The sequence below is a fragment of the Schistocerca gregaria genome, chromosome 7 (genome assembly GCF_023897955.1).
Source record: "Schistocerca gregaria isolate iqSchGreg1 chromosome 7, iqSchGreg1.2, whole genome shotgun sequence".
In the NCBI taxonomy this organism is placed as follows: domain Eukaryota; kingdom Metazoa; phylum Arthropoda; class Insecta; order Orthoptera; family Acrididae; genus Schistocerca; species Schistocerca gregaria.
In genome coordinates, this window is record NC_064926.1 from 259,950,492 (window position 1) to 260,022,580 (window position 72,089).

General features: G+C 45.1%; 1 non-coding gene across 1 annotated transcript; it reads left to right on the forward strand.

Annotated features, from left to right (window-relative positions):
• The first annotated feature begins 37,256 nt into the window (after nt 1–37,256).
• Trnas-cga (transfer RNA serine (anticodon CGA)) lies at nt 37,257–37,331 on the forward strand. Its single transcript has one exon. It is a non-coding gene; the product is annotated as a tRNA-Ser (tRNA).
• Nucleotides 37,332–72,089: the final 34,758 nt, after the last annotated feature.

Sequence of the window (72,089 nt, forward strand, 5' to 3'; positions counted from 1 at the left end):
GATATTTACATGTTGCATAGAGATATTTGTAAAGTTGTGGCATTATTCATAGAGGTGGCCAGTTCAAGCGAAATGAAGAGGTCGCTTTCGATCAGGGGCTGTCATTTCCGGTATTTTTTGGTAGTGGATTCTGTCCGTCATGTATATTAGTTCGTAACTGGCGCGAGGAAGAGTTTTTCGGAACTGTTATTGAATTCTGCAGACATGTAGGCAACTTGGGTGCACATTCGGAGGCTACTAATGGTATTACTCAAGTGTCATATTATTGTGAATGGAGTCATTTGAACCCAGAGCAGCGTGAACAGTTAAGGAACTTGTGTGAAGAATTTGATGACGTTGTTAGTAACACTCTAGGACTTGTAAGGAGCGGAGAATGTAAAATCGAATTAAAAGACGTAGTTCCAGTTGGCCAGCCTCCTTATCATGTGTCACCCACGTGAACGTAACCATTAAAGTTCAAAGCAGATGCAGTGTTGTGAGATGAAGTTGTAAGGCCCTCCAACTCCACTTGTTCTTCACGTATATTGGTGGTCCCAAAACCACAGGGTACACTGTGACCTGATGGCTCTACAGCCCCCTTAATCGGAAGATCGGTGTACGTTCCACTGCTTGATATACACCAGCGTTTTTCGTCGCTTCAGAAAAGGAACGTATTTACTACATTTGAGCTTAATCGGGCTTAGTTTCAACTACCCTTGTCTGGAGGGTGAAAACGAGTAACAGCTTTTGTGACCCATTGCAGTCTTTTCGAATACAGCTAGGTCTTCTTGCGCCTGTCAACCAGAGCTGAGATATTATTTCGTATTTTGTATAACGTTTGATTTTATTTAAAGTTTAGCTGTTTGCATCACTATTTAGATGATCTTTATATTTTTAGTCAAAACTTTTAGGGACATGTGGACCACGTTCGCCTAGTCCAAGATATCTATTCTAGGACACGTAGTTTCACCTGCAGGAGTGAGCATCGAAGATAGTCGGATGGAATCGATTCACACTTGCCCATCGTCAAAGTATATGAAGGCAGTGGCTTTTTTCCGAAAGTTCGTCTCGAATTTCATCCAAATAGCCATGCCGATTAAGAGCTAAGGAAATAGAGGAGAAATTGTGCGTGGCTTCCTTCCAGGCAGACGTCCTTCGAAGACATGAAGGGCAGACTGCGCCGTTTCTAGCGATGCCTGATTTTGAGAGGAAATTTATTAGGCTAATAGATGCGCCTGTGTCTGGGGTTGCCGCTGTCCTTTTTTCAAGAACTCATAACTGGAAGGTGCCCTGTGGCTTATGTTTCTAAAACTGTCTAATACCTAATACAAAAAGGAAGCATTGATCAACACTGAAAAATAAATGCATTTTGATACCAGAGAGTGTTAGTAGTTAATTAACACAATTAACATTTTTATTCACAATTAAATAGCTTATGCAATTACGAGTCTTCTTTGGAAGCACACTGCTCTCTTAAGAGCCACAATTCGGTATAGCTTCGTAAATGCGGGACGCCATCGAACGTTGGGTACATAAAAACTAAATTTTAACGCAATATACCCTGAAGAGCCAAAGAAACTGGTACACCTGCCAAATATCGTATAAGCTCCCAGCGAGTACGCACAAGTGCGGCAACACGACGTGGCGTGGACTCGACTAATGTCTGAAGTAGTGCCGGAGGGAACTGGCACCACGAATCCTGCACGGCTGTAGATAAATCCGTAAGCGTACGAGGCGGTGGAGACCTCTTCTGAACAGCACGTTGCAAGGCACCCGAGATATGCTCAATGATGTTCATGTCTGGGGAGTTTGGTGGCCAGCGGAAGTGTTCAAACTCAGAAGAGTGTTCCTGGAGCCACTCTGTTGCAATTCGGAATGTGTAGGGTGTCGCATTGCCCTGCTGGAATTGCCCAAGTCCGTCGAAATGCACAATGAACACGAATGGATGTAGGTGATCAGACAGGATGCTTACGTACGTGTCACCTGTCAGAGTCGTATCTAAACGTATCAGGGACCCCATATCACTCCAACTTCACACGCCCCACACCATTACAGAGCCTCCACCAGCTTGAACAGTTTCCTGCTGACATGAAGGGTCCAAGGACTCATGAGGTTGTCTCCATACCCGCACACGTCCATCCGCTCTATGCGATTTGAAGTAAGACTCGTCTGACCACACAACAGGTTTCCAGTCATCCTCAGTCCAATGGTATTGACGGGTCAAGGCGAGACGTAAAGCTTTGTGTCGTGCAATCATCTAGGGTATACTAGTGGGCCTTCGGCTCCGAAAGCCCATATTGATGACATTTCCTTGAATGGTTCGCACGTATACATTTGTTGATGGCCCAACACTGAAATCTGCAGCAATATGCTGAAGGGTTACACTTCTATCATGTTGAACGATTCTCTTCAGTCGTCGTTGGTCCCGTTCTTGCAATTTTTTTTTCGGCCGCAGCCACGTCGGAGATTTGATGTTTTACCGGATTCCTGATATTCACGGTACACTGGTGAAATGGTAGTACTGGAAAATCCCCACTTCATCGCAACCTAGGAGATGCTGTTCCCCATCGCTCGTGGGCCGACTATAACACTACCTTCAGTTTCACTCAAATCTTGATGACCTACCATTGTAGTAACAGTAACCGATCTGACAACTGCCCCAGACACTTGTTGTCTTACGTAGGCGTTGCTGACCGCATCGCCGTCTTAAGCCTGTTTCCCTATCTCTGTATTTGTATACTCATGTCTATACCAGTTTCTTTGGCGCTTCAGTGTAGAAGCTGCCAGGACTCGCTAACGTAAATAAACTGGAGGTTATAGAGATAAACTCGATTGTGCTGCTGAGATCCTACTCCGGTAGGCATAAAAGGTAGAGAGAGAGAGAGAGAGAGAGAGAGAGAGAGAGAGAGAGAGAGAGAGAGAGAGAGTGAAGTGTCGTTTTTCAGCACAAAATGGCAGAAATCCTGTTATTGGGTAATTGCCTGAAGCAAAGCTCACGGAAGGGGACCAGCATCTTTCAAGGAATTTTTTTACTTGTCGGGGTTCGGAATATCCGTAGCCAAGCCTGTCAGAAGAAATTTAAGGACGCAAATTGCAGAGGTACGAATCTTCCTTTTTGATAGTCAGTTAGCTGACCTTCGTTTCACCAGTAGACTGACTACCACAAGTAGTGAGTATAATGGGCAGGGAACTACAAATGTAGTGTTGTGGACAGGAGGTTAGAAATGTGGGTCTCACGGGAAGCGTGCCAGAGATAACTCCCTACAGTCGCAACATCCTTTGTGATCTCAGGGGCTCAGTCGGATAGAGTGTCTGCCATGCAAGCAGGAGATCCTGGGTTCAAGTCTCGGTCGGGGCACACATTTTGAACTGTCACCGTTAATATTTATGAATGCCTGTAAGCAGCTAATGGTCTGGATTTCAATGTAAATTCACAGTGTAATTTACATACCTGACCTGAAAAAAAGTGAAACAACCATAGACATAATTGAATTTCATGTACTTTGTACACGCACACATAATCGACTGGTTTGTAGAAGATTAGAGTTACATTCCTTTGAGACAGGTAGTATGGCAATACAAGTGCATCTGTGTAGTTCATGTTTAGTGTTGTTACCAGGCCTCATAGGATATACGAGTGTAAGAGGCGTGAACAGCGTCAAACACGGAGTGATGATTGCGAAAGACACAGAAAAACCGTTTACTCCTGTGAGTCAGCGTTAGCGGCACCTGACAAGAGTTTCAAATGATGTCATTATTTGGTAAACTGGTCGAATCTTGCAACATGCAGATTTGTGGGGCATTAGTATATGAAAAAGGCCCGATATAGGACTGTATGGGAGCAAGAGCAAAGGAATGCTCGTCATAATCATCAACGTTCCCGCCGACGACGTCTCATGATCGCAAGGGAGAATCTCTGTATTGTGCTCCAAGTACTTCGTAACACCTTCACACCTGCGCTTGACATCTGACAACAAGTAATGGACTCCCAGCAACATCCTGTCATCCCACACCATTGGTCGGAGACTAGCAGCAGCCGGAACTGGGAATTATTGCCCCAAGCTTTGGTTTCTGTTAACACAACACAAGCGGCTGCCTTTGGGGTGGTGTCTTGACCTGGAAGCACACATTGTAGATGGTTAGTGGTGAATGATAAATCGCAATTCTGTACTAGCCTGGACGAACGTCGTCGGCGAATTTGGTGATGATGTGTGGAGAAACTGGCTGCGTGATGTTGGGTTTCTCCTGTGGTCAGTAAGGGCCACAAATTTAACCCTGATAGAGAGTGTGTGGGACTAGCTTGACTGTCTACTCCGTTCCTGTGCCAGTATCTGGGATACCGAAGATCAGTTATAACAGGTTGTGGGCCAGTTTGGATAAGGAGACCATACAATGGCTTTGTGACATCCATCACAACCGAAACAGAGCTTGCATCGTGGCTGGATAGGATATTGATAAGTGGGCTCTTACTGCCATACTCTTTACTAATTTGACTCGATTTTGTACTCTCTCAAAGGACATCACATATTCTCTCAGCATATGAAGTTTCACTCCTTTCCCTCATCGCACAGTTTTCTCAGGAAGTGTAAAGAATATATTGCCAACTATTTTTGCTGCACAAACACTTCATGAGATGATTCTCTATAGGCTACATAGCGTATAAGTCTTCTTCTTTTATACATTTGTGTAACAGCGGTACTCTTTCTAAATGAATACCACCTAAAAAACCTTGATAATTCAGTTCTATAGTATACTGTTTTTACTGTTGGGAGCTTGCTATGGAGGTATAAGCCACTATTGACTTCTTCACATTCAAAATTAATATGATTGATGCGCCTCAGATTTTCATCCACATGGACGCCCAAAAATTTACAGCTGTTAGATTCTGTTGTTGAGACGTTAGAGAGCCACCTACTTTAAAGACAATAATTAGGATTTGGTGACATTCACCTTAAGGTTAGTGATGCGATAAGTGATTGATTTTAAGAAACAACTGGTCGCTCGATTGTTCTTTTGTTCAGTCCGTTTTCAGACCACGGAAGTAGCGGAATGAGACTATCGTTCAATTAAAATTGCTTGTTAGTTGAAGTCCGTCACTTGTCGTAGAGTGTTGCCACATCGGCTGGTCACGGCGAGTCACTTCAAACGCACTAGGTTAGGTTAGGTGAAGTTAGGTTGTTCTGTTACATGTGACGCTGAGTGATATTGGGAGCTGCTACTGCCAGGTATGACGCGAACGGGAGATGCTCTCTCCACAGCTGATTTTTAAGTGACCAATGACTGAATTGTGGCAGAAGACGCGTTTAGTAGCTCTAAATGTATACTCATATCCTAACCTAACTCCAACCTTGTGATAGGCAGTGTGTCCGAGGAAACGGCTGGGAGCAGCCTGTGCCATTACTATTAATCTCGCTCTCATTTTTTACAGCTGTTGAAGCTGCCATCTACAAGCAAACGCAAGACAACAAAACTTCAGTATCAGCACTAAAACTGAACTGTAATTTCTCGCTTTCACTGGTATCTCAAAGTATCCTCACATTGGCTCCACGAGCGATGCGATACCAACCGATGGGCGGACTTGGTTTGTATTCAGTTATAGACTATAGACGACACAGGCATTCCAAACAAAAAACGAAACAAGCGTTACTCATTGCTTACACAACAAGAAATGCATTCCAATCACATTCGCAAACAACAAATGACAAAACCAGATATAAAAAAACGTGCAGATGAATACCACTTACAATGTCAGGAATGTTAATCAGTATATCTGGGAATAACAGACAGGTATGAAGAACATATAAGAAACTGCAGGTATAGATATAGCCATTACACCTTTGCTGAACACCTTGCTGAACGCTTAAACCAGCCACAGGGAAAAGGTCATGAAAATTATTAGAGTGAACAATTACGAAAGAAAAGCGCCTGGCATTACAGGAATATACAAAGAGCCCTTGCAATGAAAAAGAAAGTAATATCGCCCAAATCATCATAAACTATAGCTCACTACTCATGTTAGCCATTAAGACAATAGTAAACAGAAATATGAAACATAACCACAATAAATAATTTATTAATCCCCCCTCCCCCCCCTCTCTCACTCTCTCCCTCCCTCTCTCTCTCTTTCTCTCTCTCTCTCTCTCTCTCTCTCTCTCTCTCTCTCTCTCTCTCTCTCTCACACACACACACGCACACACACACACACACAAACACACAAAGAAACCACTCACACGAAGAATCACACATCCACACAAATAGCAAAACACACACACAGACCCAATGAAGCACACATACAAAACAAATGAACAAATATCAAACAACACAACACAAACGAAAGACACACGGCGCCAAATGGTAACACTGCACACTGTAAACACACACAATGAAAAGCGCTAGTGAGGTGTTGTCGTTAACCTGAGTGAAAAACGTCAGAAATCTCCAGGACACAACCGGGAACGACAACATTGTAAATCGTAAGTAACGATAACATAACCGCATCGAACTTGTGCTGCAAAAGTTGTTTCTAACCTTAAAAACAAGAGAATAACATGAGAAAAGGTAACATAACAATATAATTTTAACTACTACATAATGCATTTATTCTACATATACATAAAAACTAACATGCATTACGCGTCCATGATGATGCGTCATAAATAAAAGAAGCGAAAGGGTATAGTAATAAACAAACTGACCTAGGTTCTAGGCGCTACAGTCTAGAAACGCACGACCGCTGCGGTCGCAGGTTCCAATCTCGCCTCGGGCATGGGTGTGTGTGTGATGTCCATAGGTTAGTTAGGTTTAAGTAGTTCTAAGTTCTAGGGGACAGATGACCTCAGCAATTAAGTCCCACAGTGCTCAGAGGCATTTGAATCATTTGAATATTAAGCCTATGACTATGACTATGACTTTTAACCAATACTACCACTTCTCCAGCACGAACGCGTGAAAACTCCCCATTTATAAGAGAACGCGACACTCGTCTCTGACAGTGTTCTAGCAGTAGTGGACACCAGAAGATACCGACGAAGATCCCAGCAGAGGGTTCCATAAGTCAATCATTTCAGAAGAAACATGACACGGCCTAATAACCCAGAAGATTTTAACTCTCTCATCTGTTTTGGTGGTACAACACAGTCATCTCGGCGTCGATTTCGATAGTGCCATTTTGCCATGCACGGTATCCTTTGACGAAGGCGGCACGCGAATAGTTTACAAATGAAGTGCTTGGATAAATAGCTCCGTCTGTGAGTGATTATTGCACGTTGACGTCGAAAATAGGCGGTAGTCACATTAATGTGACTAGAGCGAGAAGACCACTGCTACATGCATCTGCAACAGTTTTGTCAGCATCAATATTTGAATTAATCCATTACAAGTGATAAAAAGAAGAATTTATTGACCATGTTTTTAAGTCCTCCTCCGTAGCCGAGTGGTCTACTCGGCAGGCCCTTGTGAGACGTCCTGGTTTCGTTTCCCAACACTACCAGGGCTTATTGCTTAGTGGGAGGATTGGACCAGTGTACTCGCAGCTTCGTGGTGCCAACTGAGGAGCTACCTGATTGAGAGGTAGCAACCCCAAGGTGGGAACTCGACAGCGACCGCGATAGTGGTTTGCTGATCCCATAGCCCTACCTACTGCCTAGTCGGCAGGCCCTTGTGAGGCGTGCTGGTTTCGTTTCCCAACACTACCAGGGCTTATTGCTTGGTGGGAGGTTTGGACCGGTGTGCTCGCAGCTTCGTGGTACCAACTGAGGAGCTACCTGATTGAGAGGTAGCGACCCCAAGGTGGGAACTCGACAACGACCGAAATATTGGTTTGCTGATCCCGTACCCCTACATACTGCCTACTCGGCAGGCCCTTGTGAGACGTCCTGGTTTCGTTTCCCGACACTACCAGGGCTTATTGCTTGGTGGGAAGATTGGACAGGTGTGCTCGCAGATTCGTGGTGCCAACTGAGGAGCTACCTGATTGAGAGGTAGCGCCCCAAGGTGGGAACACAACAGCGACCACGATAGTGGTTTGCTGATCCCATACCCCTACCAACTGCCTACGCGGCAGGCCCTTGTGAGGCGTGCTGGTTTCGTTTCCCAACACTACCAGGGCTTATTGCTTGCTGGGAGGATTGGACCGATGTGCTCGCAGTTTCGTGGTGCCAACTGAGGAGCTACCTGATTAAGAGGTAGCGACCCCAAGGTGGGAACTCCACAGCGACCGCGATAGTGGTTTGCTGATCCCACAGCCCTACATACTGCCTACTCGGCAGGCCCTTGTGAGGCGTCCTGGTTACGTTTCCCAACACAACCAGGGCTTATTACTTGGTGGGGGGATTGGACCGGTGTGCTCGCAGCTTCGTGGTGCCAACTGAGGAGCTACCTGATTGAGAGGTAGCGACCCCAAGGTGGGAACTCGGCAGCGACCGAAATAGTGGTTTGCTGATACCATAGCCCTACATAATGCCTACTCGGCAGGCCCTTGTGAGGCGTCCTGGTTTCGTTTCCCAACACTACCAGGGCTTATTGCTTGGTGGGAGGATTGGACCGGTGTGCTCGCAGCTTCGTGGTGCCAACTGAGGAGCTACCTGATTGAGAGGTAGCGACCCCAACGTGGGAACTCGACAGCGACCACGATAGTGGTTTGCTGATCCTATAGCCCCATCTACTGCCTAGTCGGCAGGCCCTTGTGAGGCGTCCTGGTTTCGTTTCCCAACACTACCAGGGCTTATTGCTTGGTGGGGGGATTGGACCGGTGTGCTCGCAGTTTCGTTGTGCCAACTGAGGAGCTATCTGATTGAGAGGTAGCGACCCCAAGGTGGGAACTCGACAGCGACCGCAATAGTGGTTTGCTGATCCCATAGCCCTACGTACTGCCTACTCGGCATTCCCTTGTGAGGCGTCCTGGTTTCGTTTCCCAACACTACCAGGGCGTATTGCTTGGTGGGAGGATTGGACTGGTGTGCTTGCAGCTTCATGGTGCCAACTGAGGAGCTACCTGGTTGAGAGGTAGCGACCCCTAGGTCGGAACTCGACAGCGACCGCGATAGTGGTTTGCTGATCCCATACCCCTACCTACTGCCTAGTCGGCAGGCCCTTGTGAGGCGTCCTGGTTTCGTTTCCCAACACTACCAGGGCTTATTGCTTGGTGGGAGGATTGGACTGGTGTGCTCGCAGCTTCGTGGTGCCAACTGAGGAGCTACCTGATTGAGAGGTAGCGACCCCAAGGTGGGAACTCGACAGCGACCGCAATAGTGGGTTGCTGATACCATAGCCCTACATACTGCCTACTCGGCAGGCAATTGTGAGGCGTGCTGGTTTCGTTTCCCAACACTACCAGCGCTTATTGCTTGGTGGGAGGTTTGGACCGGTGTGCTCGCAGCTTTGTGGTGCCAACTGAGGAGCTACCTGATTGAGAGGTAGCGACCCCAAGGTGGGAACTCGACAACGACCGAAATATTGGTTGGCTGTTCCCGTAGCCCTACATACTGCCTACTCTGCATTCCCTTGTGAGACGTCCTGGTTTCGTTTCCCAACACTACCAGGGCTTATTGCTTGGTGGAAGGATTGGACCGGTGTGCTCGCGGCTTTGTGGTGCCTACTGAGGAGCTACTGGGATTGAGAGGTAGGGACCCCAAGGTGGGAACTCGACAGCGACCGCGATTGTGGTTTGCTGATCCCATAGCCGTACATACTACCTACTCGGCAGGCCCTTGTGAGGCGTCCTGGTTTCGTTTCCCAACACTACCAGGGTTTATTGCTTGGTGGGAGGATTGGACTGGTGTGCTCGCAGCTTCGTGGTGCCAACTGAGGAGCTACCTGATTGAGAGGTAGCGACCCCAAGGTGGGAACTCGACAGCGACCGCAATAGTGGGTTGCTGATACCATAGCCCTACATACTGCCTACTCGGCAGGCCCTTGTGAGGCGTGCTGGTTTCGTTTCCCAACACTACCAGGGCTTATTGCTTGGTGGCAGGATTGGACCGGTGTGCTCGCAGCTTCGTGGTGCCAACTGAGGAGCTACTAGGATTGAGAGGTAGGGACCCCAAGGTGGGAACTCGACAACGACCGAAATATTGGTTTGCTGATCCCGTAGCCCTACATACTGCCTACTCGGCAGGCCCTTGTGAGGCGTCCTGGTTTCGTTTCCCGACACTATCAGGGCTTATTGCTTGGTGGGAAGATTGGACAGGTGTGCTCGCAGATTCGTGGTGCCAACTGAGGAGCTACCTGATTGAGAGGTAGCGACCCCAAGGTGGGAACTCGACAGCGACCGCGATAGTGGTTTGCTGATCCCATAGCCCTACATACTGCCTACTCGGCAGGCCCTTGTGAGGCGTCCTGGTTTCGTTTCCCAACACTACCAGGGCTTATTGCTTGGTGGAAGGATTGGACCGGTGTGCTCACAGCTTCGTGGTGCCAACTGAGGACCTACTAGGATTGAGAGGTAGCGACCTCAAGGTGGGAACTCGACAGCGACCGCGATTGTGATTTGCTGATCCCATAGCCGTACATACTACCTACTCGGCAGGCCCTTGTGAGGCGTCCTGGTTTCGTTTCCCAACACTACCAGGGCGTATTGCTTGGTGGGAGGATTGGACCGGTGTGCCCGCAGCTTCGTGGTGCCAACTGAGGAGCTACCTGATTGAGAGGTAGCGACCCCAAGGTGGGAACTCGACAGCGACCGCAATAGTGGTTTGCTGATGCCATAGCCCTACATACTGCCTACTCGGCAGGCCCTTGTGAGCCGTGCTGGTTTCGGTTCCCAACACTACCAGGGCTTATTTCTTGGTGGGAGGTTTGGACCGGTGTGCTCGCAGCTTCGTGGTGCCAACTGAGTAGCTACCGGATTGAGAGGTAGCGACCCCAAGGTGGGAACTCGACAACGACCGAAATATTGGTTTGCTGATCCCGTAGCCCTACATACTGCCTATTCGGCAGGCCCTTGTGAGGCGTCCTGGTTTCGTTTCCCGACACTATCAGGGCTTATTGCTTGGTGGGAAGATTGAACAGGTGTGCTCGCAGATTCGTGGTGCCAACTGAGGAGCTACCTGATTGAGAGGTAGCGACCCCAAGGTGGGAACTCGACAGCGACCGCGATAGTGGTTTGCTGATCCCATAGCCCTACATACTGCCTACTCGGCAGGCCCTTGTGGGGTGTCCTGGTTTCGTTTCCCAACACTACCAGGGCTTATTGCTTGGTGGAAGGATTGGACCGGTGTGCTCGCAGCTTCGTGGTGCCAACTGAGGAGCTACCTGATTGAGAGGTAGCGACCCCAAGGTGTGAACTCGACAGCGACCGCGATTGTGGTTTGCTGATCCCATAGCCCTACATACTACCTACTCGGCAGGCCCTTGTGAGGCGTCCTGGTTTCGTTTCCCAACACTGCCAGGGCGTATTGCTTGGTGGGAGGATTGGACCGGTGTGCCCGCAGCTTCGTGGTGCCAACTGAGGAGCTACCTGATTGAGAGTTAGCGACCCCAAGGTGGGAACTCGACAGCGACCGCGATAGTGGTTTGCTGATCCCATAGCCCTACATACTGCCTACTCGGCAGGCCCTTGTGAGGCGTCCTGGTTTCGTTTCCCAACACTACCAGGGCTTATTGCTTGGTGGGGGGATTGGACCGGTGTGCTCGCAGATTCGTGGTGCCAACTGAGGAGCTACCTGATTGAGAGGTAGCGCCCCAAGGTGGGAACACAACAGCGACCACGATAGTGGCTTGGTGATCCCATACACCTACCAACTGCCTACGCGGCAGGCCCTTGTGAGGCGTGCTGGTTTCGTTTCCCAACACTACCAGGGCTTATTGCTTGGTGGGAGGTTTGGACCGGTGTGCTCGCAGCTTCGTGGTGCCAACTGAGGAGCTACCTGATTGAGAGGTAGCGACCCCAAGGTGGGAACTCGACAACGACCGAAACAGTGGTTTGCTGATCCCGTAGCCCTACATACTGACTACTCGGCAGGCCCTTGTGAGGCGTCCTGGTTTCGTTTCCCGACACTACCAGAGCTTATTGCTTGGTGGGAAGATTGGACAGATGTGCTCGCAGATTCGTGGTGCCAACTGAGGAGCTACCTGATTGAGAGGTAGCGACCCCAAGGTGGGAACTCGACAGCGACCGCGATAGTGGTTTGCTGATCCCATAGCCCTACATACTGCCTACTCGGCAGGCCCTTGTGAGGTGTCCTGGTTTCGTTTCCCAACACTACCAGGGCTTATTGCTTGGTGGAAGGATTGGACCGGTGTGCTCACAGCTTCGTGGTGCCAACTGAGGAGCTACCTGATTGAGAGGTAGCGACCACAAGGTCGGAGCTCGACAGCGACCACGATAGTGGTTTGCTGATCCCATAGCCCTACCTACTGCCTAGTCGGCAGGCCCTTGTGAGGCGTCCTGGTTTCGTTTCCCAACACTACCAGGGCTTATTGCTTGGTGGAAGGATTGGACCGGTGTGCTCGCAGCTTCGTGGTGCCAACTGAGGAGCTACCTGATTGAGAGGTAGGGACCCCAAGGTGGGAACTCGACAGCGACCGCGATTGTGGTTTGCTGATCCCATAGCCCTACATACTACCTACTCGGCAGGCCCTTGTGAGGCGTCCTGGTTTCGTTTCCCAACACTACCAGGGCGTATTGCTTGGTGGGAGGATTGGACCGGTGTGCCCGCAGCTTTGTGGTGCCAACTGAGGAGCTACCTGATTGAGGGGTAGCGACCCCAAGGTGGGAACTCGACAGCGACCGCGATAGTGGTTTGCTGATCCCACAGCCCTATATACTGCCTACTCGGTAGGCCTTTCTTAGGCGTCCTGGTTTCGTTTCCCAACACTACCAGGGCTTATTGCTTGGTGGGGGGATTGGACCGGTGTGCTCGCAGTTTTGTGGTGCCAACTGAGGAGCTACCTGATTGAGAGGTAGCGACCCCAAGGTGGGAACTCCACAGCGACAGCGATAGTGGTTTTCTGATCCCACAGCCGTACATACTGCCTACTCGGCAGGCCCTTGTGAGGCGTCCTGGTTTCGTTTCCCAACACTACCAGGGCTTATTGCTTGGTGGGGGGATTGGATCGGTGTGCTCGCAGCTTCGTGGTGCCAACTGAGGAGCTACCTGATTGAGAGGTAGCGACCCCAAGGTGGGAACTCGACAGCGACCGAAATAGTGGTTTGCTGATACCATAGCCCTACATAATGCCTACTCGGCAGGCCCTTGTGAGGCGTCCTGGTTTCGTTTCCCAACACTACCAGGGCTTATTGCTTGGTGGGAGGATTGGACCGGTGTGCTCGCAGCTTCGTGGTGCCAACTGAGGAGCTACCTGATTGAGAGGTAGCGACCCCAAGGTGGGAACTCGACAGCGACCGCGATAGTGGTTTGCTGATCCCATAGCCCCACCTACTGCCTAGTCGGCAGGCCCTTGTGAGGCGTCCTGGTTTCGTTTCCCAACACTACCAGGGCTTATTGCTTGGTGGGGGGATTGGACCGGTGTGCTCGCAGTTTCGTGGTGCCAACTGAGGAGCTACCTGATTGAGAGGTAGCGACCCCTAGGTGGGAACTCCACATCGACCGCGATAGTGGTTTGCTGATCCCATAGCCCTACATACTGCCTACTCGGCAGGCCCTTGTGAGACGTCCTGGTTTCGTTTCCCAACACTACCAGGGCGTATTGCTTGGTGGGAGGATTGGACTGGTGTGCTTGCAGCTTCGTGGTGCCAACTGAGGTGCTACCTGGTTGAGAGGTAGCGACCCCTAGGTGGGAACTCGACAGCGACCGCGATAGTGGTTTGCTGATCCCATAGCCCTACCTACTGCCTAGTCGGCAGGCCCTAGTGAGGCGTCCTGGTTTTGTTTCCCAACACAACCAGGGCTTATTGCTTGGTGGGAGGATTGGACTGGTGTGCTCGCAGCTTCGTAGTGCCAACTGAGGAGCTACCTGATTGAGAGGTAGCGACCCCAAGGTGGGAACTCGACAGCGACCGCAATAGTGGTTTGCAGATACCATAGCCCTACATACTGCCTACTCGGCAGGCCCTTGTGTGGCGTGCTGGTTTCGTTTCCCAACACTACCAGGGATTATTGCTTGGTGGGAGGTTTGGACCGGTGTGCTCACAGCTTCGTGGTGCCAACTGAGGAGCTACCTGATTGAGAGGTAGCGCCCCAAGGTGGGAACACAACAGCGACCACGATAGTGGCTTGGTGATCCCATACCCCTACCAACTGCCTACGCGGCAGGCCCTTGTGAGGCGTGCTGGTTTCGTTTCCCAACACTACCAGGGCTTATTGCTTGGTGGGAGGTTTGGACCGGTATGCTCGCAGCTTCGTGGTGCCAACTGAGGAGCTACCTGATTGAGAGGTAGCGACCCCAAGGTGGGAACTCGACAACGACCGAAATAGTGGTTTGCTGATCCCGTAGCCCTACATACTGACTACTCGGCAGGCCCTTGTGAGGCGTTCTGGTTTCGTTTCCCGACACTACCAGAGCTTATTGCTTGGTGGGAAGATTGGACAGATGTGCTCGCAGATTCGTGGTGCCAACTGAGGAGCTACCTGATTGAGAGGTAGCGACCCCAAGGTGGGAACTCGACAGCGACCGCGATAGTGGTTTGCTGATCCCATAGCCCTACATACTGCCTACTCGGCAGGCCCTTGTGAGGTGTCCTGGTTTCGTTTCCCAACACTACCAGGGCTTATTGCTTGGTGGAAGGATTGGACCGGTGTGCTCACAGCTTCGTGGTGCCAACTGAGGAGCTACCTGATTGAGAGGTAGCGACCACAAGGTCGGAGCTCGACAGCGACCACGATAGTGGTTTGCTGATCCCATAGCCCTACCTACTGCCTAGTCGGCAGGCCCTTGTGAGGCGTCCTGGTTTCGTTTCCCAACACTACCAGGGCTTATTGCTTGGTGGAAGGATTGGACCGGTGTGCTCGCAGCTTCGTGGTGCCAACTGAGGAGCTACCTGATTGAGAGGTAGGGACCCCAAGGTGGGAACTCGACAGCGACCGCGATTGTGGTTTGCTGATCCCATAGCCCTACATACTACCTACTCGGCAGGCCCTTGTGAGGCCTCCTGGTTTCGTTTCCCAACACTACCAGGGCGTATTGCTTGGTGGGAGGATTGGACCGGTGTGCCCGCAGCTTTGTGGTGCCAACTGAGGAGCTACCTGATTGAGGGGTAGCGACCCCAAGGTGGGAACTCGACAGCGACCGCGATAGTGGTTTGCTGATCCCACAGCCCTATATACTGCCTACTCGGTAGGCCTTTCTTAGGCGTCCTGGTTTCGTTTCCCAACACTACCAGGGCTTATTGCTTGGTGGGGGGATTGGACCGGTGTGCTCGCAGTTTTGTGGTGCCAACTGAGGAGCTACCTGATTGAGAGGTAGCGACCCCAAGGTGGGAACTCCACAGCGACCGCGATAGTGGTTTGCTGATCCCACAGCCGTACATACTGCCTACTCGGCAGGCCCTTGTGAGGCGTCCTGGTTTCGTTTCCCAACACTACCAGGGCTCATTGCTTGGTGGGGGGATTTAATCGGTGTGCTCGCAGCTTCGTTGTGCCAACTGAGGAGCTACCTGATTGAGAGGTAGCGACCCCAAGGTGGGAACTCGACAGCGACCGAAATAGTGGTTTGCTGATACCATAGCCCTACGTAATGCCTACTCGGCAGGCCCTTGTGAGGCGTCCTGGTTTCGTTTCCCAACACTACCAGGGCTTATTGCTTGGTGGGAGGATTGGACCGGTGTGCTCGCAGCTTCGTGGTGCCAACTGAGGAGCTACCTGATTGAGAGGTAGCGACCCCAAGGTGGGAACTCGACAGCGACCGCGATAGTGGTTTGCTGATCCCATAGCCCCACCTACTGCCTAGTCGGCAGGCCCTTGTGAGGCGTCCTGGTTTCGTTTCCCAACACTACCAGGGCTTATTGCTTGGTGGGGGGATTGGACCGGTGTGCTCGCAGTTTCGTGGTGCCAACTGAGGAGCTACCTGATTGAGAGGTAGCGACCCCTAGGTGGGAACTCCACATCGACCGCGATAGTGGTTTGCTGATCCCATAGCCCTACATACTGCCTACTCGGCAGGCCCTTGTGAGACGTCCTGGTTTCGTTTCCCAACACTACCAGGGCGTATTGCTTGGTGGGAGGATTGGACTGGTGTGCTTGCAGCTTCGTGGTGCCAACTGAGGTGCTACCTGGTTGAGAGGTAGCGACCCCTAGGTCGGAACTCGACAGCGACCGCGATAGTGGTTTGCTGATCCCATAGCCCTACCTACTGCCTAGTCGGCAGGCCCTTGTGAGGCGTCCTGGTTTTGTTTCCCAACACAACCAGGGCTTATTGCTTGGTGGGAGGATTGGACTGGTGTGCTCGCAGCTTCGTAGTGCCAACTGAGGAGCTACCTGATTGAGAGGTAGCGACCCCAAGGTGGGAACTCGACAGCGACCGCAATAGTGGTTTGCTGATACCATAGCCCTACATTCTGCCTACTCGGCAGGCCCTTGTGTGGCGTGCTGGTTTCGTTTCCCAACACTACCAGGGCTTATTGCTTGGTGGGAGGTTTGGACCGGTGTGCTCGCAGCTTCGTGGTGCCAACTGAGGAGCTACCTGATTGAGAGGTAGCGACCCCAAGGAGGGAACTCGACAACGACCGAAATATTGGTTTGCTGATCCCGAAGCCCTACATACTGCCTACTCGGCAGGCCCTTGTGAGACGTCCTGGTTTCGTTTGCCGACACTACCAGGGCTTATTGCTTGGTGGGAAGATTGGACAGGTGTGCTCGCAGATTCGTGGTGCCAACTGAGGAGCTTCCTTATTGAGAGGTAGCGACCCCAAGGTGGGAACTCGACAGCGACCGAAATAGTGGTTTGCTGATACCATAGCCCTACATAATGCCTACTCGGCTTTCCCTTGTGAGGCGTCCTGGTTTCGTTTCCCAACACTACCAGGGCTTATTGCTTGCTGGGAGGATTGGACCGATGTGCTCGCAGCTTCGTTGTGCCAACTGAGAAGCTACCTGATTGAGAGGTAGCGACCCCAATGTGGGAACTCGACAGCGACCGCGATAGTGGTTTGCTGATACCATAGCCCTACATACTGCCTACTCGGCAGGCCTTTCTGAGGCGTCCTGGTTTCGTTTCCCAACACTACCAGGGTTTATTGCTTGGTGGGGGGATTGGACCGGTGTGCTCGCAGTTTCGTGGTGCCAACTGAGGAGCTACCTGATTGAGAGGTAGCGACCCCAAGGTGGGAACTACACAGCGACCGCGATAGTGGTTTGCTGATCCCACAGCCCTACATACTGCCTACTCGGCAGGCCCTTGTGAGGCGTCCTGGTTTCGTTTCCCAACACTACCAGGGCTTATTGCTTGGTAGGGGGATTGGACCGGTGTGCTCGCAGCTTCGTGGTGCCAACTGAGGAGCTACCTGATTGAGAGGTAGCGACCCCAAGATGGGAACTCGACAGCGACCGAAATAGTGGTTTGCTGGTACCATAGCCCTACATAATGCCTACTCGGCAGGCCCTTGTGAATCGTCCTGGTTTCGATTCCCAACACTACCAGGGCTTATTGCTTGGTGGGAGGATTGGACCGGTGTGCTGGCAGCTTCGTGGTGCCAACTGAGGAGCTACCTGATTGAGGGGTAGCGAACCCAAGGTGGGAACTCGACAGCAACCGCGATAGTGGTTTGCTGATCCCATAGCCCTACATACTGCCTACTCGGCAGGCCCTTGTGAGGCGTCCTGGTTTCGTTTCCCAACACTACCAGGGCGTATTGCTTGGTGGGAGGATTGGACTGGTGTGCTTGCAGGTTCGTGGTGCCAACTGAGGAGCTACCTGGTTGAGAGGTAGCGACCCCTAGGTCGGAACTCGACAGCGACCGCGATAGTGGTTTGCTGATCCCATAGCCCTACCTACTGCCTAGTCGGCAGGCCCTTGTGAGGCGTCCTGGTTTCGTTTCCCAACACTACCAGGGTTTATTGCTTGGTGGGAGGATTGGACTGGTGTGCTCGCAGCTTCGTGGTGCCAACTGAGGAGCTACCTGATTGAGAGGTAGCGACCCCAAGGTGGGAACTCGACAGCGACCGCAATAGTGGGTTGCTGATACCATAGCCCTACATACTGCCTACTCGGCAGGCCCTTGTGAGGCGTGCTGGTTTCGTTTCCCAACACTACCAGGGCTTATTGCTTGGTGGCAGGATTGGACCGGTGTGCTCGCAGCTTCGTGGTGCCAACTGAGGAGCTACTAGGATTGAGAGGTAGGGACCCCAAGGTGGGAACTCGACAGCGACCGCGATTGTGGTTTGCTGATCCCATAGCCCTACATTCTACCTACTCGACAGGCCCTTGTGAGGCGTCCTGGTTTCGTTTCCCAACACTACCAGGGCTTATTGCTAAGTGTGAGGATTGGACTAGTGTACTCGCAGCTTCGTGGTGCCAACTGAGGAGCTACCTGATTGAGAGGTAGCGACCCCAAGGTGGGAACTCGACAGCGACCGCGATAGTGGTTTGCTGAACGCATTGCCCTAGATACTGCCTGCTCGGCAGGCCCTTGTGAGGCGTCCTGGTTTCGTTTCCCAACACTACCAGGGCTTATTGCTTGGTGGGAGGATTGGACCGGTGTGCTCGCAGCTTCGTGGTGCCAACTGAGGAGCTACCTGATTGAGAGGTAGCGACCCCAAGGTGGGAACTCGACAGCGACCGCGATAGTGGTTTGCTGATCCCATAGCCCTACATACTGCGCGCGATAACGACTCTTGATATGGTGTGGTCTTCATGGCGTGGTCGGTTTTGGAGGATGATCTTATCCCCATAATCCCAAGTGACCCTGATTTCGACAAGATGTGGTTCATGCAAGACGCTGATCCCCCGCATCGAAGCGAGAGCGTGTTTGATGTCCTGCAGGAGCACTTTCGGAACTGCATTATGACTCTGTGGTAACCAGAGGCTACTAGCATGGGCTACGATTGGCCGCCACATTCTCCGAATCTATACACATGCAACTCCTTTTTGGATGCATATATTAAAAACAAGATGTATGGCAATAACCCCAAAACAACTGCTGAGCTAAAAACAGCCATTCAGGAAGTCATCGAGAGCAACGATGTTCCGACACTACAGCGGGTCATACAGAATTTCGCTATTCGTCTGCATAATCACCTATTATCGCAGACATATCGAACATGCCATAACCTAAATTCGAATATCCATACTGGCTAACAGGTAGTAACTAATTAACGTTCTTTTCATGTAGTTCAGTAATTGTGACCCTGTAACACAACAAGTGCCTAGATCCGTTACCGCTGCTACCACGGCAGTTTATCAATAGTTTGAAGGGACACAGTATCTCGGAATCTTCCCGTGCGGCCATTTCACGAATGTACCGTGAATATCAGGAATCCGGTAAAATATTAAATCTCCGACATCGCTGCGGCCGGCGAAAGATCCCGCAAGAACGGGACCAACGACGACTGAAGAGAATCGTTCAAAGTCATAGAAGTGCAACCCGTCCGCAAATTGCTGTAGATTTCAATGCTGGGCCATCAACAAGTGTCGGCGTGAGAACCATTCAACGAAACATCAATATGGGCTTTAGGAGCCGAAGGCACACTCGTGTACCCTTCATGTTTGCACGACACAAAGTTTTACGCCGCGCCTGGACCCGTCAACACCCACATTGGACTGTTCATGACTGGAAACATGTTGTCTGGTCATACAAGTCTCATTTAAGGTTTCATCGAGAGGATGGACTTGTACGGATATGGAGACAACCTAATGAATCAATGGACCCTGCATGTCACAGAGGACTGTTAATGCTGGTGGAGGCTCTGTAATGGTGTGGGGCGTGTGCAATTGGAGTGATATGGGACTCCTGATACGTCTAGATACGATTCTTGACAGGTGATACGTACATAAGCATCCATTATGATAACCTCTCTCCATTCATGACCATTGTGCATTCCGACGAAATTAGGCAGTTCCAGCGGGACAATACGACGCCCCACACGTCCAGAATTGCTACGTAGAGGCTCCACGAATACTCTTATGAGTTTGAACACTTCTGCTGCCCACCAAACGCCCCAGACATGAACATTATTCAGCATATCAGGCATGCCTTGTAACGTGCTTTTGAGATGAGATCTCCACCCCTCGTACCCTTACGGATTTATGGACAGCCCTGCAGGATTCATGGTGTCTTTTCCTTCCAGCACTATTTCGGACATTAGTCGAGCCCATTCCACGTCGTGTTGCGGCACTTCTGCGATCTCGCGGGCACTCTACACGATATTAAGCAGGTGTATCAGTTTCTTTGGCTCTTCAGTGTAAAAGCAGTTTGTATTATGACACTTAAGTAGTTAGAAAAAGTGCTTCACACGCATTGCTCGCGGAAGGCATCATAGCTTCTAATATAGCCTTTTCTGACCATTTATTAATGTATTTATGGTAGACAACGTATTCAGTATCATTTCATTTGGATCAAAAGAAATCGATAAGCACTTAAGCAGCGCTGTAACAACAAAACCGAGGCTACGGATAGGATTAGTGGCATGTAAACTGGAATAAGGCTATTTTTTTAATGACATTTGCAAAAACCTTTCATGGATCGAGTCTATTTTTTTTTTTTTTTTAATCTTCACTATGGAAGCCGTTTGAAGTAGTAACTCAAGTCGTGGCTGATAACTTCCTTTGCAGAAAGCCAACTAACACAAGTAACGAAGAAATACATATGTGCAGCAAACTCCGCCGATGATCTCTCCCCTTCACCATCACAAAGTGGTCTGGAGTCAACTCTAGCTTGCGAGAAATGTTACTGTACACATTCTTCGAAGGAATGGAAAGAAGACTGGATTTTATCACTCCTTAACATGGAGGTTAGACTGGATTAGGATCGATGAGAAAAGCTGCGCTGTGCATGTGTAAGGAAACATCGCGCCTTCAATCGAAGTGATTTAAGGAAACCACTGGAAATCTAGATAACGATGTAAAGGGGAGCTAAGAATCTCACTCATCGAGAAAACACGTGCAGATATTTCATTGGTGCTTTCCTCTTCTCCCATAAGTGGCTAGATTTGACTGTGTAAAAAAAATTGGACTGTGTAAAAATTGGACTGATGACCGTGGAGTGGAGCGCCGCACACACTAACCATCATCATCATCATTATCTTATCCCATAACTTTGTACAGCTCCTTTCTCCAGAAGACGATAATTTGCTATTTTTGGGCTGGTCCAGGAACTATACGTAATTTTTTTTCGAAACATGCTCATTTTGTATACGTACTAGTGGCACAATTGTGTACATCTGAGGTTATATTAGGATAACAATAATTACTACACAAATAATCATAGTGAATTCTGAATAATAGCATACCATTTGAATGACAATAATATTAATTAGTTTAGCTCTTTGGAAGCCATGTTTAACATCATCAGAAACAGAAAGGATAATGACGGATGAGGGGATTTAAATGACACAGTAACTCTTAAAGAAGACAGAGTGTTATTAGACGACTCAGCAGAAAAGTAGGAGGAAAAGGTGAGAGGTGAGGGTTACTAGAGAAAGCCGCAGACAAGAACGTGGAAGAGACAGCTACTATGACAGAAAGTGGACCATTAATTGTCTTTTGAAAATTCTTCTGAGATTTTGAGAATTACCGTCCGAATGAAGGATTCCTGATATAGACGATCTACATCTACATCTACATGACTACTCCGCAGTTCACACGTAAGTGCCTGGCAGAGGGTCCATCGAACCACTTTCAGACTATTTCTTTATCGTTCCATTCTCGAAAGGCCCGGGGGAATAATGAACACGCTGATTTCTTTTATTTTCTTTAAACAGTCATATGTCCCTATTTAGGTGGATGACAAATATTTTCGCCTTCCTAGGGGAACGATGGAGATCTAATTTCATGAAAAGATCTCGCCGAAGCGAAAGTACCTCATTTTAATGATTGCCACGTCGACTCGCTTATCATATCCGCGACACTCTCTCCCCTATTTCGCTACAATAAATAACTACCCTCCTTTGGACTTTATTATGTCCTCCGTCAATTCTGTTTCGTAAGGATCCCATACCGCACAGTAATGCTCTAGCACACGGGCAAGCATATAGTAGCGAAGTGTAGACAGGCTCTTTAGCAGACTTGGCATCTTCTAAGTGTTCTGCCAATAAAAGGCAGTCTTCGGTTTGCCGTTGCCACAACATTATCTGTGTGATCGTTCCAATTTATGATGTTCCTAATTGTAATTCCTGGGTATTTAGTAAAATTTTCAGCCTTTAGATGCATCTGATTTATCGTGTAACCGAAATTTAACGGATTTCTTTGGTACTCATAAGGATGACAACACACTTTTCCTTTTTTAGGGTCAGTTTCCACATATAGTATTGTAGAGATGTCGTACATTTTGTAATTTCATCTTCTGACAAGTTTACTAGACTGTAGATGACAGAATCATCTGCAAACAGCCTAAGAGGGCAGCTTAGATTTTCCCCTATATCGTTTATGTACATTAGGGACAACTGAGGGCCTGTAACAAAAAATGTGTGAAATCTTATGGGACTTAACTGCTAAGATCATCAGTCCCTAAGCTTACACACTACTTAACCTAAATTATCTTAATTACAAACACACACACCCATGACCGAGGGAGGACTCGAACCTCCACAGTCCATGACTGCAGCGCCTTAGGCCACTCGGCTAATCCCGCGCGGCAGGGCCTGTAACACTTCTCCGAGGAATGCCAGACAATAACTGCGTTTTAAACCATAACTTTTCGTCGATTACTACGAACTGCGACCTTTCTGACAGGAAACTACGAACCCAGACGCTCAACTGAGACTATATTCCATACGCATTTTGATTAGAAATCTCTTGTGGCGAACGCTGTCAAAAATAATCTGGAAATGGAGACACATGGAAGCAGTTTTTAGGTGCCCTATCCACATCACCTAGAAGAAGGGATCGGTTGGTAGGACATGTCCTGAGGCATCAAGGGATCACAAATTTAGCATTGGAGGGCAGCGTGGAAGGTAAAAATCGTAGAGGGAGACCAAGAGATCAATACACTAAGCAGATTCAGAAGGATGTAGGTTGCAGTAGGTACTGGGAGATGAAGGAGCTTGCATAGGATAGATTAGCATGGATAGCTGGATCAAACCAGTCTCAGGACTGAAGACCACAACAAAAACAACAACATCCACACCACTCATTACTTCGTGCGATTAATGAGCTAGTTGTGATTCACAAGAACAATTTTTTCTGAATCCGTGTTGACTACACGTCAATTGACCTCTTTTTTCGAGGTAATTCATAATGTTCGAACACGGGTCTGTAATGGTTGAGTATTGGTGTGACCTGTGAAACTTTCCAGCCTTTAGATACGGTTCTTCCGTCGACCCAGCGAATGTACCGGGTGATTAATAAGTCAGTATAAATTTGAAAACTGAATAAATCACGGAATAATGTAGATAGAGAGGTACAAATTGACACACATGCTTGGAATAACGTGTGGGTTTATTAGAACCAAAAAAATACAAACGTTCAAAAAATTTTCCGACAGATGGCGCTTCTTCTGATCAAAATAGCAATAATTAGCATAACAAAGTAAGACAAAGCAAAGATGATGTTCTTTACAGGAAATGCTCAATATGTCCACCATCTTTCCTCATTAATAGCTGTAGGCGAGGAATAATGTTGTGAACAGCACTGAAAACCATGTCTGGAGTTGTGGTGAGGTATTGGCGTCGGATGTTGTCTTTCAGCATCCCTAGAGATGTCGGTCGATCATGATGCACTTGCGACTTCAGGTAACCCCAAAGCCAGTAATTGCACGGACTGAGGTCTGGGGATCTGGGAGGCCAAGTATGATGAAAGTGGCGGCTGAGCACACGATCATCACCAAACGACGCGCGAAAGAGATCTTTCACGCGTCTAGCATTACTTTGTTTTATTTTTGGTTCTAATAAAACCCCATGTCATTTCAAGCATGTGTATCAATTTTTACCTCTCTATCTACATTATTCCGTGGTTTATTAAATTTTCAAATTTATACTGACTTTTTGATCACCCGGTATATGCCTGGTAAGTACGAAGCTATGTTATCTGCAGACTCTGAAAGAAACCAAATTGTTATAAAAAAGGATAACTTTCCGTGTTAAGTGATTTAATCTGCTGCAGTACGTAGAGGATACCAATTTCTAAGTTATTCATCTGGGCAGTTGTAGGTAACTCTAATCTAGGAGTATTTGCTTCGTCTTCTTTGGTGCAGGAATTTCGAAAAAGTGTGTTTAGTAATTCCGCTCTAGTGGTACATTCATCGGTAATATTACCATTGGTATCACGCAGTGTAGGAATTGATTGTGTCCGGCTGCTGGTGAACTTTACATATGACCAGAGTCTCGTTGCATTTTCAGCCATATTTCTAGACAGAGCTTCGTTGTGGAAGCTACTAAAAGAAGTGTCAAAGTGATTCTTGTACTGTAATACGCGTCGTTATAATTGTGCTGAGTCTATATGACTCTCGATAACACACTGATAACAGCTGTGGTGTTAGCTGAAACCAGACGTGCAACAAAATACAGATGATATTACGTCCATTGCTGACTTCCTTCCGTGCTGGTTTTTTCACATTCAAACTAATCACTTGCGAAATCACAACACGATCAACATACATCTGCTGTTTGATCAGGAATCTAGGAGCGAGCATTACTTGAATCTCTTGTAATTAACAACGAAGTGAGTGATTTACACTGTTCTGGTCAGTGGTGGGTATCTGAGCTGTCGCATGTATATCGGGAGCCGTAGTTCCCCTAACACTGATGCCGTCCGGCACCGTCGATCCGTCGATATCTGTGAATCACACTCGTGGAGTGAGCAGTCACAATCGCTTGTATATTCCCGGGCGGACACGTCAGGACACGGTTTTCCTAGACTGTACTGGACGACTCAGTGCCTGGCAAAGAGCCCGTCCTCCCAGAGGAAAACTGTTGTAGCTGCAGTGACGTGACTTGATTCCGGGATTCCAGCTCCATAAGGGAGTCCTGGCGTGATCCTAGAGCTTAGTGTGCTGATTCTTGTCACCTTATTGCTTAAACAGGTGTTCAAGAACACTGTTTGTTGGCCCTAGAGATGTTGTTACCTAAATCATCCGCCGTTCCTACTTTTGTTTGTAACGCGCAATAATCCAGGGTATTTCCGAGACAAATATTTATAAAGGTACAAAACTGCAACTACGATGGAGAAGCAAGTCTGAAATAAGGACCCAAAACTAACGAGTGAAAAGTTATGATGCACAACGCGCCGTTGCATTCATCAACCAATAGAATACAAACTAGGAATCGTTGTTTCTATACTGTAATGGTCTAACAGTGGCTAATGTGGTTAGGCAAAGAAATCATACCAAGATGCTGTGTCAATCATAAAGCCAAGGAACGGGAGAGGGTGATGCTTGGTTACCTTTGGACAAAGAGATCTGAAACAAACAGATATGTTTTAGGGGTTAGAAATTTTAAATTCCATCTCAGTGTTTCAACAGTTCATTACTTTTTGATAAAGGTAAGTGAGAAATATTGATTTATTTTGTTTTCAGCAAACTAAAAATTTCGTCAGTGCTGCGCACCCGCAACATTATGTGTGTGGGTGTGCCAAAGCCGGCGCACACACGCAGTAGCCGCGCTTGAACACTGTAATTTAACACGTTCAGTGCAAAACACGAGTGCGGAAGGCCCGAATTAACATTTACCACGTATGTCATGATCATCGATTCTTGACCAACGATTTTGTTTGTGTTGACGCTATGTTTGTTGCTTATGTATCGTTTCCTATACCTTAATATCGCCTGTGGAAGCTGGTTAGCTGTCTCCTGATAATGCCACAATAATCCCAAAAACTGATTCGGAGTATACAAATGCAGTAGCAAAGAAACATATTTTTTTCGACGTTAAATACTAAATTTTAGCTTACAATTTAAGAAAGAAAACTTTTATCTAAGAAGAAAATGAAAAACTAGAAAGAAACACCGAAAATCAGTCACAAGTGTAGATGTAGACCTAAGAGTTCCGCCACCTTGAATTCCGGATTTTGTGTTGGCTCCAAATGATGGTAGAGTCGTACATTGATCTATCGGTTCACATCTGTTCTTACAATACGCTACGTTTCTACTGTCACACGTATTTGCCTGCGTTCTAGGAATTAAATTTACAACAGTCTTGCAATCGATAAAAATAGAAAATAATAAAGTTTTATGCAAATATAGCTGTAGGCTTTAAAAGCGACCTGGTTTTAATGCACTGTACGGACTTCGTGTTGCGTTCTTGCTGTTCCTTCTGTTGTAGCAGTGGCGTCACTGCCGTTGCATGGTCACGTTCGCCATTTGTCTGCGTCTGTCAAATGTCCATGGTCATTAGTGAGTTCGCAACCGCAGAACGTCCGCTATTACTGTTGCCTATACGTTCTACACCTTTCTCAGTTGCAGTTAACGATGTTGTTACTAACCTGCTATTCTTGAAAGGAAATGACCTACCCCTCATCAACCTTCCTTTTACTTTTCCTGTAGGACGTAGTCAAGCGTGATGCAGGGTTTTTATTACTGATTTGGCAAAGTTAGTGGCAGAGGGTGGCTGCATGCCCTTCCTGCAGCCACTCCCCCGCGGCGGAATAGGTGTACCCCAACTGTCTGCATCTAGTGTAAGCCATGAAATAGTGCAAACGTTTTCAAATGTCTGCGAGTCGTGTAACTGAGGCGGAACGTGGGGACCAGCCCGGTATTCACCTAGCGGAATGTGGAAAACCGCCTAAAACCACATCCAGGCTGGCCGGCATACCGACCCTCGTCGTTAATCAGCTGGGCCGATTCGATCCGTGGCCGGTGCGCCTACCCAAGTCCAGGAAGCAGCGCGGCAGTACTCTCGGCTACCCTGGCACGTCCTACCCCTCATCAACGGCACGTTAGAAATTGTCATGAAAAATGAAAATTTCTGCCAGACCAGGTTTCTAAACCACATATGCTGCTTTTTGCCCGTAGTTGTCTTAATGAAATAAACCATCTGAAAACTCCATCCGGATGGACCCAAACACTCATTGTCACACTTAAATTTTTCCTGCTACTTTTTCCAACAAGCAGTTAGCAGTTACCCTTTCGTAATTAGCACTACCAGATGAACGGGTATGATGAACTGTGGTCTCATCTACGGAAAGTATGGGCGTTATTAGGATCATATTATGCTCTGTAAATATGTGTGAGGTGTCTGTTCTGTCAGACATGTCAGACAGAACAGACACCATAATCTTGGTGGATACAGCAGCCATAAATATCCAGTTTCAAAGAAAAAGTCGATGTCGGCCGCAATAGGGCATCGAAATAATTCGATGGAAGAAGTTGAACACATGCGCGAATAGGGACTCGAACCCGGACCTCTCGCTTAACGCAAGAGATTGCCGTAAAATCCTCGACCATCCGGACACGCCACCAAATTCTTGTCACACGCAAGGAGAGTTCACTGTCCACTCACCTACTTGTTCACAGCAAGTCCTGTACTCCCACTAGCGGCTCTGACCGTGTTTTGTATCAGCAAAGAGGTTGTCTAGCCATACAGACTTAAATTAACTGAAACGTAATGCATGAAGTCAGCGAGCCTAAGGTCAACGAAATGTAATGACCTGAAATGGTATCATTGAAATCCAACTTCAAGCGGCGAAACTGCAGTATATTTAGTACAATGAGGTGACAAAAGTCGTCGGATACCAATATGCACATATACAGGTGGCGGGAGTATCGAGTACACAAGATATAAATGGGCTCTGCATTGGCGGAGCTGTAATTTGTACTCAGGTGATATTTATGAAAAGGTTTCAGATGTGATTGTGGCCGCACGACGGGAATTAACGCAATTTGAACAAGGATTGGTACTTGGAGCTAGATGCCTGGGACATTCCATTTCAGAAATAGCTCGGGAATTCAATATCCGGAAATCCACAGTGTGCCAAGAACACCAAATTACAGGAATTACCACTCACCACGGACTACGTGGTGGCCGAAGGCCTTCACATAACGACCTAAAGCAGCGGCGTTTGCTTAGATTTGTTACTGTTAACAGACTAACAACGCTGAGTGAAATACCCGCATAAATAAATATGGGACGAACGACGATTGAGTCCATTAGGACAGAGGGACAAAAATCGGCAGTTATGGGCTATTGCAGGAGGCGACCGACTTGAGTCATTTTAACAGCATGACATCGCCTTCAGCTCCTCTCCTCGGCTCCTCACCACATCGGTTTGGCCGTAGATGACTGGAAAACCGTGACCTCGTCAGATGTGCCCCGCTTTCAGCTGGCAAGAACTGATGGTAGGGTTCAAGACCCTACGAAGCCATGGACCCAAGTTGTCACTGTGCAAGGGGGTGGTCCAATAACGATGTGGGTTCTGTTTACATGGAACGGACAGGATCCTCTGGTCCAAATGAACGGATAATTGACCGGAAATGGTTACGTTCGGCTACTTGCAGACCACTTGCAGCCATTCATGGACTTCAGGCTCCCAAGCAACGATGTCAAGTCACGATTCCACAGTTGTCTGCAATTGGTTCGAAAGACATTCTGGACAGTTCGAGCGAGTGGTCTGTCCACCCAAATTGTCCTACATAAATGGCGTCGAAAATTTATGCCACATAATCGAGAAGCTTTTCATGTGTAAATAAAATTAAAGTATTTTATAAAAACCTAGACAAGAAAAGTTGTATTTTTATATTAATTCGGTGTATTGTCCTTAAATGGTCTTATAATGTAAAACTGAAATTTAAAATGTGAGACAGCATAAAGATGTGAAACTGTATTTTTTAAATGGCAAACAAAGCATCGGACGCAGAGGTAGCGGCGTCAACAATCAAATTTTATGTGATCAGCCGCGCCAGAAAGGAGTGCAGCGAAGTCTCTGGAACAGTTTTCCAAGCAAGAGGCTTCCAGAACAGGAAGAGACTGAGGAAAAATGACAGTCAAGATGCCTTCAGTTGTCTACTCGTATACAGTATAAACAAGAGCGGCGTCTGGTCTCTCTCTATCTTGATAGCTCTCTCTCAATATCTCTCTCTTAATGATCGCTCTCATGAAAGTTTTTCTACTTGAAATATAGGTTCAAGGTGTCTATAGCATTTATCTATCTAAATGTAACGTGAATATATGAATAATTGTTATTGTTTACCAGTGTTTCATATCAGCAACATTAACTTTGCTTGCCAACTTTTCTATGATTCAGTTAGGAGAACTGCAAGACTGCCGACATATCGTTTGCTGGCCGTTGCCGGACATTATTGATGTTCGAATCTGCAGCAGCCACGTGTGCGTCCCTGAGATCTGTTAAGCCGATCTGTAACGCAGTTTCCGGGCAGCGCTTCTGCGTATAACGCGTAACATCAATGATCTGGATACGACCAACAAACGATGCGCGCTTTGAATTATTAATTTTCTTTCTCTTGGGGGTAAATTTATCTCTGCCGTGTGATAATTTAAACTTTTTTGTAATTTTTGAAAACAATAATTCAAGGTCAGTTCCTGCACCAGCAACACTTACGCAATTATGAACGGCTGAACAGGCAGCATCGCCCAGTATTCTACAGCGGACTCCCAGCGACTTGTTGAATCCATGCCCCGTCGAGTTGCTGCTCTATGTTATGCAAAAGGAAGCCCGAAACGATGTTAGGAGGTATCGCTTTTGTCACCTCAGTGCATATAAATCGTGACAAATGGGAATTCGTCACAAACCACGGCCCTATTCTACCCTAATTTATCCCATTCAAGTCATTTCAATAAATTCAGTTCCAGACGAAAAATTAGAATTTTTTGCGTTATGTTCCTGAGGATTAGTGAGGCTTAGATGGTGCCCTGAGCAAGTATGCCGGACACATGACGCTGTTTTACCATATCTGATGTGTTTCGGTCGCAGCTTCTACTAACTTTTCTGTATGACATTGAAGCTCAGACCACTTATTAATGAGCTCGGGTGGCCGAGCGGTTCTAGGCGCTACAGTCTGGAACCGCGTGACCGCTCTGGTCCCAAGTTCGAATCCTGCTTCGGGCATGGATGTGTGTGATGTCCTTAGGTTAGTTAGGTTTAAGTAGTTCTACGGGACTGATTACCTCAGAAGTTAAGTCACCTAGTGCTCAGAGCCATTTGAACCAGCCACTTATTAACGTCAAGTACAGGAACATCTGAGAAGTTATAGTGTAAGTAGGCTGTTTAGGTTTCTTACACTGCTAACGCCAAGTAGCGCTCTGTATGAAAATCACTGGCTGTGCTGTGTGCAGTCTGTGGCTGGTTGGCATTGTTGTAATACTCGCCATTGCAGTGTTGGGCGGCTGGATGTTAACAGCGCGTAGCGTTGCGCAGTTGGAGGTGAGCCGCCAGCAGTGGTGGATTTGGGGAGAGAGGTGGCGGAGTTTTGAAATTTGTAAGACTGGATGTCATGAACTGTTACATAAATTATGACTTTTGAACACTAGTAAGGTAAATACATTGTTTGCTCTCTATCAAAATCTTTCATTTGCTAACTATGCCTATCAGTTGTTAAGTGCCTTCAGTAGTTCGAATCTTTTATTTAGCTGGCAGTAGTGGCGCTCGCTTTATTGCAGTAGCTTGAGTAACGAATATTTTTATGAGGTAAGTGATTTGTGAAAGGTATAGGTTAATGTTTGCCAGGGCCATTATTTTGTAGGGATTATTGAAAGTCAGATTGCGTTGCGCTAAAAATATTGTGTGTCAGTTTAAGCACAGTCATGTATAATTGTTTAAAGGGGACGTTTCAATAGGTAATTCAAACTGTTTGCGTCCCTGTGCATACTGAGATCCTTACGCTACAGTGCCGTCACAAGACGTTACGCGAGACAAAAAGAGTGACTGAGCGAATTGATAGAGTACGAAGGAGGGGTAAACAAGCTAGACAGTTTAAAACTTCTGTCGTACCTTTACCGTTATTTTCACATCTACATTTTTTTACCCACCAAACTACGTTTTTGTTTATGAATGGCACATAAATCAGTTAGGGGAGTGTCTAATTCATGACATGTATCCAACACTGAATTCCACACCAATATAGGGAAAGTAATAAATATAGGAATGGTCGGGGAAAAGCCGTCTGACTGTATAATAACTTCCAGCTCCTTCAGTAATCCATTTCCTGTAACAACTGGAAGTAGGGGACAGTGAAAGATTCTACCTCAACAAAGCGCAGGGGACATAGTCTGTGCCCGCATCTCGTGGTCGTGCGGTAGCGTTCTCGCTTCCCACGCCCGGGTTCCCGGGTTCGATTCCCGGCGAGGTCAGAGATTTTCTCTGCCTCGTGATGGCTGGGTGTTGTGTGATGTCCTTAGGTTAGTTAGGTTTAAGTACTTCTAAGTTCTAGGGGACTGATGACCTAAGATGTTAAGTCCCATAGTGCTCAGAACCATTTGAACATAGTCTGTTTTCAGACTGGTCGAAAATAGACGGGGGCAATGGGGCTGGGCTACATGACGTACGGCCGAGACTAGAGGGAGGGAGATCCCTCCAGGGGAGCTAGCCATGCTGTTACAGGCTGAAACATCAGGAAAGTTTGCTTAGGCTCTACAAATATCTTGGCATCTACTAGGGGCGATCAATAAATAACGCATTTTTTTCCGAAAGCGGGTTACCTTTAGACAGGATTCCAATACACCATATTATTTCCCACTCTTTTGGGTAAAAAACGTTATTTTTCAACATAGTCTTCGTTCAATGTGACAGCCTTACATAACCTTATTGCGGAGGCCTGCGTGTACGTATGGTACCACTCCACTTGTCGACGTCGGAACCATCGTCTTGTTGTATCAGTCATTCACGTGCTGCTTTCCAAGGGCCAAACGGATGGAAGCTGGAAGGTGTGAGGTCCGGGCTGTAGGGTCGATGATGAAAAAGATTCCAATGAAGTGTTGTGAGCCCATCTCGAGTGTGCAGACTCGTTTGAGGTCTTCTGTTGAAAAGGAGAAGGAAAAGTTCATTTGCATTTTTGTGGCGACCAACACATTGAAGTAGTTCATTTAATTTCCTGGGGGTAGCAAAATACATTTCAGAACGATCGTTTCACCACCGAGGGGAAAAACCCCTTCGGAATGCCAGGAGATAGTCGGCACGACTTCACCGGCTGTGGTTGTAGCTTTGAACTTTTTCTATGGGGAGAGATGATGTGGCACCACTCTATGGGTTTCTGTTGAAGAATGCCACAAACTCCTTGTGAGACTAGGGGAAAGCAACAGGGCAACTTTGGTGTAGGACACTGCGCACTGAGGAATCAGAAGCAATAAACAAGCTAATAGGTTGACTAGGACAGGCGCAACGATTCCATTTATTGGATTGAAGTCTTTCTTAACGATCACTGAGGCGATGGTTAACTCAAACCTACGAAGCTGAACCAGGAGGCGGCACGTAGAATATCGGGCTAAGATCCAAAAATAAAAAAATTGGCCAGCTAATGACGACAGATTCATATTTCAAGTGACATTCTATAATACTGGCCCTGAACATGGTGGGACTAATGACTGGCCGAGTGAACATCAAGAAACACCTACAAACGATGGGTATAGAGAAAGAAGCTCCTACGTGTCATCTGTGTGGTGAGGGTGATGAATACACACCACGCCTAATCTTCCAGAGCGAAGCGTTCGAGATCAAAAGACAGAGAATAATCTGGTCATGACGTTCTGAAGAAACTGTGTTTCATAAAGAACTAGTAATGAGCCTCTTACCATTTTGTATGGGTAGTTGTTGACATTACTGGGACCAAGGAAGTGAAACCGTACAATAAATCCTGTTTCACTGTGGGGAAGAGTGGGCTGGATCACTGTTGTTTCTGTCTCCATGTTCAAATAAAATAAAATCCTCTATTCCAGTTAAAGAAACGACATACAACCCACCCGATCTACCCTTAGTTACATCACCCATAACTCTAATGTTCACAGTATGGTTAGCATAATTTTTTTTCAATGAACGTCCATCAACAAACATTCCACGAGTCCCATCTGCATCCTTCATACCAGTATTCCATTGCCTTTCCAATGCGTCCACTTCCTGGCACAAACGAACGTTAGACGCCAGGGCTGGCCACGGCATGCAAAGCTTCACATAGGCAGAGTGTGTGAGCCACATGCAGGCCACAGCACGGTTTGCCCGGTAGTTGTCGAATGTACTCGGTACAGAGTGAGGTTTCTTTTAGTGCTGCGATGTGGCAGTTTTTCGATCTGTACAACTCACTACAGTTCGGTATAATAGTGGCGAGCTGCTGTTTACCCTTCGCTATATGTTTGTAGTATGAAGGAGTTTCGCATGTCTAGTGGACGTTTGCACTGAGGCAGTCTAGCGATATGTCGTCACTAACCTTTAAAATGAATGGGAATGACGAAAGAGAAGAATGACAATCCTCAGTATCTGTTATAGAGTCGCATAAGCGAGAAGTACTTCAAATTTGGTATGAAGCGATATTATGATACAATGCAAAAAGAATTTAAAGATGTAGTCCGCATTGAAACAGCAAAACTTTTCAAAGATTGTCAGATGGAACTCATTATTCACTATATCAAGAAGCCCATGAAGAAATTTCTGGGATGAATAGTAAAATTCGTGAAGTCACACACATTTTTCCATTGCCAGTTGCAACAGTTTTCGATGGAAGTGAACGAAAAGTATGGAAACTTTATATAATACGGGAAAGTACATTAGTTAAGGGACATGCCTGGAACTATTATTCGATTTGAAGTCTCTATTGTTGAATTGATGAAGTAAAAATGAGTGCTGGGACGAAAATTAGAGGATCCACAATGGCTTTCAGACCTCGCATTTTAAGTGCACTTAACTGCACAGTGCCCACAGTGAGACACTGCATGTCTGAGAATTAAATAATAAATTAAAAAATAATAAATTAAGAAGAAAATCGTGTTATAGGAGAGTCACAATCTAACTACCACAGTCTACTTCCTTAACTCACTACTGTTACAGAAACAGCGAGGTTTACAGAATTCATTGAGACCTTGAAAGAATTAGAAGGATTGTTTCCTACACGTTTTGAGGACAATATCAATCTTACATCTGTTTTCGAGCTCCTTTGCCGTTTCATTCTACAAGGTGCGACAATAAAGTAATGAGACTGATTTTCAATGCAAGGATGTGTCAACCCTGCAGGACTGTGTAGGCACAATATCTTTGACCTTGGTCTATAAGCTGCTTCTAGTCCAAGTGGTACATCGATGCAACTGCTCAGTCGTGAGTTGTGTTGTAATAAGTTAACACGTGTTTATGTCTCTCGTCACCGAAATGGAACCGCATATTATTGCGCAACGGTGTGCCATTTCTTTTTGGGTTACATTGGATGAAAACGCGACGACAACTTGCGGTAAGCTTCAGAAGGCTTTTCGAGAGGAAGTTATGTCACGAGCTCAAGTTTTTCGTTGACATAAAATGTTCAGTGAAGGCAGAACGAATGTTGAAGATGAAGACCGCAGTGGACGGCCATCAACCTCACGGACGGATGTCAACTTGGTCAGGGTGCTTGAACTCATACGATCTGATCGAAGATTATCCGTGAAAATGATTGCAGAAGAACTGAACATCAGTCGGGAAATGGTTCGTCTAATAATAACTGAAGATCTTGGTATGAGAAAGATTTGTGCAAAAATGGTCCCCAAAAATGTCACACCACAGCAGCGAGAAACACGGAAAAATGTGACAGCCGATCTGTTAGAGCAAATGGAAATCCATCCAGAATTGTTGAGCCGTGTTATCACTGGTGATGAAAGACAAAACGGCGGTCAAGGGACACCATTTTCAAACAACACAAGATGTCCAAAAAGCTGTGACGAGTGCCTTGGGGGATTTTACATGAGATGAGTCCCAGAAATATGACCATCAAAAGCAGAAGCGCTGGAAAAAGTGTGTGCAATCAGACGGGAACTACTTTGAACGACACAACACTAAACTTGACTAAAACGGTAAGCAATATTTTTTTTCATATAGTCTCATTACTTTATTGTCGCATCTCATAAATTTCGCCGTGCATGAGCAAGTGTAACTGACTGACCTGCATGCTAATGTCTGTTTTAATGACAAATCCTTTTACATTAAAACCGTCCTGGACCATTACATTGCTTTCCTCAGGTAGAGTTTCCACATCTTCATAATGAGCTTGCAAAAGTGATACGATATTTTGAGCGATATATTTATTTGTTTATGGAACTAAATAAGTCACAATAACGTAGAACTTGAATGTGAAAATATGTGACATTGTGTCTGTCTGTATAAATTTATATTATGTATTACTGAAAGGTTGTTTTGTTTCTGATATACACTACTGGCCATTAAATTGCTACACCACAAAGATGACGTGCTACAGACGCGATATTTACCCGCCAGGAAGAAGATACTGTGAGATGCAAATGATTAGCTTCTCAGAGCATTCACACAGGGTGGCACCAGTGGCGTCACCTACAACGTGCTGAGATGATGAAAGTTTCCAACCGATTTCTCACACTCAAACAACAGTTGACCGGCGTTTCCTGGTAAAACGTTGTTGTGATGCCTCGCGTAAGGAGGAGAAATGCGTACCGTCAGGTTTCTGACTTTGATAAAGGTCGGCTTGTAGCCTATCGCGATTGCAGTTTATCGTATCGTGGCATTGCTGCTCGCGTTGGTCGAGATCCAATGACTGTTATCAGAATATGGGATCGGTGGCTTCATGAGGGTAATACGGAACGCCGGGCTGGATCCGAACGGCTTTGTATCACTAGCAGTGGTGACGATAGGCATCTTATCCGCATGGCTGTAACGGATCGTGCAGACACGTCTCGATCGCTGAGTCAGCAGATGGGGACGTTTGAAAGACAACAACCATCTGCACGAACAGTTCGACGACGTTTGCAGCAGCATGGACTATCAGCTCAGAGACCATGGCTGCGGTTACCCTTGTCGCTGCGTCACAGACAGGAGCACCTGCGATGGTGCACTCAACGACGAACCTGGGTGAACGAATGGCAAAACGTCATTGTTTCAGATGAATCTACGTTATCAGAATGAGATTTTCACTCTGCAGCGGAGTGTGCGCTGATATGAAACTTCCTGGCAGATTAAAACTGTGTGCCCGACCGAGACTCGAACTCGGGACCTTTGCCTTTCGCGGGCAAGTGCTCTACCAACTGAGCTACCGAAGCACGACTCACGGCCGGTACTCACAGCTTTACTTCTGCCAGTATCCGTCTCCTACCTTCCAAACTTTACAGAAGCTCTTCTGCGAAACATGCAGAACTAGCAGTCCTGAAAGAAAGGATACTGTGGAGACATGGCTTAGCAACAGCCTGGGGGATGTTTCCAGAATGAGATTTTCACTCTGCAGCGGAGTGTGCGCTGATATGAAACTACCTGGCAGATTAAAACTGTGTGCGCGACCGAGCCCGGCAAGTGCTCTACCAACTGAGCTACCGAAGGTCCCGAGTTCGAGTCTCGGTCGGGCACACAGTTTTAATCTGCCAGGAAGTTTCATATCAGCGCACACTCCGCTGCAGAGTGAAAATCTCATTCTGGAAACATCCCCCAGGCTGTGGCTAAGCCATGTCTCCACAGTATCCTTTCTTTCAGGAGTGCTAGTTCTGCATGTTTCGCAGAAGAGCTTCTGTAAAGTTTGGAAGGTAGGAGACGGATACTGGCAGAAGTAAATCTGTGAGTACCGGCCGTGAGTCGTGCTTCGGTAGCTCAGTTGGTAGAGCACTTGCAAAGGTCCCGAGTTCGAGTCTCGGTCGGGCACACAGTTTTAATCTGCCAGCAAGTTTCATATCAGCGCACACTCCGCTGGAGAGTGAAAATCTCATTCTGGAAACATCCCCCAGGCTGTGGCTAAGCCATGTCTCCACAGTATCCTTTCTTTCAGGACTGCTAGTTCTGCATGTTTTGCAGAAGAGCTTCTGTAAAGTTTGGAAGGTAGGAGACGGATACTGGCAGAAGTAAAGCTGTGAGTACCGGCCGTGAGTCGTGCTTCGGTAGCTCAGTTGGTAGAGCACTTGCAAAGGTCCCGAGTTCGAGTCTCGGTCGGGCACACAGTTTTAATCTGCCAGCAAGTTTCATATCAGCGCACACTCCGCTGGAGAGTGAAAATCTCATTCTGGAAACATCCCCCAGGCTGTGGCTAAGCCATGTCTCCACAGTATCCTTTCTTTCAGGACTGCTAGTTCTGCATGTTTTGCAGAAGAGCTTCTGTAAAGTTTGGAAGGTAGGAGACGGATACTGGCAGAAGTAAAGCTGTGAGTACCGGCCGTGAGTCGTGCTTCGGTAGCTCAGTTGGTAGAGCACTTGCCCGCGAAAGGCAAAGGTCCCGAGTTCGAATCTCGGTCGGGCACACAGTTTTAATCTGCCAGGCAGTTTCAATCTACGTTATGTTTACAGCATCATGATGGTCGCATCTGCGTTTGGCGACATCGCGGTGAACGTGCATTGGAAGCGTGTATTCGTCATCGCCATACTAGCGTATCACCCGGCGTGATGGTATGGGGTGCTATTGGTTACACGTCTCGGTCACCTCTTGTTCGCATTGACGGAACTTTTAACAGTGGACGTTACATTTTAGATGTGTTACGACCCGTCTCTCTACCCCTCATTCGATCCCTGCGAAACCCTACATTTCAGCAGGATAATGAACGACCGCATGTTGTAGTTCCTCTACGGGTTTTTCTGGATACAGAAAATGTTCGACTGCTACCCTGGCCAGAACATTTTCCAGATCCCTCACCAACTGAAAACATCTGGTCAATGGTGGCTGTGCAACTGGCTCGTCACAATACGCCTGTCACTACTCTTGATGAACTGTGGTATCGTGTTGAAGCTGCATGATCAGCTGTACCTGTATACGCCATCCAAGCTCTGTTTGACCCAATGCCCAGGCGTATGAAGGCCTTTATTAGGGCCAAACGTGGTTGTTGTGGGTACTGATTTCTCAGGATCTATGCACCTAAATTGTGTGAAAATGTAATCACATGCCAGTTCTAGTATAATATATTTGTCCACTGAATACCCGTTTATCATCTGTATTTCTTCTTGGTGTAGCAAATTTAATGGCCAGTAGTGTATGTTTCAGAAATGTGAAGTATAAAAGCAAGTCGTATGCATTGTGACTGCACCGCCATTTAAATTAGCGTGTTCATAGTCTCCCCCTCAACCCCCTCCATTAGCTTGCTCAGCGTGGCTTGGTGGTGGTGGATATTTGAAGCAAGGCTGAGCGCTATGGCATTTGTCCCAAGGCGTGGTCAGTGAGCAGAAATCTTTGGCGCCCCTCTTATAGTCAATGCAGGATACTGTGGCCGATACGCAGTGACCAGTTTTCATCCAAAGTGCTGGGCGAGTTCGCTCGTTTGTTCGAAAGGGGAGGCCGACAAGTGTTTTCAACTTTCGGCCAGTTGGAGATGACAGAATCGACGGTGCACGCACTGCAATCTTTGTCAAACGATTTTACAGAAACTATTCGGTAAAAAAATTGTTTTTGCTTATACCTTTACATGTCACGCTCATGATGCACCTATCATTTCGTTAATGGTCACAGTTATTATGACATTTCTGTGAAAATATGATACTGCTCGAAATTCGGGAAAGTTTGTAATGAAAAAATAAAGGCCCCTATGATTTAGCGTTTCGTGCATGTTACATAACATGTTACGGCATACAAAATTTAGCTAAAACATTGAATTTGTCTTTAGACTTGGGTGGAGGTCTCTATCACCTATCTCGAGAAAATAGATCTGATATCGCACACTCTTTTGCGTTCACGCCGCGCCAGCGATAGAGCAGTGTGAAATGTCCATAACATTCGTCATTTTTCACATAAGGTTTCAGATAGTTAAATGAGATTTTGGCAAATGGTTGCGTTCAAAGGGGAGACAGTATTTTACCACATTGTTATTACATAAAACTTCATCTTCTATCCCCATGTTATTCCACTAGCTACAGACTTTTTCGATGAAAGAATGTAATTTTTAAAGACCATCGATAGCTGGTGAAACGAGAAATGCTGTGGGTATTGGAACAATATAAGTGAAGATAAATACACGTTTCTTTGCACCAAGGATGCGTTTTTTCATAAGCTACTGACCTCACTTTTCCTCAGTTCCTCGCTTAATAAACTTAATAAACCACTGTGTGAGAATTTTCAATCAGTTGTGTCTGCACGACATGTTAGTGAGATGAGGCTGTGTAAAGTCCTCTGTGTTTTGAGAAATGAATCAAATTTTAAAATACCATCCAGAGGCATGTGTAGTCTTTACTCAAAATACACTACTTGTGATGCTTCTCTGAAAGTGACAAATGGTTAACAACACAGGTGAAAATAAATCGCTGCATTTTCGGCGGAATTCATCCTAGATACTAAAGAAGGCAGAGGTGACAGTAGATCTTTTTGAATGGTCACCATCAAAGTGTGGGTGTGTAGTGATCCCACGTAATACACTAGACTCTTGCTAAACCATTCCTCGCACATATGGGTGCCGCATTAGCGGAAGTGCCGGATTGTTGAGAGTGACTAAAATTTAACATAAACACATAGGGATTGGACTTTATCAAATCAAAAGATACAGAAAACTTAGTCCTTGAGTGTGTACATGCATATTAGCATCACTTGACATTTACTATGATACTTGTCCTTAAGGTTTATCATCATGTTGATACACGATGGTAATATACTTTATCACATAACGCTTTTACAAGCATTTCATACGTCCTGTCATGTTTGTGACTGTTGCGTAATGTAATCCAGGACGACGTCTCCAGCTTCAGCACCAGCAGTTTGAGAAATCCTCATTTTCTCTCCTCCTATGTCCTGTTGTTCATCAGTTTCATAGTAACTTTGCTATGAGCTTATTATTACCTCTTTTCTGCTGACGTTTGGTCATAAATAGTTGCTCGTCCACCACTGTTGCCAGCAACAATGGGTTTTTGCGAAGAAACTTCTGTTTGGAAGACAGGTGACTAGATACTGCAGAAGTAAAGCTGTAAGGACGGGGCGTGAGTCATGCTTGGGTAGCTCAGATGGCAGAGCACTTTGCCCGTGAAAGGCAAAGGTCCCGAGTTCGAGTCTCGGTCCGGCACACAGTTTTAATCTGTCAGGAAGTTTCAACCTCATTTCAGTTTATATTTAATTTCGAATTTCTGCTTAAGGTCTAGCATAACGTGCTTCCCTTTAGAGGCCAAAGTGTACAGGAAGGTTGAACATTGTAATTAACTAACAACATTGTTGCAGATGAAATTTCATTATTGTACGCGTCATTTAAGGTTGAACGACTAGAAGCTTGAAGTGTGTAGGATTATTGACAGGCCGCACTATTGAGGGCCTCATTAGCGAGAGTTTAGTGTATATACAAAAAAGAGTGCAGGCTTCAGTTTAGAATGGCACTTCCCCTCCACCCCTTGGCATTTCCCCTACGACACCAGCGCGTAAACCCCACCACTACTGCTCACCCCATGATTGCCCTGCTGTATACGCATCTAACGGCCACGGCTGATTATATACACTGTGAGATCAAAAGTACCCGGTCACCTGGCTGAAAATGACTTATAAGTTCGTGGCGCCCTCCATCGGTAATACTGGAATTCGATATGGTGTTGACCCATCCTTAGCCTTCCTGACACCTTCCACTCTCGCAGGCATACGTTCAATCAGGTGCTGGAACGTTTCTGCATTGAGGAGAGGTATCGAGGACGATCGGTGAAGTCTGGTACGAAGTCGGCGTTCAAAACATCCCAGAGGAGTTCTATAGGATTCAGATCATGACTCTGTGCAGCCTAGTCCATTACAGGGATATTATTGACGCGTAACCGCTCCGCCACAGGCCATGCATTATCACCAGGTGCTCGATCGTGTTGGAAGATGCAGTCGCCATCCCCAAATTGCTCTTCAACAGTGGGAAGCAAGAACGTGCCTAAGATTTCAATGCAGGCCTGTGTTGTGATAGTCTTACGCAAAACAACAAGGGATGCAAGCCCCCTTCATGAATAATACGACCACACCATAACACAACCGTCTCAGAATTGTAGTGTTGGCACTACACACGCTGGCGGATGACGTTCACATGGCATTCCCCATAGCCACACTCTTGTGTACCATCATTCATGAGCAGCCGCAGGACCATCAAATCCAAATTTTCTCACCTCCCGCCTAACTGTCATAGTACTTGCTGTGGATCCTAATGAAGGTTCGGAATTCCTGTGTGATGGTCTGGATAGATGTCTGCCTATGGCACATTACGACCCTCTTCAACTGTCGGCGGTCTCTGTCAGCCAACAGACGAGGTCGGCCTGTACGCTTTAGTGCTGTACGTGTCCCTTCACGTTTCCACTCACTATCAGTTCGGAAATAGTGGTCCTAGGGATTCTTAGGAGTGTGGAAATGTCGCGTACGGACGTATGACACAAGTGACAACCCATCAGCTGACCACGTTCGAAGTCTGTGAGTTCCGCGGAGCGCCCCATTCTGATCTCTCACGATGTCAAATGACTAATGAGGTCGCTGGTAACGGTGTATCTAGTGGTAGGTGGTAGCAAAATACACCTCATATGAAAAACGTATGTTTTTGGGGTGTCCCGATACTTTTGATCACATTGTGTATGTCGTCAGCTTCATTACCACCGTGCACATTTTCATACAGTTTTATTCATAAGCACCTCTCGAGTTTCAGAAGACGACTGCACGAAAACAATAACACATGTAGAAAATACGCAAATATCAGTGGACAGAGCAGCTTTCCAAGTATTAATAATCAAACCTGTAGAGACGCTCTATCCACTGATATTTGGATATTTTCTGTATGTCTTATTGTTTTCGTGCAGCTGTGTTCTAAAACCCCAGAGGTAGTTATGAACAACACTGTAAAGGGTGATTAAAAAGAGTCTCCCTTACTCTTGTAAGACTTTAGTTTTTTTTAGTCATTGGTCTTTTGACTGGTAAGATCCAACCCGCCACGAATTTCTCTCCTGTGCCCACCCCTTCATCTCAGAGTACTACTTGCAACTTACGTTCTCAATTACTTGCTGGATGTATTCCACTCCCCGCCTTCCTCTACAGTTTTTGCTCTCTACAGCGCCTTCTAGTACCACGGAAATCATTCACTGGTACCTCAACAGATGTCCTATCACCCCTTCTCCCTGTCAGTGTTTTCCACATATTCCTTTCCCCTCCGATTCTGCGGAAAAGCTCCTCATGCATTATCATTCGTCGTAATTTTCAACACTCGCCTGTAGCATCACATCTCAAATGCTTCGACCCTCATCTGTTCTAGTTTTCCAACAGTCCTTGTTTCACATCCATACACTGCTGTGCAACAGATTTACCTTATCAGAAATTTATCCCTCAAATTAACGCCTGTGTTTGATACATGTAGACTTCTCTCGTCCAGGAATGCCTTTTTGCCGGTGCCAGTCTGCTTTTGATTCCTCCTTGCTCCCTCCGTCATTGGTTGTTTTGGTGCCTATTTATCAAAATTCCTTAACTTCATCTACACTCCTGGAAATTGATATAAGAACACCGTGAATTCATAGTCCCAGGAAGGGGAAACTTTATTGACACATTCCTGGGGTCAGATACATCACATGATCACACTGACAGAACCACAGGCACATAGACACAGGCAACAGAGCATGCACAATGTCGGCACTAGTACAGTGTATATCCACCTTTCGCAGCAATGCAGGCTGCTATTCTCCCATGGAGACGATTGTAGAGATGCTGGATGTAGTCCTGTGGAACGGCTTGCCATGCCATTTCCACCTGGCGCCTCAGTTGGACCAGCGTTCGTGCTGGACGTGCAGTCCGCGTGAGACGACGCTTCATCCAGTCCCAAACATGCTCAATGGGGGACAGATCCGGAGATCTTGCTGGCTAGGGTAACTGACTTACACCTTCTAGAGCACGTTGGGTGGCACGGGATACATGCGGAAGTGCATTGTCCTGTTGGAACAGCAAGTTCCCTTGCCGGTCTAGGAATGGTAGAACGATGGGTTCGATGACGGTTTGGATGTACCTTGCACTATTCAGTGTCCCCTAGAGGATCACCAGAGGTGTACGGCCAATTTAGGAGATCGCTCCCCACACCATGATGCCGGGTGTTGGCCCTGTGTGCCTCGGTCGTATGCAGTCCTGATTGTGGCGCTCACCTGCACGGCGCCAAACACGCATACGACCACCATTGGCACCAAGGCAGAAGCGACTCTCATCGCTGAAGACGACACGTCTCCATTCGTCCCTCCATTCACGCCTGTCGCGACACCACTGGAGGCGGGCTGCACGATGTTGGGGCGTGAGCGGTCCCCTACAGCACTGCGTAGGGTCCTACGGTCTTGGCGAGCATCCGTGCGTCGCTGCGGTCCGGTCCCAGGTCGACGGGCACGTGAACCTTCCGCCGACCACTGGCGACAACATCGATGTACTGTGGAGACCTCACGCCCCACGTGTTGAGCAATTCGGCGGTACGTCCACCCTGCCTCCCGCATGCCCACTATACGCCCTCGCTCAAAGTCCGTCAACTGCACATACGGTTCACGTCCACGCTGTCGCGGCATGCTACCAGTGTTAAAGACTGCGATGGAGCTCCGTATGCCACGGTAAACTGGCTGACACTGACGGCGGCGGTGCACAAATGCTGCGCAGCTATCGCCATTCGACGGCCAACACCGCGGTTCCTGGTGCGTCCGCTGTGCCGTGCGTGTGATCATTGCTTCTACAGCCCTCTCGCAGTGTACGGAGGTCTGACACACCGGTGTCAATGTGTTCTTTTTTCCATTTCCAGGAGTGTATTTCCTGACCATCAATCCTGATATTAAGTTTCTCGCTGTTCTCATTTCCGCTACTTCTCATTACTCCGTCTTTCTTCAATTTACTCTAAAGCTATATTCTGTACTCATTTGACTGTTCATTCGTTTCGGCAGATAATGTAATTATTCTCCACTTTCACTCAGGATAGCAACGTCATGAGCGATACTGTATCATTTATATCTTTTCACCTTGAATTTTGATTCCACTCCTGAGCCTTTCTTTTATTTCCCTCATTGCTTCTTCGATGTACAGATTGAACAGTAGCGGCGAATGACTACATCTCTGTCGTGCACCCTTTTTAATCTGAGCACTTCGTACTTGGTCGCTTATCTCTTGTACATATTGTATATTACCCGTCTCTCCCTATAGCTTACCCCTATTTTTCTGAGAATTTCGAACATCTTGCCCACTTTCACGTTGTCGAACGCTTTTTCCATGTCGACAAATCCTGTGAACGTATCTTGATTTTTCTTTAGTCTTGCATCCATTATCAACCACAATGTCAGAATTGCTTCTCTGGTGCCTTTACCATTCCTAAATCCAAATTGGTCGTCATCTAACACACTCTCAATTTTCTTTTCCATTTTTGTGTGTATTATTCCTGTAAGCAACTTGGATACATGTGATGTTAAGCTGATTGTTCTCGCACTTGTCAGCTCTTGCAGTCTTGGAATTGTGTATGTGATATATTTCCGAAAGTCAGATGGTATGCCACCAGACTCATACATTCTACACACCAACGTGAATAGCCGTTTTGTTGCCACTTCCCCTAATGATTTTAGGAATTCTGATGTAGTGGTATCTATCCCTTCGGCCTTTTTTCTTCTAAAGGCCTCCAAAGACCTCTTAAATACTAATTCTGGATCTCCCTATCTCTTCTAAATCAACACCTGTTTCTTCTTCTGTGACGTTGGAGAAATCTTCCCCCTCACAGAGGCCTACAACGCGCCTTTCCTCTTACGCGGTCTCTCCACTGCATTTAACAGCGGAATCCCCCTTGCTTTTAAATTCACCGAAGATTGTTTTTTGGCTTTCCTGTATGCTAAGTCAGTCCTTCCAACAATCATTCCTTTTCGCTTTTTTCACATTTTTCATCCAGCCATTTCGTCTTAGCTTCCTGCACATGCTATTTATTTCGTTCCTCAATGACTTGTATTTCTGTGTTCCTGAATTTCCATGAACATTTTTGTACTTCCTTCTTTCACCAATCAACTGAAGTATTTCTTCTGTTACTCATGGTTTCCTCGCAATTGCCTTCTTTCTACCTATGTTTTTCTTCCCTACTTCTGTGATTTTCCTTTTTAGATATGTCCATTCCTCTTCAAATGTACCGCCTAAATAGCAACTCCTCGTTGTGGTGTCAACAGCCTTAGAAAACTTCAAGCGTATCTCGTCATCCTTAGTACTGCTATATATCACTTCCTTGCATTTTGATACTTACTGACTAATCTCTTAAACTTCCGCCAACTGTTGGACACTACTACATTGTGATCTGAGTCTATATTTGCTCCTAAGTACGCCTTGCAATCCAGTATCTGATTACGGAATCTCTTCCTGACAATGATGTAATCTAACTGAAGTATTCCCGTGTCACCCAGTATTTTCCAAGTATACCTCCTCCTGTTGTGGTTCTTGAATAGAGTATTCCCTATCACTAACTGAAATGTATTACGGAACTCAGTTAGTCTTTTTCCTCTCTTATTCCTTATCCCAAGACCATATTATCCTGTAACATTTCCTTCTACTCTTTCGCCTACAATTGCATTCCAGCCCCCCATGACCATTAGGTTTTCAACTCCCTTCACGTACTGTATTACCCTTTCAGTGTCCTCATATACTTTCTCTGTCTCTTCATCTTCAGCTTGCGACGTCGGTATGTATACCTTAACTATCGTTGTCGGTGTTGGTTTGTTGTCGATTCTGATAAGAACAAACCTATCACTGAATTATTCACAGTAAGATACTCTCTGTCCTACCTTCCAATTCATAACGAATCCGCTCCCGTTATGCCATTTTCTGCTGCTGTTGATATTACCCTACACTTATCTGACCCGAAATCCTTGCCAACTTTCAATTTCACTTCAATGACCCTACTATCTCTAGATTGAGCCTTTGCATTTCCTTTTTCACATTTTCTAGTGTTCCTATCACAGTCAAACTTCCGACTCTCCACGCCCTGACACGTGGAATGTTATCTCTTCGTTGGTTATTCAATGTTTTTCTCATGGTCACCTCCCCCTTGGCAGTCCCCTCCTGGAGATCCGAATGGGGGACTATTCTGGAATCTTTTGCTAATGGAGATATAATCATGATACTTTTTCAGTTAGAAGCCACATATCCTGTGGATATACTTTATGTGTCTTTAATTCAGTGGTTTCCATTGCCTTCTGCATCCTCATGCCGTTGGTCATTGCTGATTCTTCAGCCTTCAGGGGAAGTTTCCCGCCACAAGGAGAAAAGAGTGCCCTGAACCTCTATCCATGCTTCCGCCCTTTTTGAGGAGGCCTTTGGCCCAATGCGAGTGACTTCTTATGCCGGAAGTCTTCGGACGCCAATGCTGTTTTTAATCATAATCTAAGCGGGAGCAGGTTTCGAACCCGGGATCGAGGACGATTAGATTACTAATCAAAGACGCCACTCCTTTTTTATCTCATTTTGTTCTATATTGTTCGTTGTGTTTGCTCGGGACGAACTTCCCATGACACCCGTTCAGGTTCTTCATTGATCCGTTCACTCAGGTTTTATTTTTTTATTTTTATTACAGATGGTAGCTAACCCCCTGCCCGATCACTCTGAGCTACCGTGCCGGCTATCCTAGACCACGTGTTGGATATAATACTGGTCAAAATGCCAGATGTTACGCATTTTGCGACTGAAATAAAGCGGTAACTGGAAAAGTACTCCAAAGCTGAAGTATGTGGGTTAGTACGATTCTTGTGGACAAAACGTCTAACTTGCACACATATTCACAATGAAATTCTGGCGATACACATTCCAAAAGCAATGTCGCGTTCTGCTGTAGTGAAATGGGGTCAACAGTTTAACCAAGGCTGCATGGATGTGAGTTTCTTCCCCTTCAATTTCCCTCTCTTCATGTATCCTGTTTAAGCACACTTTCTCTTCGCTACATAGGCCTTCAATGTGCCCCTACATCTGTCTGTCTGCTCTTCTGCATTTAATAGAAATTTTCCATCTACGCCTGTCATCCGAACCGCAGAAGAATTATGTCTTCGGGAAACCTGGTACATCTTCCCTCTTCTGAGAATGGAGCACTCTTCTCTTGTTGTGCAGTGGTCTTGGCGTGGGGCGACATGAATAGCTCACTTTCTGAAGTCGCTACGTGTGCATGTGTTTGTGTTGTACCAGCAAGTATACGCCTGTAAGTCAGAGCAAATAGTGGGGAGCGTTTCACTTGAAGTAACTGTGCGGCACTGCTGAAACATACGATAAATGCTGAGGAAAAACAAATTAGAAAACGAATTTCTCGGCAGAGCTTGCGATCGTCTCAATGAGAATTTGACAGATTGCTTGAGACTTTAATACGTCATTTTGCATCAGAAATGAAAAAAAAAGGCGGAATGAAATCTTCGTCGATGAAAAAGGGTGGTTTCTTCTTGTTGATTTTGTTTGCAAAAATTGTGGGTCCTATGTAGGCTTTCCAGACAAAAATTGCGTGAAAAGAGGGCTGAGTTGCTAAAAAAAAGAGTTGTCTTTCATCGGAACAATGACGATTTGGCAATAAGAAAACTAACAGTTGTTGCAACGTTCACCCTACTCACAAATTGGGACACGCCCTCTTTCCACGTATTCTAACATGTAAGGAATTTGTTGTTGGAGAAAAATATTGAGTTCGTCATTATTCCAGTCCTTCCAGAATCTCGTTTCACGTTCCAATATCTCGTTAAAGCCTCAATAAGTACTAATAGAATCTAAAGTGGTTCCACACCATATGTTGGAACTCAACTGCATATGTAGAACGTACATCAGCAATGACCTGTTGTAACAGATGTGGATACACTTTCCTTGTTTACAACAAATTGAACTATGTAAACTGGATCATGACTGCTTGGAAAAATTATAATTGTCAGTCAGAGAGTAAAATACAAGGATCTTGCTGCACTATCGATGCGATTTCACAGTATATCTCTGTCTTAATAATAGTTACGGAAGACATGGTTACTTATATACATAGAAACGAAGTCGCACTAGAGTACCAGTACAGAAACTTTTAGTGCAAATGCCAAGAAGTACTCCACGGACAGAGCATAAATATTTATGCCATATATATACCGTCCATATTGATAAGCGGCGTATATAGTGACGAACCTCAAAAGTAATATATTGGCACATAAAGTAGAAAGATGTGTGAAATTATACCTATACCTGTATTAGAAATAAAGCGTTCGCTACCAAAACATAGGAAATCCGATAATGACGACACAGCACATCAAAACACGGTGAACAGACGTCGGAAACTCAGTATGGGAAAAACGAACTTGTTAGGCCCCATAAATACCTGATACCCGTACAGCGAACAATTAAGGTAAAACAATAACATTAGATCTAAGGTAAAACGAGTAACATTTAGAAGTCATAATGTACGCAGTGCTGTCCGTGATATATTATTTTATAATGCACAATATGCTTCTATGGGCGTTCCTTGTTGCTGGTAGCACAGCGCAATCCATGTCATACCATATAAATGTTATTAACGGTAAACAATGAAAATGAGTTATTCCTTGCAATAGTATAAACTTGTGCGTTGTGTTAGACGCCGCTCACATGGCGAGTACATTCATATGAAAAAAATAAATTGTTTCGTTCAGTGTAATAAAAGCATACTCATGTGAACATGGAAGAATGACATAAAAAACTAAGAGAAGGATAAAAATAAAATATAACATATTAAGAATTAAAGTGCTTGAAGGGAACACAGAGTATGAGATATATAAAAAACAACAAGCCTACGTAATTCAGTCAATTTCGCTACTGAGGCACCATACGTTAACTCTAAATATGTTATTAGTGTAAGGTACAGTGAACGAGGTACGTATAAAATGCTGTGCAGTCATCATATGCGGCGTCATAGCGTAAAAAACCGAGACAAAATCCAGCAGAATTAGGATTCGGTTCAGAAAACGTGGTCGAACTTTTCCAAAAATCTTGTGTTTCTTGTTCCTTTTTTTAAATTTATATATTTGTCCGAACGTTTACGTATATCACAAAATCTCTCGATCTCTTCAAGCATGTTAATTATTCTGACTTTGTGTAAAACCTCTACTGTGCTCCCAGTGTCCCGTAAGGTATGATTTTCATCTCGTCGGTGAGCGCTAAAGGTGAAGGCGTTGTTCTCACTAGGCATAGTGTGTTTCCTATAATTTACCTTAAAGTTCCGTCCCGTTTGTCGAATGTAGAACTTATGACACGTATTACAATTAATTTTGTATATCCTTGGTTGTACGAATGGTAGGGAACTGATAGTAATACGCTATATGTTTTCCTCCCGATAATTATCAGCTCTAAAATTTATCTGACTATTGTGTTCTTGAACATCTTTGTAGTTTTGACTGGCATTGTCCTTGTATACATATGGTGTAACTGGATATCTAGATTTCTCGTTTACACGTTCTTTCTCTACTGTGATTTCATCTAGGACCATGTGATTTTGCTTGCATTACTTCGTGTAGAATTTTCTATCCATTTCAGTATCGTATCCGTTGTTCCTAGCTACATCCTGAATGACTGATAGTTCTCTTTTCTTTGTCAGGTCATGGGAATCTGAATTAGTCTGTTTAACATGGAATGGAAGAAGGCCTTTTTATGTGATTTCGGATGCTTGCGATGTACTGTGGGTAACTGTATCCGTTTGTTGCTTTAAGGTATGTGCTGAACTGTTCTCTATGATCTCCGTTCGTTATTTTTAACTGTAAGAAACTGATACCCATCTACTTCATCAGATCCATGATAACCTTATTTTGAGGTGCATAATACTGAGTTGTGTTACCATCATATACATTCTTCCAGGTATCCATGAAAGAGAATGAGCGTGTTGTCGACGTAGCGTCCGCAAAATGCAGTCTTATACATTTCTTGTATTTCCGAAAATACTTATTATCAATATAATTTACAATATATTCACCACTGTAAGAGAAAGAAACCTACCCATAGCAAGGCCTCTAGGTTATCTCCTCTTATCAAATTTATTGAAGGTGTGCGGCACACCCAGATTAACTCGATCGATATATTTCGTTGTTGACAATGTAATGTACTTTACTCATTTACAGTAGTGACATACCAATTATTTTATGCTATCCTTACACCATAGTTTTAATATTGCCATGTAAGCATGGCTTTAAGATACTGATGCCAATCTAAACACTGAAATAGGTTGTGAATAAAGAAGTACAGGGTGTCTCAAAAGGAACACTACAGCTTCTATGTGTTGTAGCATCCAAACTAACTAAGGTGTTCACATGTTTGGATTATGTTTCTAGTAGCACCATTAATGTTGGGAACATACACTATAAAAGTAATCACATTTCCTAATCTACTGTGTAAAGTAGGGGGTTTAAAACGATGCTAGATGTGTACGTCTAAGAGTCTTGACTGCTGTGTAACTATTTTTTAAATCTGTTAGGAGGTTATCAGCTCACTTATAGAGTCGTAAAGGAGGGATAGCACTACTGAATGTGTTAAAAATGAAACTTCATTGAAAAGTATTACTGACCTCAGTTGACGTGCACAGTAATCTATCGTTTCATTTGTGTCCTGAAAATGACTGTGTTCACCTGTCGAAATATCAACGTTTGTCGAGAACAGTCTGGTGAGGCTCCTGGGAGCAGAGGGCTATGCTTGTGTGAGGGAAGGCACACACTCATACTTTCGCTCATTCGAAGAGGACGGCACGCCATGTTAGCTATCTTTTGTACAATGATGGTATGTCGATTTTGAAACTTTTGGTCACTGAAAACGAGGGGGACTGGTTTCGGGTCCACCTGATGAAGTCCTCTTGTTACAGAACCTCGTAAAACTATGTTATGAAGGTGATTTTCTGAAAGGCAGAGAAATATGGTCAGCGCCGGTGATGATTGAATGCTTTTGGTGTAGTGGAAATAAGGCCGGAACTGTAACCTGCTGTACTGGTCGAGAAGGACCTGTTGTTCCGATAGTCAAACCTGAGAATTGTAGTACGAACAGTACAAAGGCGCGACTAGTCCAAAGGCGTGGGTAGACGTTAAGTAATTTTATGTAAGGTTAGTCTGTATATGGTACTTTGATAAAAGGTTTTTTTTCTGTGTTATTGTAACATCTCATTGTGTATGGTTATGGAATTTTTCTTGTTTGAATACTGTGTGTATTGGCACAGTGTAGTACTTACTCGAAATAGCGGAGAGCTCTCAGGTTAATGTGTTGGTAACTGTTCTTGGTAAACTGAATTTTATAAACCGCATTTTCTTTGGTTAACTGAATGTGAATGATCGCGTCAGAACTGCAGCTAATCTTTTTCTGCGTGAGCTTTCGTTAAATTCCTTATTAACAAGAGCTCTCGTAAATGCTTTTGGTAGACTGATTTAACTCGTAAAAATTTAATGGCAAATGTCCTCTGGAATCGTTAGTTTATAAATTATTGTAAAAGAATTGTCTTCTGGTATTGTCTAAATTTTTTTAAAATTTCAACTTAAGGGATTGAAATGCAATTTTGTTCAATGTAGGTTGTTTTAAAAATAGTTTTAATACTGTTGTTTAAATTTTTTGGGTATTGTCTTTGCATGAGCTGTTGTAAGTGAATGTTAGAGACAAAACAAAAGGATTTCAGTGCAGGATGGAACTAATGATCGTAGGATCTTAAATAAAGGAAGGCACTAACACTTGCATTTAGCAAAATAAATGAAATGATAGGTCAAAGTGTTGACCGTTCAGCCAATACATAAAAAAAGTTATTGGACTACTGACAATTAATAAACTTTTTAAAGTAAGGAGTGTTCGACTGTCAGGGTACAACCAGTCCATTTCACTTCCCCACTAAACCCATGTCTCTGCATTTCAGAGTTGTGAACCACAACGTTTTCAACACTGCCATTTGGAAGTAAATTATGCATAACTTACATGTCATTATGTTCTGTCATAAAATACGAGATAGATATTCATTTGCGAAGCTCTCCTTTCGTTTTTATTTCTGCTTGAAATCTTTGTGGGCAAATGTAAAATATTCTCCACTGGGGAGTTTTTCATGTTTTTGGCAACAGTAATACACCAGCACTGAGGCGAACACACACACACATACATATATATAATTTCTTGATCTGTAAGTAGATGCTAGATGTGCGCACTTAATATTTTTGACTATTGTGTAATTCTTTTTTAAATTTGCTGGGAAGTTAACAGTTCACCTATACAGTCGAAAAGGATGGATAACAGTGTTGAATGTGTTACAAATGAAACTTAATTGAAAAGTGTTACTGCCATCAGTTGACGTGCACAGCAATTTTTCGATTAATTTGTGTCCAGAAAATGAGTGTGTGTTCATCTGCCGAAACATTAAAGATTGTCGAGAACAATACGCGACTGCGTTCCATGGCGATAAACGCGACTCTGCGCTTTGCAACTTAATGTGACGACAAGTCAGTGTCCAGTGAAACTCGCACCACGCATGTTCATTACTTCCTCTGCGTTATCACAAATAGCGAGTAACCGTCCCATTCCTATTGGGAGTGCTGGACATTTGAGAAACCTGTTTGTAGTCTACCTCAACATAGCAGAATACTGAGATTCTGTAGTTGCTCAACCACTTGCTGTGTTCTACAGTTGTCCCTGTGCTGAAGAAGCATACGTAAGCCATGAACCCGTTTCTTTTATGTACCGCCGTAAGAAACTGCTAAGGCTCTCAACACTACGAAACAACAAATCAAATTTCAATCAAGGGTGCCAGAGGCTTTTTAAAAAAAAAATAAACACGCGAATCACGTAGCAGGCACAGCAATGAACTGTTTACAAGGTATAAGAGGCGGTCAAAAAGTTTCCGTGTGAGAGCGTTAGTGCAGCATGTATGTAACGTAGCACAACTTCGATGTGGATATATAAGCTGTGTCTTGTACGTGAAAGACCACTGTAGCATTCGCGTCTTTCCGACGTGCTTGCGGTAAGTGCGGAAACGTGAACTCTGACGGCGTCATTACTAAATGCGTCGAAATAGAGCCATCGTGCAGATGTTCTTTCCTTGCCTGCCTATGGCAAACACCGGTGGTGAGCCATCTGAGAATGACGAATGTGTTGGGGTAGTATGTATGACGGAAACGACCGTTGCGGAATGGTGCCCGAAGTTCTGTGCAATTACCCTCAAGTCTTCGAAGGAACGACATCTAGGAACAGATGGCCCCAGTATTGCAATAGCGATAGTTTTTGAGAAGTGCGCATGGAGCTTGAAGATAGCATACCTGAATCCCAAAACTTGTAGCGCAAATAATATAAAATAACTTCTCAATTTGCACGGCTGTCTGGCGAATTTCTTTGTTAAAAATTGAAAAACATTTTGTGACAGTCGCAATTCGACACAAGGCTCCCGTCAACTGGGAGACCAGCAGAAGTTAGGTCAAATGGCTCTGAGCACTATGGGACAACTTCTGAAGTCATCAGTCCCCTAGAACTTAGAACTACTTAAACGTAACTAACCTAAGGACAACACACGTATCAATGCCCGAGGCAGGATTCGAACCTGCGCCCGTAGCTGTCGCGCGGTTCCAGACTGAAGCGCCTAGAACCGCTGGGCCACTCCGGCCGGCAGAAGTTAGGTCAACACGAGTAGAAAACTCTCGAGCAAGCGCCCTACTTGTTCTTCACCACTCCAAGTGCAAATATCAAGTCTTAGGTCCCCTTAAAAAGGCCCTTAAAGGTCGACGATCACTGTTGCACGACGATGCGCAGAAGACAGGGACGGACTTCTTCAAGCAGCAGGACACAAGTTTTTATGAAAACGGTATCTTCAACGAGGTACGCCGGTGAGATGAACGCCTCAACGCTCACGGCGATTTTGCCTGATTCACCTGATTCTCATAAGGATTACGGACTGTACGGCCTTCGAACGGAAACTTTCTGATCGCCCCTTATATCTAGCAAACATATGCCTAAAATGTCACGCTTAACACACTTCACATATGCAACACTTATTGTCCAGGTAGATAATATTCTTCTCGTGTGTGCAGCCGGTTCATAACGTCATCTTCACACAATATTTCAGCGGTCCAGCTGGCCGCCATCTTCAGGTGAGACTGCTGGTACACGATCTCGCCGGAACTGACTTCTCAGCGCAAGAGGCGGCTCCTATACAGATCGCAAAGGCCCACAACGCGTGCGCGAGAAGGTGCGTAACTGCCCTCTAGCACAAGTAAACATAACGCGCCGTCAATGGTGGAAACAGGCGAAATCGAGATATCGCTATCAAAAATTAAAAATTATTCCGACGATCGAAACACAGACCGTTGTTTTTTAATGTCTGATAACACTGTATTCCAAGTCTTACTTAAAATGTAACCCTTGACTCTATTAATAACATTATCAGATAAACGAATCTCTATGGATTCATTTTAAACACAGTCCCAGCAGCGAGATGCTGGGGCAACCATTTGTACCTCGCCATACAGCATTCTATGTCCCTCGGTGAGACAGTGCTCCGACACTGCAGATTTCTCGGGCTGAAGCAACCGTACGTGCGTAGGCTTTCAATAAACACTGTGTCCCTGTGTCCCGACATCCTTTCAGTTCCCCATTACATCCAGAAACGAAAGCTTTCCATCACTTTTCATCTCCCTGGTAAACTTGATGTTAGGATGCAGGGTATTAAAATGATCTAGGAGACGGTCAAGAGCTTCTCTCTCATGAGGCCACACCATTAACGTATCGTCGACGTACCTCCAGAAACAGGTTGGTTTTAAGGACGCCGGCTTCAGCGCCATGTCCTCAAAACCCTCCATAAAAAGACTGGCGACTATTGGGGACAATGGGCTCCCCATAGCCACTCCTTCAGTCTGTTCAAAATATTTGCCATTGAATAAAAAGTACGTCGACGTCAGCACAAGGCTACAAAGCTTGGTTGTTTCCTCATCCAGTTTCTCACCAATTAATTGCAAGGATTCTTCCAGAGGAACCCGGGTAAAAAGCAATGCGAGATCAAAACTCACAAGCAACTACCAGGGACTAAGAGACAAAGACTTCAATAGCTGAATAAACTCCATAGAATATCTCGATTTCGCCTGTTTCCACCACTGACGGCGCGGTATGTTTACTTGCGGTAGAGAACAGTTACAGCACCTTCTCGCGCACGCGTTGTGGGCCTTCTGCGGCCTATATAGGGACCGCCTTTTGCGCTGAGAAGTCAGTTCCGGCGAGATCGTGTACCAGCAGTCTCACCTGAAGATGGCGGCCAGCTGGACCGCTGAAATATTGTGTCAAGATGACGTTATGAACCGGCTGCACATCCGAGAAGAATATTATCAATTTTTACGCAAGGAAAGCCTTCGTAATCATATCGTCCTCGTACATGAAATACATTCTAGAAATTACATTCACAGATGAATATACACATTCTGTACTGTGATCTGCTCTGCACTGCTCGCATAGTTACCATTACTTAAGATCATTCTATACGACGCGCAGCTCAGACAGTAATCGTGCAGCCGCTGTATCGCATTGGACCAAATGGCTCTTTCCTTCTGAATAAGCTGCGCAGCCCGAATCACTCGGTGTGCATGTTTCACGATAACCGATAGTGAAGGAAGGTCCTCGTCTGCGGATCATTATTCTAATGTTACTAGAAGTGGCTATTAAAACGGAATCTAAAGTGAGTGGATGATACTTTCCTGTCAGGAATATAGCAACTATGATTGTCAACGGAATATGAATTATGCTTTGAGAATATTAAAAAAGGAAAATTAGTGATTTGATTCGCTGGTCTAAGGATATGGCAGCCAGTCGGATTATCCTAGGAGTAAAACAGCGCAGTTTCTTGTCCAATCAGTACCCACGACACCATCTGTTGTGTGCACCTTACTCCACTCATTCTGTCACGTATTAGCTAATGCAATGTCAACTAAACCACGACGTGAAGCTTTGGGTTGAGTATTACGGCTCCTAAAGCCAAAAGTGCTAAAATTAAAGTAGAGCAATTGAACATTCAATAGGAAAGAGAAGCTCAAGTTCCACAGCAGAAGTGCTGCCTGGAAGGATTCCAATGTCACGATTTTCTCCAGTGACCAGTCGGCAGAAATCGGAAGACTTTGGTCAAATAGCATATTTGCTTCGGCACCAGCGTGGCGACCTCTCAAGTACCGTAGCGCAGTAACAGCCAGCAGTCCATTGATGAAGGAAAGTGAGTTGTGTAGTCGGCGGACTCTTGACACAGAAAGAATGTTAGCGATATGTGTTTGTTCGTTAATAGCCGTTTCTTTATGATGCTAAGCTAAAAACTAAACTATTTCCGAACAGAGAATGAGATTTTCACTCTGCAGCGGAGTGTGCTCTGATATGGAACTTCCTGGCAGATTAAAACTTTGTGCCGGACCGAGACTCGAACTCGGTACCTTTGCCTTTCGCGGGCAAGTGCTCTAACACAGTTTTAATCTGCCAGTAAGTTTCATATCAGCGCGCTCTCCGCTGAAGAGTGAAAATCTCATTCTGGAAACATCCCCTAGGCTGTGGCTAAGCCATTTCTCCGAAATATCCTTTCTTTCAGGAGTGCTAATTCTGCAAGGTTCGCAGGAGAGATTCTGTAAAGTTTGGAAGGTAGGAGACGAGGTACTGTCGGAAGTGAAGCTGTGAGGACGGGGCGTGAGTCGTGCTTGGGTAGCTCAGTTGGTAGATCACTTGTCCGCGAAAGGCAAAGGTCCCGAGTTCGAGTCTCGGTCCGGCACACTGTTTTAATCTTCCAGGAAGTTTTATATTCGAACAGACTTCGGAGGGTCCAACCGACCGCCATGTCAGCCGATAGACCTCTCTCAGAGGGGCTGCAGTCAGCACACAGCTCTCCCGGCCGTTGTCAGTCTTCCCCACCGGATCCGCTCCTGCTAAGCCACGTAGGTCCTCGATTGGCCTCGCAGGGTTGGAGCACACCCCGCTTGCCAGCAGCGCTCGGCAAACCCGGACGGTCACACATGAAAGTGCTTCCCAACACCGACTGCACTTAATTTTGGTGATGTGATGGGAACCTGTGTTACTACTGCGGTAGACAGTTGGCCATTAATGACGCCTTGTGGAAGAAATTACACTGCAGAAATGGCCCTGTGCCAACAGCACGCATTTTCAGTTGCGGGACGAGAGAAAAGCTTCTTCTCCGTGGTAGAAGAAAGGAACTCGAGAAGTTTCTTAAACTGCCTTCTTTTTTTGGATCTGTTCTCAGTTTTTCGCCCGAGCTCTGACTCTGCCTTAGACGAGAGTCTAATCTTGCCTCGCCGTCGGTACGGCCTTGCGCGATACTCCACTTTAACAACAATCTGCTCTACTGCCATTTGACAATTCTAATGTTGTGTCTACAAGAACTCTAAGTATTTACCTGGAAACAAACAAAAATTTAATTCCTTATATGTACTTTTTTCGAAGATAAAGTTACAATTTTATTCATGCACTGCTAGCCCGACATCGTCTCGCCTTGTTCTAATATTAGGGGCGTGACATTATTAGGTTGGTGAATAAGTTCGTTGCGTTTTTCCATAAGCCACAATAAGTACACATAACAGTGACTACACTCATCAGAAATATATTCTCCTTCACTATTTACAACACTCTGCCAAATGGTCCAAATGGCTCTGAGCACTATGGGACAACACATCTGAGGTCATCAGTCCGCTAGAACTTAGAACTACTTAAACCTAACTAACCTAAGGACAACACACACATCCATGCCCGAGGCAGAAATCGAACCTGCAACCGTAGTGGTCGCGCGGTTCCAGACTGAAGCGCCTAGAACCTCTCGGACACTGCGACACTCTGCCAACGCAGGGATAAATTTTCTATTCCGCGACTGTCGATATCATGTAGTTTTTTGGCGAGGAACTCGTCGCGCCATGTTCGGACGTATTTTCATCCGGAAAGGAAGTTCCTCGAAGGCTGTTCGATATTGGGCGGGAAACGGGAAAATCTGAAGGTGCAAGATCAGGTGAATTAGGTGGGTGCGGAGTGACTTCCCAATCCAACCCACGGATAGTGTATGTTATGGGTCTAGCAGAATGTGGGTGGGCGTTATCGTGAAATAGCATCACTTCATGCAATCTCCCTGATTGTTTCTTTCTGACTGCGGATGCAAGACGTCTCAGTTCAAATGGCTCTGAGTACTGTGGGACTTAACTTCTGAGGTCATCAGTCCCCTAGAACTTAGAACTACTTAAACGTAACTAACCTAAGGACATCTGACACAGCCATGCCGGAGGCAGGATTTGAACCTGCGACCGTAGCGGTCACGTGGTTCCAGGCTGTAGCGCCTAGACGTCTCAGTTGTTGACAATAAATGTCAACAGTCATGGTTACACTTGGGGGCGGCAATTTCTAACACACCACACCGTTGCTGTTGCACCAGATGCATAACATAATCTTTTGTCGATGCGTGCCAGTCTTTGTACAGGGATTTGCTGCCTTGTTTGGGCTCAAACATTTATTTCTTTTTCTTAAATTAGCGAAAAACACCATTTCTTGTCAGTAATAACGATAAAGGGTAGGAGTGTTCGGTGTTGTTAATGAGCCAGTTGATGATGAGCAAACACAGATGCACATATGGCCACCCGGCTATTTCTATAGCTTTGACTGAGAGTGTCGGTAGCCATCCACGCTATATTTTAACCTTCCCCACTGCCTGCAAATTCGCGCTATAGTGGAAAGATCACAGTCCATCACACTTGAAAGTTCTCGAGTACACTGACGTGGGTCAGTGTCGATTAATGTGTTTAAAACGATCTTCGCCAAACGTCAAAGCTGTTCCTGAATGTTGAAAATGCCACTAATGTTAAAATATTAAGACTGTCCTCCTTAAAACGAGGAAACCATTTTCTTTCTGCTCTCTGTCCAGTGGCATTACCCCATACACGAAAATATTTCTGGCTGTCTCCGCTGCTGTCGCCCCTCTGTTGAACTCAAACAGAAGAATATGTCGGCATTGTTCCGTTTTCTCCACTTGGCACTCCATGTTCTAGCGTCCACAGTCCGACTCACTATTTCCAGATGACAAAATGACAGTAGATAAACTCATACAGCAACAGTGAACTACAAATGAAGAATTTTAGATGATAAGTAATCTCATAGCAACCAGAGTACCAACATAAAAAACCAAAACATTATACGCGCTTGTGCACCAACCTAATACAATGTCTAATTCCTGATGTTTGTTATGTGTTTCAAGAACCCTGCTACGAAACACACTTTCCTACTGTAAAGCGGCGCCCAAACTTGTTGCAGGTAACTACATGACGCTGTGACAAGGGATGACGCAGCGTCACGCTTCTGGCGTGTGACGTCCTGTACTTGTTGCACTCTGGTACCTGCCAGCGTCCGACGCCTGAGGGCAGCTGACCTAATCATAGGCATCTGACATGACGGCCGTGGGGACGTCCCAGCGCTAGCTGCAACTCGATAGCCGCCGCTGGCTTCCTCTTGGCACAGTGTAAGTGTGCCCTGTTTGTATGGCTCATAACGAGTGATTGTTATGCTGCGCAGTTCCTGCAACAGGGACGCAGGAATTACTTCGGCTTTTCCTCACATGTACTGTCATTTACGGCAAGTAAAGTGCTCGCCTTCCATGTAAGCCGGGTTCGATTCCCGACCGGTTGGAGATTTTCTCCGCTCGAGCACTGGGTGTTGTGCTGCCCTCATCATTATTTCGTCCTCGTCACCGGCGCACAAGTCTCCCAATGTGGGGTAGACTGAGATAAGGCTTGCACTTGGCGACCGAACTTCCCCGGATGGGCCCTCCCACCTAATGATGCCATACGCTCATTTCATTTCATTTCACTGGAGGCATTCACTTCGTCGTCATGCGATGTTTGTTTTCAGAAAAAAAGTCTGCTACCATTTGAACACTACTGTAGAATTAAAAACTCTTTTTGGTTTGTGACGAAGCTTGCACCCACTATAAGCATTCTGTATAACTGTCCAGTTGTGCATAGTACACTCTCTCTCTCTCTCTCTCTCTCTCTCTCTCTCTCTCTCTCTCTCTCACACACACACACACACACACACACACACACACACTTAGAGAGAGCTGGTGCAAAGTAGTCAGCCATGTGCAAATTCTGTGCACGATTCCTTTTTGAAAGTCTTACAACATTTTACAGACAGGGAAGTCTTTCCAATAAGTTATCATTCGGTGGCCATGGAATTTCCTTTCGTTTCTCGTCAAGTATCATTCTTTTCCCACAGCCTTAGAAATCAGTGAGGCATCGATCTCACAGACATTGACTGATATCTAGCAGCATAACGTCACGATGATGAATGTAGGCACGTTGCTAGCCCTGCTGGTGATGTAAGGCCCTAACAAAATTAAATGGACCTGAACGTGGCAATAATAATACACTCCTGGAAATGGAAAAAAGAACACATTGACACCGGTGTGTCAGACCCACCATACTTGCTCCGGACACTGCGAGAGGGCTGTACAAGCAATGATCACACGCACGGCACAGCGGACACACCAGGAACCGCGGTGTTGACCGTCGAATGGCGCTAGCTGCGCAGCATTTGTGCACCGCCGCCGTCAGTGTCAGCCAGTTTGCCGTGGCATACGGAGCTCCATCGCAGTCTTTGACATTGGTAGCACGCCGCGACAGCGTAGACGTGAACCGTATGTGCAGTTGACGGACTTTGAGAGAGGGCGTATAGTGGGCATGCGGGAGGCCGGGTGGACGTACCGCCGAATTGCTCAACACGTGGGGCGTGAGGTCTCCACAGTACATCGATGTTGTCGCCAGTGGTCGGCGGAAGGTGCACGTGCCCGTCGACCTGGGACCGGACCGCAGCGACGCACCGATGCACGCCAAGACCGTAGGATCATACGCAGTGCCTTAGGGGACTGCACCGCCACTTCCCAGCAAATTAGGGACACTGTTGCTCCTGGGGTATCGGCGAGGACCATTCGCAACCGTCTCCATGAAGCTGGGCTACGGTCCCGCACACCGTTAGGCCGTCTTCCGCTCACGCCCCATCATTGTGCAGCCCGCCTCCAGTGGTGTCGCGACAGGCGTGAATGGAGGGACGAATGAGGACGTGTCGTCTTCAGCGATGAGAGTCGCTTCTGCCTTGGTGCCAATAATGGTCGTATGCGTGTTTGGCGCCGTGCAGGTGAGCGCCACAATCAGGACTGCATACGACCGAGGCACACAGGGCCAACACCCGGCATCATGGTGTGGGGAGCGATCTCCTACACTGGCCGTACACCTCTGGTGATCGTCGAGGGGACACTGAATAGTGCACGGTACATCCAAACCGTCATCGAACCCATCGTTCTACCATTCCTAGACCGGCAAGGGAACTTGCTGTTCCAACAGGACAATGCACGTCCGCATGTATCCCGTGCCACCCAACGTTCTCTAGAAGGTGTAAGTCAACTACCCTGGCCAGCAAGATCTCCGTATCTGTCCCCCATTGAGCATGTTTGGGACTGGATGAAGCGTCGTCTCACGCGGTCTGCACGTCCAGCACGAACGCTGGTCCAGATGAGGCGCCAGGTGGAAATGGCATGGCAAGCCGTTCCACAGGACTACATCCAGCATCTCTACGATCGTCTTCATGGGAGAATAGCAGCCTGCATTGCTGCGAAAGGTGGATATACACTGTACTAGTGCCGACATTGTGCATGCTCTGTTGCCTGTGTCTATGTGCCTGTGGTTCTGTCAGTGTGATCATGTGATGTATCTGACCCCAGGAATGTGTCAATAAAGTTTCCCCTTCCTGGGACAATGAATTCACGGTGTTCTTATTTCAATTTCCAGGAGTGTAGTTGGTATTAATCGATTGCACCGTTGGGGAAGGGTACACACAAAACAAGTTCGGAATCTAGTAGATGCAGTGGCGCGAAACAATTCGCGTCCACGACATGCAAACGGTGTCTTTAAATAATGGCCAATGACAACTATTGTGGTATTACCATTTCTGTGTTCGTAGTACATAACGGCAAAAGTGTTGTGGAAGACCCGCTGTAGTCGTTGTACGGCAATTAAGACGCCTGATACCACTCCACGCAGACGACTTTCAGCAAATAAAAACAAATAAGCCCCATCGACCGAACTATTGATCTCCTGCATGCTAACCCAAAACGCTACCCACTGCACCAACTGCACAACACTACCGCTATATTCTGATAGAGATAGTTACAGATTGCCAATCTTTAACGTCCACTTACTGCCCGAAATGTGTGCAGGACGAAATTTTGTGGCAGACATTTTTTTTTATTGCTGATATGTGAGGAAGCGAGCTGCGAAATCCGAGTGCGCGAATTCTTCTTCACCCTGTATGTCGCAACCTTTACTTGGAAAATTAACCAGTCGCCCAACAGATGCTCTAATGTGTTCTGAAGATATCTGGTGGTTCAGATCTGGACACTGCGCACGCACATCTAACTGACCCCCTTAATTTTCTTCAATCCCTTCTTTCTAGCGAGGTAGATTTTTCGCTGACACAGGCAATGTTCAATATCAAATTGCTGCCACGCTGTGAACAACATCTAATTGTACAAATAGGTGCTAAAACCGGAGTTAATGTGACCATCTACCACAATTTACTTAGTTTGTATGAGGATAAAGAGTCCCAGACTATAATACTGTCACATTACTACTATCAGAGTTGCTAAACTGCAGCAAACACTTTTTGCTACACAGCAAAGACAGATACACAATTACCACTTGAAAATTCAATTAACCAGCCAGCTGCAGGTCGTCGTAAGACACTCACTAGGGGTAGTCACACAAGTCTATTGGCATGTGTGTATTTGCAATCAAATGGGTTGTCCAAGTGTGATCCAATAAGCAGACCGATCATGTATACACAATGTTATTGAGATAGACACTAGAAGCCGCACGATATGAAGTAAGATCTTGTTTTGCAAGGTGGCCTGTTTCATTTCCTGCATGGTGTCAGAGGCCAAGCCAATGAGATTGATCACAGGAGCCTCATATTGGCTACAACTAAAGTCTTTGGCAGAGCGTATCACAAACCATCGTCCTTGGTATCTGAGGACATAGATATAGCAACAATAATTAATTTTCATTGTCTGAGCTGCAAATTGAGTTTGTAGGTGAACGATCGGGTTCATGTTGTTGGTATTGGCGATATGGAACAGGTAGCACATGCTCTGATGTTCACTGTACGCAGAGAGTGGATTTGTTGATGCAGAAACCACAGTTATTTATGTAGCTGCAAGTGGATGAGACTAAGGGTTTTCAATAATGCACGGTGGTGAGTGGATTAAACCCCCATTTGCGACTTGTTAGTAATTTTAGCCTATTATGGAGCTTCGACTGAACGGCGTGCAGCTGGGTCTTCCATTTTACTTTACTGCTGAAACTACAACATAATCTTCGTAATTTTCTCTCTCTCTGTAGCAGGATGGCTGACAGTCACCTAATTACTGCTCTTGAGCATTTGATTTGCAATTAAAATAAATTCGAAAATAAATTATCAAGTGGTCAGACAGCGGTAATATGCACGATGTGATGTTTGTATTGTGTGTTTTACTACTAAGTGAAGAAACTGATTTTGGGACTTTGAATTACTGCATGAGTAGGGTTTCAGTTACTTGATTGTTTTGTGGCAGTTTGTAAACGTACTCTGGAAAAGAATGACGACTGTTCAGTGAGGAAACGAAAGTTTCAGGTGTTCTATAGGATTATATTTGGTTTTGTGAGCCGGAGGATAAACAAAAGAGTTTTGAGTGTTTAAGGAGTTGTAGGTGATCTGATGTGGCATGGGATACGTGTTGGAGAAGTTAGCTAAACACAGGTAGCTAGGTGCAGTGCATGTTGTTCAAGGAATTGTAATGAGTTATAATGTTCAGAAGCGTTTCTATGTGTTGTGTTTACATAGCAGAAGATGGAAAGGATAAGTGCGTTTGGGTATTATGTTCATTGGATTTAATCACAATGCCCAGCATGTTAGAAGTTTAAGGCTGTCTGAGTTAGTTTTTGATAAAGTATTAGTGATAGATAATTTAGTGTTTTTTTAGGTGTGCTATTTATTAGCTATTAGGTACATGTTTCTCTCTCGGGATGCATGGGTGATGTCTCCTGAAATTATTAGCCAGTTTATTGCAAGGGTTTGGGGAACGTACAGTTGCTTACACTAGGAAGTGCAGTTGTTGAGAAGGAATTGAAGAGCTCTTTGGGATAACTGGTGACTGGGATGTACGGCAAGGAAGGTGGTTCTGAGGAATACCAGCTGTTTTTGGCGATATGTGACTGATGATAGAAGAGATCATTGGGGCGTGCATGCAGTTGGATGCAAAATGTGTAAGTGGATGTTGTTTATTATTATGTGGAATAGACACTTTTTTGGCAGGATTCAATTAGGAGAATGTAATTGATCAGAAGTACGTGAGAATAGAGTTTTAAGAGAAAGTTAAAATGCTACATATATTTCTAGCCTTTTGCAACGCTTAGCTTATTGCTGTAGGGGGAGGGCTGTCTATAGGTTTTTAACTGTCTCCAAAGAAGTTTGAATGGAAACTGAGTGGCGGCATGTGAATGATAGCGTTTCAGTATGAGTTGTTTAGAGAGGACGGATTCAAGAACTTTGCTGAAGTACAGCTATTGGGTTGGTAAGAAGAGTTGAGTTACGGATCTGTGTGCATTCAACACCTCAATTTACCACCCTTACATAAAAAGACAGCAATTGGCACTTTCAAGCTCACTCATTAGCCAACCCTGGGTCAACGGGTCCATTGTCCCACTTGAGCAAACCAACCACTTGGCCTACACAACATGTAAATAAACAAACTACTTGTTGTATTTATACAAGTGTATTTCATGACACTAACGTAAAAAAATGGTCATTTATGCTCTTAGTTACATTTACAGAAGTCTAATTTATGACTACATGCTTTATCCTAAGCTTAATTACCATAACTTATAACCTAAAATGGCCACTAACGCCACCCACTAGACTCCTCTAGGCCAATTGCGTGATGCATAAATGTCGCCTCGGGCTAAATTATCTTTACTACTACTATTTATGACCCAAGTTACGACCAAGTGACGTCAGAAACTTTGCAGTGAGAGTGTTCATGGTAAATTTAAAGTGGTGTCTTGTATTGGCTGAATTAGTGCAACTTAATAACATCATGGCTGTCTAGACACTTTGAAGCTGGAATTCCAACGTATGACCACATTCGACTGCTATCCACAGTTGTGTAGCAAATAGTTACAAGTTTGAGGTAACTTTCTCCCAAGTATTCCAAATAATTATCTACTTTTCGAGATTGTCATCTCAAAACACATGTAAATTATCATAAATACAAAACTATTAATGTTTAACAATTATCATAGCGTATTATTTAAAAATTCTGCACTGATACTTCATAGTTTAAGGTTTAAAAATTACCACAGAGTATTATATGAAAAAATACCCTTCTGCTATGTACAAAGAGGGAATTTCACTGTAAAGAACTTGTCCCTATGTTATTAGTGTGTTAAAAACAACGGCTTATGCACTATGTCACTTTCAGGCTGCCTTAGAGGAGTCTAACACTATAAGATATAGCAGATGTGTAAATATTGGCAAGAAATTAGAAAGAGCCCTAATGTGATGTTTCAACCGATAAATATGTACATTAAAAACACACACACAAGACAGCGCTATATTACACTATATGCAGCGGTTACACACATTCTTATACTTCTGCTGCTACCACCACCATTGGAGACAGAGCTGTAATGGCAGAGATAGATACTTTATTTGATGCAAGCAAAAAAAAAGTCTTTTACCTCATGATGCACCCCATAATGTATACAGCCTCTGCACTGTGTGGGCCCAGTCTGCTGCCAACATAGCCACGGCCGCTGTGGCAAGCAGCAACCATAGCATGCAGCTGCCTATGAGTAGACCAGAAATGAAGAATAGAATAATTTTCAACAGCACGTACTACAGCACAAATACGAGATGGTGTTGATACAGCTGAGACCTACCACAGGATACCCTACAGAAAGTTGGTGTGCTGTATATCACTCTAACAAAAACATTGGATTTAATGTGTTATTTCCTCCTGTACAATATTTGTCAAGTCCAAAGCGTCAAGTAAACTAACCTGATTGTAATAAACACCCATGAATCTCTCATTCTTCTGCAAGTAAACAAACGTGTCATCACTCTCAGTATTTACAGTGCACGTAAATATCTTATATGAGACTCCTCCATTATACTGTGTTTAAAGTAATTGGTAAGTCTTACTTCCACACTGATAATGATCTGTTCTTCTTCTGGTAATACTATACCAGCAGGAGAATCAGAAGACGAAACGCTCCTGTTTTATGGAACTGCGACTCAAAAACTTTCTCATTCTATCTTCCTCAGCAGCTTTCAACTTATTCCCAAACATATTCGCACATTTCAAGCTAACAAGCTCCCCGAACTGTGACTCGCTCACAACCAGTAGACTATCGCTGTAAGTCGCTCATATCCATGAACTGTCACTTGTCCATTCTCACTCATTCATTCAACCCAACTTATTGTCTCCCTGTTTCTCTGTGTTACTTCTACTATCACATTCACTCCTTTCCCCTGCTGCTGTCTCTTATCACTGTCACCATTTGTCTCTTCTTCGTTGTCATTTTCATATTCTTTTCCTCTCATTATCACTGGTTCTCACCCACTTCGACTTCCTCTTTCTTTTTATTCCTCTCCCACTGTCCTTCTCTCTTTTCCTTGCAAAGTCCTGTCACCGTCAACTCTGTTCCACTGTCATTGTGTCCCTGCCTGTCTCTCACACTGTCATAGTCCCTTCACTCTTTCTACACCACAAACACTGTCTCCTGTCTTTCGGTACTTATTTCTTAACCGTATCTTTACCACTGCCTCTGTCTCACAGCATAATAAAAAGCGCGAACATGTTCGCATGTCAACATTTTTGGGAAAATTTTTAAACGTGCTCAGGAATGAGACAACTGATACCCCCTTTCAGTCAGTCTTTTAAACAGGAGCATATTCGCCTGTTTTGTGCTCCGATAGCAGCATTTTTTCCTCTGTTTCCCTTCTTTTCCCTACTACCTCATGGCATGTCAGTCACATGAAAATAACTTTGTGGGTCAGTAGAATTCTGATAGTTTAGTTATGTCAAACTGAAATGACCCTAAACTCATTTTACAGCTTAGACCGGATTTTACGTGCACAAAAATTTTGTGTGTGCTTCAGTACTAGAACATGGTATCCCCAGAACCCTTCCGATCATAACGGTAACATTTTACAGCATTTTTTCCCGTGCTAAGTAACTTTACAAACTACGTTTATGTTTCACAGAGGATATTACGTGCGAATTTTACGTATACAAGTAAGGTAACTTTGAACTTCTGTATGTCGGAAGCGGATAAAGGCACCAAGAAAATTTTCAGATTTGTTCGAGATCGGAATCTTAGGAATATATCGTAACAATTGCAAATTACTGAGCAGCCGTCATGGAATGCGCGAGCTGCTTCGTCTCCAGGTAACTACTGCTTCCTACATCCTTTTGCAACTGCTTATTGTATTCATCCCTTGGTCTCCCTCTACGATTTTCACCCTCTACGCTTATCTCCAACACTAAATTGGTGATCCCTTGTCGCCTCCGAAAGTGTCCTACCAACCGATCCCTTCTTCTAGACACGTTGTGCCACAAACTTCTCTTATCCCCAGTGCTATTCTGTACCTCCTCATTACTTAAGTGATCTACCCATCTAATCTCCAGCATTCTTCTGTACCACCGTATTTCGAAAGCTCTGTTCTCTTCTTGTCTAAACTATTCATCGTCAATATTTCAGTTCTATAAATGGCTACACATCATACAAATACTTTCAAAAAAGACTTCCTGACACCTAAATCTATATTAGATGTTAACAAATTTCTCTTCTTCACAAACGCTTTCCTTGCCATAGCCAGTCTGCATTTTATATCCTCTCTATTTCAGCCATCACCTGTTATTTCGCTTCCCAAATAGCAAAACTCATTTACTACTTTAAGTATGTCATTTCCTAAACTAATTCTCTCAGCATCACCTGACTTAATGGGACTACATTCCACTATCATCGTTTTGCTTTTATTGAGGTTCATCTTATATGCTCCTTTCAAGACACTGTCCGTTCCGTTCAACTGCTCTTCCAAGTTCTTTGCTGTCTCTGACAGGTTACAATGTCATCGGCAAACGTAAGAGTTATTATTTCTTCTCCATGGATATTAATTCCTATTATGAATTTTTCTTTTGTTTCTTTTACTGCTTGCTCAATATACAGATTGAATAACATCGGGGATAGTCTACAACACTGTCTCACTCCCTTCCCAATCACTGCTTCCCTTTCATGCCCCTCGAGTCTTGTAACTGCCATCTGGTTTCTGTACAAAATATAAATAGCCTTTCGCTCCCTGTATTTGACCCCTGCCACCTTCAGAATATGAAAGAGAGTATTGCAGTTAACATTGTCAAACGCTTTTCCTAAGTCGGCAAATGCTAGAAACGTAGGTTTGCCTTTCCTTAATCTATCTTCTAAGATAAGTCGTAGGGTCAGCACTGCCTCACATGTTCCAACATTTCTACGGAATCCAAACTGATCTCCCCCGAGGTCTGCTTCGACCAGTTTTTGCATAAGTCTGTAAAGAATTCGCGTTAGTATTTTGCAGCCTTGACTTATTAAACTGATAGTTTGGTAATTTTCACATCTGCTCTAACAACTAATTTTCGTGCCGGGTTTTGGGATTGGAATTATAATGTTTTTATTAAAGTGTGAGGGTATTTTGCCTATCTCATACATTTTGCTCACTAGATGGTACATTTGTGCCATGGCTGGCTCTCCCAAGGCTACCAGTACTTCTAAAGAAATGTTGTCTACTCTCGGGGCCATTTTTCGACTTAGGCCTTTCAGTATTCTGTCAGATTCTTCACGCAATATCGTATCTCCCATTTCATCTACATCTACGCCCTCTACCATTTCCATAATACTGCCTTCAAGTACATCGCCCTTGTATAGAGACTCTACATACTCTTCCCATCTTTCTGCTATTCCTTCTTTGCTTAGAACTGGTTTTCTATCTGAGTTCTTGATACTCATACAGGTGGTTCTCTTTTCTCCTAAGGTCTCTTTAATAGTGCCATTTTGCACTTCCTGTCGAACTCATTTTTGAGACGTTTGTATTTCTTTTTGCCTTCTTCATTTACTGCGTTCTTATATTTTCTCCTTTCATCGATTAAATTCAGCATCTCTTGTGTTACCCAACGATTTCTACTAGCCCTCATCTTTTTACCTACTTGATCCTCTGCTGCCTTCATTATTTCATCTCTCAAAGCTACTCATTCTTCTTCTACTGTAATTCTTTCCCCCGTTGTTGTCAATCGTTTCCTAATGCGGCACGGTTATGGTACCCAAAAACCGGGTTATTCGAGTGTTTCTTGATAATGGATAAATATTTCTGAAAATGGAAAAATGGCACTCCTAGATAAATGCTTAAAGAATATACCGTTAAAATTTGAACAATTTGCTACGGTTATTTATTATTTACATTTCGCCTCACAGCGCATTTTCCGTGTGTGTACAAACAGGATAACTTTGAACCCCTGTATCTTGAAAATGGATAAAGATACGAAAAAAAATTTTGAATCTGTTCGAGAAACAAATCTTCAAAACATATTTCAGTGCATGGCTGTGTTGGATTCCGCGACTATGTTATGGTAGCCAAAATTCACGTTTTTCGGGTTTTCTTATAAACCACCCATGAACTAAACGGTGTCATCATAAGCTCCTTAAGGCACACTATAGACCACATGTAATGCAGAAAGAATGAGTCTATTTGCCCCACTTTCCTAAGCTAGAGGAAGTGTGTAACATTAAAACTTTGAGCCTGTACTGTAGGATAGTTACAGTAAGATGGTCCTTCTTTTTGATATACAAATGGTCCTTATCGCAAGGGCTTTCCGAAACACTGGATTCTACCTTTCTGTCACCAATACAGCCCGAGGTATGAGCCGTGGGATAGTCCCGTTTTTATGCGCAGCATACTGGAACATACTATACAGTGTGATTCACGAAAATACGCAAATATTTTAATATGCTATTCCACAAGTAAAACGAAGGAAAAACGTTTTCAACAGAAGTAGTAGAGACTTTAATTTTGGAAAATGGTGGTAATAACGTTAACTGAAACAGTATGAATTAGTCAGATAATCTGCTTTTATTAATAGCATAGGACACGTGAATTCATGTTAAACCGGAAGAAACAAGGCTCAGTGTTAAGTAAGTTGTGCAGTGTATATACAGTTTCACAATACATTCACAATACATATTCGAAAATGTCTCCACCGAGTTCAGTACATTTAGCAGCACGTGTATGAATAGATTTTGTTGGTCGTTTCAGTTTCACAGGGTTGTTCTTAATTTCGTCTATTGCATTCGTAGTGCGAGCAAGTAATGTCTCACGTGTATTGACTTTGTCCTCATAAACTATCTCTTCTATCCAACCCCAAACACAAAAATCCATTGGTGTCAAATCGGGCGATCTGGATAACCACAGAAGTGTAGCACGTCGAACAATCCAGTTCTGGAGAAAACGTTCATTTAAATTCGTAGTAACGGCGTTGGTGAAATGTGGAGGCGCGCCGACATGTTGAAAATACATTTGCAATCGCGTAGCAAGTGGAAAATCTTCGAGCAAGAGGGGCATTTCTTCTCGAAGGGATTGTAAGTACGCTTCGCTAGATAGACGCCCTCGGAAAATGACTGGACCAATAAAGTGTGTGTTGATTATACCACACCACACATTTACGCTAAATCGCTGGTGGAAATTGCGTTGTATTGTTGCATATGTGTTTGCTTCACACCATACGTCATCGTTATGTAAACTGTTTACACCATTTCGAGTAAACTGTGCCTCATCAGTAAGTAAAATGTATTTGTGTAAGTGCCGATTAGTATATAACGAGTTGCAGAACTCCAAGCGAAGGGCAGGATCTCACGTATATAAATGATGCACTTTTTGCTTATGGTAATGATACAGATTACCGTATTTAGATTGTGAAATGCCTAATCGTTGATAGATACGTCGTGTACCGATACCTCGGCTACGTTGAACAGCATCCATAATATCCTCATGACCGTCTTCACTTATCGAGTGCTCGTACTGATTATGAACGGCAGGTAGAGAACCTGTATCTCGTAACATTTGAAATACACCACTAATGGTTCGTTCATTCGGAATCCTCCGAGTTGGATAACGTACGCGATATTCGTTAACTGCAGCCGTAGCATTACCATTACATTTGCCATAAATGAACACCATATCGGCGCATTCCGCCGTTGTAAACTTGAAAGGCATTCCTGTTTCATAAATAATCTACAAACTACAACAGTTAATAAATGGTTTCACTTAACTACACTGTTGTTATTATGTTTTTCCACTGAACAACACACAAAACTAACTCGTTTCAAGGTTAGGAAACGACTGAAACAACTCACGTTTCTACATTCTTAATGGAAAGTAAACAAGCTTACTTGTATACTAATCTTTGCTTCTCCGGATGTTCTGGTAAACTACTGCAGATACACGTTTGGGACATGTTTTATTAGATTCACCAGACAAATAACAACAAAATAAATGGAAATCGAGCTTTACTTTAACCTCGCACAGTTTTGTGATGGCTTTATATTAGCGAAGTTGCTAGATATCAAGTAAAATCTTTTACTAGCCGTTACTCCGTAACTAAACATTTGCGGACCTATGTTTTCTTTAGTTTTACTTATAGAATAACACATTAAAATATTTGCATATTTTCTTGAATCACCCTATATAGCGTAAGCTGTCGCAAGCGTACCGACTATGTAAAATCCGTTCGTCCTGGCAAAGACCCTTTTAGTGTCTTGCAGTTCGAAACTAACCAATTAGGAACATGCATCCCTCGAATGCTACATGTACATTTAAATGTATACTCCGAAAGCCACTGTATAGTGCGTGGTGGAGGGTACCTTGTACGATGACTAGTAATTTCCGTTTCCACTGTGAAATAGGACAAGAGAAAAGTGACTACGTGCGTCCATATGAGTCCTAATTTCACTTATCTTAGTGGTCCTGACACGAAATATACGCTGGCGGTAGTGCAATCGGTTTACAATCAGAT